This window comes from Musa acuminata, chromosome BXJ2-3, assembly GCF_036884655.1.
Source record: "Musa acuminata AAA Group cultivar baxijiao chromosome BXJ2-3, Cavendish_Baxijiao_AAA, whole genome shotgun sequence".
Taxonomy (NCBI): domain Eukaryota; kingdom Viridiplantae; phylum Streptophyta; class Magnoliopsida; order Zingiberales; family Musaceae; genus Musa; species Musa acuminata.
Window position 1 is genome coordinate 9,835,001 of NC_088340.1, and position 52,693 is coordinate 9,887,693.

General features: G+C 41.9%; 6 protein-coding genes across 8 annotated transcripts in view; 5 read left to right on the top strand and 1 right to left on the bottom strand.

Annotated features, from left to right (window-relative positions):
- LOC103978005 (translocon-associated protein subunit alpha) overlaps positions 1 to 3,699 on the top strand; it is a 5,993-nt gene extending 2,294 nt beyond the window's left edge. For both annotated transcript variants that reach the window (XM_018824118.2, XM_009393701.3), the window contains exons 4-8: positions 1 to 75; positions 1,960 to 2,037; positions 2,238 to 2,441; positions 3,027 to 3,098; positions 3,278 to 3,699. The exon at positions 1 to 75 is cut by the window's left edge and continues 14 nt beyond it. In XM_018824118.2, the coding sequence (XP_018679663.2) occupies positions 1 to 75; positions 1,960 to 2,037; positions 2,238 to 2,441; positions 3,027 to 3,098; positions 3,278 to 3,328 (480 nt within the window). In that variant the 3' untranslated portion in view covers positions 3,329 to 3,699. The remainder of the gene's footprint in view (positions 76 to 1,959; positions 2,038 to 2,237; positions 2,442 to 3,026; positions 3,099 to 3,277) is intronic.
- A 23,033-nt stretch (positions 3,700 to 26,732) lies between these two features.
- On the bottom strand, positions 26,733 to 28,169 carry LOC103978006 (protein YABBY 3). 2 transcript variants are annotated; one of them, XM_065099056.1, is made up of 4 exons: positions 27,616 to 28,169; positions 27,453 to 27,515; positions 27,292 to 27,354; positions 26,733 to 27,217 (listed from the first exon to the last, which is right to left on the bottom strand). In XM_065099056.1, the coding sequence occupies exons 1-4, from the start codon at positions 28,123 to 28,125 to the stop codon at positions 26,912 to 26,914; spliced, it is 942 nt and encodes a 313-aa protein (XP_064955128.1). In that variant the 5' UTR covers positions 28,126 to 28,169; the 3' UTR covers positions 26,733 to 26,911. The 2 variants fall into 2 exon arrangements, with proteins under 2 accessions (XP_064955128.1, XP_009391978.2); XM_009393703.3 differs by having other exon boundaries at positions 26,733 to 27,202; positions 27,616 to 28,166.
- A 2,553-nt stretch (positions 28,170 to 30,722) lies between these two features.
- On the top strand, positions 30,723 to 31,612 carry LOC103978007 (peptidyl-prolyl cis-trans isomerase). Its single transcript, XM_009393704.3, has one exon. It carries the CDS (start codon positions 30,810 to 30,812, stop codon positions 31,326 to 31,328), a length of 519 nt encoding a protein of 172 aa, XP_009391979.2. The 5' UTR covers positions 30,723 to 30,809; the 3' UTR covers positions 31,329 to 31,612.
- Positions 31,613 to 32,432: 820 nt separating this feature from the next.
- LOC135607316 (chaperone protein dnaJ 11, chloroplastic-like) lies at positions 32,433 to 33,036 on the top strand. Its single transcript, XM_065099058.1, has one exon. It carries the CDS (start codon positions 32,459 to 32,461, stop codon positions 32,861 to 32,863), a length of 405 nt encoding a protein of 134 aa, XP_064955130.1. The 5' UTR covers positions 32,433 to 32,458; the 3' UTR covers positions 32,864 to 33,036.
- Positions 33,037 to 35,249: 2,213 nt separating this feature from the next.
- Positions 35,250 to 36,136, top strand: LOC135607315 (glycine-rich protein 2-like). Its single transcript, XM_065099057.1, has one exon. The coding sequence runs from the start codon at positions 35,316 to 35,318 to the stop codon at positions 35,973 to 35,975; it is 660 nt and encodes a 219-aa protein (XP_064955129.1). The 5' UTR covers positions 35,250 to 35,315; the 3' UTR covers positions 35,976 to 36,136.
- Positions 36,137 to 40,405: 4,269 nt separating this feature from the next.
- On the top strand, positions 40,406 to 42,623 carry LOC103978009 (thaumatin-like protein 1). Its single transcript, XM_009393706.3, has 3 exons — positions 40,406 to 40,715; positions 40,788 to 41,466; positions 42,183 to 42,623. Exons 1-3 carry the CDS (start codon positions 40,646 to 40,648, stop codon positions 42,361 to 42,363), a joined length of 930 nt encoding a protein of 309 aa, XP_009391981.2. The 5' UTR covers positions 40,406 to 40,645; the 3' UTR covers positions 42,364 to 42,623.
- Positions 42,624 to 52,693: the final 10,070 nt, after the last annotated feature.

Genomic DNA, 52,693 nt, shown 5'->3' on the forward strand with positions numbered 1-52,693 from the left:
ACAGTGGTTGGCATACATGCTAGCCTTCATCTTCCATTTGATCATCACATGTTTGTGCAGAATCTTACTCTGCAGGTTAGTATATCTATTTATTTACCTGTTGTTGGCTCACATTTGATTGCTTTATAGTGGACATCACATATGATTTGTTGCTGTGTTATCAGCACTGAGCTGCACTTGGTCATGTGGTCTATGGTGTTAAAGAACTATGCACACTTGCATATGTTGGCATCAATCTTTCTCTAGTCATATCATATATTACCTGTAACACGTTCTTGCTTTTATTCATTGACATCTTGGAAAAGTACTAATCATGTGCACAGTTATATTTTATTTGTAGTAGTTTTTCTATACTTCTCTATGCTGACTGTAAGGGGGCATAAATAATCTGGAAGTTGAACACATTACATTTGAACATAAAAGGAACAAATTATTACTGACATCATATCATCATATTGTCTAGTCTTTATCCATGCTTAGCTCTCAGCTTTCGCTGGAAAAGGGCTGGCAATCTGTTTATTCCAATCTGTCCATAGACAAAGAAAAACCAAACTGAGATCAGGGTGAACTTGTAAAAAGTACTGGACAGTAGTTATGCCATCCTATGCCCTCTGTATTTCAGGTACTGTTAGGTTTTATTAATCAGAATGTCATGATTTGCTTTTCACTTTTTTCTTGTATCTGGGTCCTGATATAGATCTTAGGTCTTACACTGGTAAACTTTAACTAGGTGATTTTGGTGATGACTGACAATCATAATGGTGAAGTGTCATTTGACTTTACTGTAATGCTCTGTTCCACGTCATCATGGGTCATTGCATCAAAGAGAGGTGGTGTCCTCTAACATGCGGAAACAGAGTGAACTCTTAAAACTCTGGTTAATTTTGTATACAAAATTATTTTTTAGTACAGATGAATCCCATTCAAATAATTCCTTGGACTTCTAGAATTCGTCAGTTTTCAGCTAGGCGTTACAAGCACTCCTTTCATTCTTCAAATATTATTCATTATTGTTTCTTAGAGATTATAATCACATTATGAAATCACTTGTTCAGTATTGCTGATTGTAAAAAATGGGGGATATAATACAGAACGAAATAATTTTTAATTATTTGATTCCTAGTACTAATATTTTAATTTTGACAAAAATTATAAGTGAACATCATTAGTTGGGATGTCTACTTGATAGCCTTGAGATTCTTCTATTTTATTTTGAGACGAAACCTAGAAATCATACTTTGTTACCCCAGAGTAGAAGAATTTATGGGTACAATTCCAGGAAACTCAGTAAGTAGTTTTTCTCTATTCGTATGATGTAGACCTCCATAATTACTTATGTTTAAACACCATTACTTTTTGCTGCTATTGCGCTTGCCACACAATAAAAAGCTGAACAAACAAACTTAAAATGAACTATAGTTGCTGTGACTACAAATGTTCTAGCTATGTTAAATGGTGTTGTTGACCGGTGATGACCACAGTTATGTATGTCTCATCACCTATTGATGTATTCTGGATACGTTTAAGTTACACAATCAATTTGCTGGCACAGCAAATTGATCCATGGGTAGATCTTCAAAATCTCAATTCAAACAACTTTTTTGAGCTAACTCACAATGAAGGATAGGTCAATACTGTAGTGGCGTCATTCGCCATACTATCATCATTTAGTGTCATCTTGTGAAATCACAAGCTCCTGATATATTGTTTTGTAGGTAATATCAAATTTGATTTAACCTGTTTCTCATTTTTTCTGTAATTGAGGTGGCTAAAGAAACTTTTTATTGAGCTTGTAATAGCTGCGATTATAGCTGAGCTGGATATCAGCTTGCCTTGCTGATGTCTAACAGCTTGTCAGGGTTCAGTTGCCATCTCCCTTCTGAAATGCATGCATGTTTTGCATTAGTCTCGAATCACTTATGTGCTTTGTCTTTTATTTAAAGTTCCATCACTTTTCAGGAGTTCTATAATGCATCAGTTCCTGTTTCTGCTCAAGCTACCTTCCCTTATGTATTTGTTGTCAGCAAATACTTACAGGTGTGTACCAGTTGATGTGATTGAAGTATCCTTTATAGTTTCAAGCCATCAACATGCATTATTTATATGAACCACTAATCTTGCTCCTAACTTTGTGTATATTTCTGTTATGTGCTTTTTCTTTTCCAAATAACAAGAGATTTATATTGTTGTAGAGCATTTGGATTTATCTTGTTGTATACGTATTGTATGCTTTGCAGCCTGGCACGTTTGACTTGGTGGGAACAATAGTCTATGAGATTGATCAGCAACCATATCAGAATGTTTTCTATAATGGTACCATCGAAGTTATTGAGGCTGGAGGTTTTCTAAGCATTGAATCAGTCTTTCTTGTGACCCTTGGAGTGGCTCTTATTGGCTTTCTGGGACTGTGGGCATATGGTCAAATTCAACAATTCTCAAAGGTACTAAGTCATCTATATCATTTGTTGTAAACTTTGAATTTGGCTATCTAAATTTATTAGTTAGACAATTTCTGCGGCTTATAAGTAGATTTCTAGCATCTTTTCATACAAAAATATCAATGTTATAATTTCGAAATATATTATCATGTGCTTGGACACGAAGAAACTGTTTGCTAAATTACAACAACAGAAGAAAACAAAAGTAAATATGGTGTTTTCCATATTTCCTGAAAGGTGCCATAGTTTTAGATGTTAATTTGATCTGAAAATAACCAATCCAGAAAATTATAAATCCTAATCTCCTTTTTTGTTTTGAAGACCTCCTTTTCAGTAAAGTAGGACCAAGTTTGACATTTAGGGTAGGATAGAAGGATATACATAAAATAACACATCTGCCTTTTATTTAATAAGAACATTGTCTTCTGTTGGTTTATGATGGATATCCTTGAGAACCTATTTTCTGTCAAACATTCTAAAAGTAGAATCTAATTCAGGAATGTAGTTCTTATATTTTCATGCAAAATTATGTTGCCATGCTCCTGCTAAATGTTGACCATGTTAATATGTGTGTTTTCTTCTTCCCAGAAAACAAAGAAACCTGCAAAGGTGGAAGTCGGCACTGGAACAACAGCTGCTGACATGGACGAGTGGTTGCAGGTAATCAATAATTTCTTGCAAACATAGGATGTTTGTGTTATTATTAGGCATTACAATTTGTTGAAATATGGTCATATGATTTAGTTGATCCATGCTTCTGCATTTCTTCAGCTGTCATCTTTTAATTTTTAAGTTGGATTAGTTGACCCCTTTTAACATTCTGGCAATTCTTTGCTCAGGGAACTGCTTATGCTCAATCATTGTCAAGCAAATCAAAGAAAAAAAAGTAGATGACAGCATACTTCTCGGTGGTGTGTATCCTTGTATCGGTCGGCCTTCAGGAGGAGTAGGATATGAGGCAGATTCTGACAAATTAACTTTTTCTGATTCAGGAAGAGATATGGGATACATGAAACAGTTCTGTATGGTGTTGCGGCATCCCGTATCGGTATCTGATTCCTAGCTTCTATGGAAGGAGTGTTTAGAACTCTCAATTTTGGCTGAAACTATTTGGTGGTCACTTTTTGATTGTTGTTGAGATGAAGTGCTAGTGATACTTGCTGAAATCAGTTACATGAACACTGCTGTACCTTATTCATACGTGAATTCTACATATTTAATTGTTCTTCGACTACAATGCATCTCTTGGTTCGTGTTCCTAGTTGGCTTGTTGATGTTGTCTCAATTTGTCAATCACTTTTGACTCTAATGTGGGATTGATCAAGTTGTGCTTGTCTCCATTCATCGATGACTCTTTGACTCTAATATGGGATTGATCGAGTTTTATTGATATTTGACAGTTAGTGGTGTGGATCCTTTTGATTAAAAAGATGACATTTTAAATATTGGTCTCTTGATTGTCTGCGCTAGTTGAATTGAATGAATGTTTGTTAGAGTTAAAATGAGCATTGAAGGATTTGGAATTTTGATATCTCCTCTACAAAATTTATCGAATGATTTTACATTTGCCTAGTCATTATTTTCAAGTAGGTTTACATCATCTCTTTTTTTTATCACTCTACTAGAAGGTGTAGTAGATAAGCTACCTTTGATAGAATCAATCATCGATAGTGATGATTTGATAGCCATCTGTCTTCTTTAAATTACTTTTCAAAGGAGCTCCTAAACTGGATAATCAAGAGAAATAAGTACTCACTCTGACTCGTTCTATCAAAAGTTAAAGAGACCAAGTCAACTCCATGCTCGTACTTATGAAACCATACTTTTGAAGCACTATGAGTGCAGCACTCCTTATATAAAGTTGGTTATTAGAAGAATTTGTCTTTTTTTAGCCATCCAACTTTTACAGCATCGGAAGTCAGTTCGCCTCCTTTTTACTATTTCACTTTTGGAATGCACTAAGTGTTGTCGTGAAAAAGTACCTCCTTGATATGTTTGATCATCCCCCTTTGGGGTTGGTTATACCCCTCCTTTGTCAATTTTATTGTCTACTCCTTTTAAGCATAATAAGGTACAACATCACTTATTGTCTATTCTATTCTTTGATCGATCACCATCATTGACTTAAAGTTTGACACATCTGACGAGATCTTATGAAGTTTACCCTTCTATTTTGCTTTAGCACTTGGAGCCGGATTAACGGCCGCCAAACTCTCGCCTTTATGGCCGCCAAACTGTTTATCGTCTCACATCCTTTTCCTTGTCATCCGCTCACACAATACTCGATTGTTAACCCTCCGTTAAGCTAGCTTGCTGTGTTCATTCAATCTCTACCATTGCCTTCGATCCCCAACTTGGCTTGTAATGTATGGGGTAATTAAAGATTACTATTTTGAATCTCATATTTTGATGATGAAATCAATTGATAGTGTTTATGATTTGATCTGCGTTTTGAGTGACGCAGGAAGCTTCGATCAGGGAGAGACGATTTCGATGATGAAACCAATTGATAGTGTTTATGATTTGATCTGCGTTTTGAGTGACGCAGGAAGCTTCGATCAGGGAGAGACAATAAAGGCAGGAAGAATCATGTTGGACCGGAATGAAATATGTCAGAAGATTAGACGTCTAGCTAGAGAATCGATCGATATATCAGTAGAAGACTTTGGGCCATGGGTTCGGGCATTGGGCCGAGAAGAGTAGAAATTACGTCAAGGAAATCAGAGTTGCGGAGGTTGACTGATCGATTGGGCAATATGTCACAAGATAGGACGATGCGTTGAAGAATCAGATGAAGCGTCGATGAACCAATGCCATGCCAGATAATATTTTATTTAAGCTTTATAATAATTGTTTAGATCGAAGTAGGTTTTAAGTGTGCAGGATTAACTACGATAGTGGTGATCAGGCATAGAGCAAAATAAAGTCCCTAAGTCAAGAACGAGATTTCGTTGGGAGTTCGAGAGTTCGTCGGAAGTCCGGACGTTCTGTCACGGACAAACTTCTAAACAGGGTGTTTGATGTAATGCTTATGTATGTCCGTGTCTTTTGGGTCTGTTCATGCTTTGTACAGCATGTAGGGGGATGACCGAAGGCTTAATAGTCCCATTTTAGTTGGGTCGTGGCCGCTTTAGGCTTGTAAATAAAGGTTGTGTCATGTGGACACGTAGGAGAGATTTTCGGTCTGTAATGGACCATTTTACCCTTTGTTGTGCAACTGTTCAGAGCTTGTAAAGTCTGTTTGTAATTTGCATTGTCTATGAAGTGTTTTTCGGACATGTTTGCTTGTGGATCCCGAGTGAGGCGTTTTCTCTGTCTTGTTCTCTCTTTTGTGGGTCCTAAGGGACCAGGGGAGGCTTCGGGGAGGCTGACCTTTGCGGACGGACACGCAAGGGTGCCACACGACTTAGGCAAAACCAGCTAAGTCCGTGACAGATGGTATCAGAGCGGGACAAGCACTCATAGAAACACTTAGCATGCAAACGTGGGGGACCTAGCGGGGTTGCGTTGAGGGCAATCAGCACACGCGCGACCGTTTGGGGGAAAACAGGCATGGAGATGTAGGGAAAAGGAGTCGCTCAGAGGAGCGGGCATCTGAGATTGGCATTCAGAGGAATGGCCAACCCTTCGCGCAAGAGGCACCACGAGAACATACAAGCTTGGAAGAATGTGAAGCGCACAAAGGTTGGGATGGCTGAGTTTGAGCTACGGCTCAACGTTGACAACCATACCTGATGGTGCTCAAGGCAAGCGAGGCGCTTGGCAAAAGGATGAGACCATGCAAGGTGGAATGAGTTGTTCAACGACCAAAAGAGTTATGCAAAGCTCACAGAGGTGAGGGGAATTGCTAGCTCGAAGAATTTGGTACTCATGCATGGGCGTGTATGCGGACGATGGAATGTTCGTGGCCATCCCAAGGCGGCCGAAACTCGACGCCATGGAGCATTGAAACTTTCTCTTCGGCATGTGAAGGATACGTCCGTAGGAGGCTAAAGGGTGCAACTAGTTCAGCATGTTGCTAGGCCTTGAGGGGTGCAGCGGGGGCTGTATTGACATGGAGTCGCAATCTAGCAAGTGCGTTTGCAGGAGGTAGTACTATGCACAGTTTGTTCAGTAGAACGGAGTAGTCCAAGGGGATGGTGGTCTCCGAAACGAAGAGAGATGTTGCTCCAACGGGACAGTTATCCAGGAGGGATAAGTCCCGGCTCTCCAGAGGGAGAATCATGTGAGACGAACCTCACAAGTTGAGGAGGAGTACCTCAACAACCCCACGAAGCTCGATGGACTGAGCAAGCGGTGATGAGTCGTCGCATGATCTCGCTTGAGAGAATGCATTGGTGGATGCATTGCGAGATCAAGTGGGGGAGCGACCCAAAGCAACACAAATGAAGGCACACTCGGAGTCGATATGGAGATCGGACTCAAGGGAGGGCTGACCCGTGGAATGGTGGGCGCGAGGGCCACCATCAACTCAATGCAAAAACGAGAAGTGGAGCAACTTGGGTGTAACTTGGCGAAGTACCCAAGCCGCATGAAGGGAACCAGCATAGAAGATGGAACATGGAGCAGAGGCATAGTGCTTTCCTTGGACAGAGGTCAAGGATATGAACTCTTGCAGAGGCAAGAGCAGGATCATGTTGTTCCATGAGTCATTCATTCTAATGGAGAGGACTCATCTTGCATGGTGCCAAAGACGAAGGGAGCTTCGGGGCACATGCACTTCATCTCGGAGGAGCATTTGATGGAAGAACTAAGGCGACTCAATTTGCGGAGGCGAAGTTGAGTTCAGAAGGTCTTAGCACGGGGCAAGAGGACGCAGAGGCGGGTACTCTTGAAGAATATGCCACAGTGTTGTCATTCAAGTTGCTATGAAGGAGGCGGTGCACAGCGAAGATTGTGCTGGTAGGGGCAGAGGCCCAGGATCCAGACAATGGTGCACTGATTGCAGCGAAGTCGGGGGACTTCGGGAGCTACTAGGCGACGGATTGTCCTAGAACGGTGCTTCATCTTGGTGTGACCAAGAGTGGGTGGATGAAGGTTGATTGCCAAAGGAGCGAACAAAATCGAAGGTGGAAGAGACCCTGCGATGTATTAGCAGAGGCCACACATGGAGGGACCACAATTCGAGTTCATCCCACAAGGAGCAGAATGCAATGGAGATGTCACCAGGAGGTGACATGGTGCAGTGGATCGTGGCAGAACAGTTCATGGCAATGCGATACACACAATCAGCCCCGTGAGGGACTGGATCATACGGAGGTATGATCGGGAGCTACTGGGAGCTCCACTTCGGTGAACAACACGACAACAAGAAGGGCTATGGATTCAAGGAGTGAAGGTTATGGTACTGCAGAGACGGGTCTTCTGTGCGTGCATCGAATTTTGCATCGGATGAAAGCCTTGGTCATTAGCATATGGGGACTGTGTTCCACCAAGGGAAAAGTTCGAATGCAAGTACCAGTGAGTTCCATGGGAGGGACTTGATCATACAACGGTATGATCGAAGCAGCTGGAGAGTTGGACTGCTCCAGAGCTCACATTCGCTTAAGGGAGCCCGACGAGTCAGAGGACAAGGTCGAGTAAGCGAACGTTGCTACCAAGGAAGCTAAGGAGAGCAGAATCGGTGCAAACCCTACAACGTGATGGCAGAGGTCATGCATGCGAGTTGCAGTCTATCTTTCCATCGACCAAAGGGAGCTGCTTGGAGAACACAGCGGTGTTGAAGCAGGGGGTCGAAAGGGGCGAGGAAGCGACGACGAGTCTAGAGGGACTTAGCTATCCAAAATCCAGCATCAGTTAGAATGGAGGTGGACTCAGAGGAGTGCTACAGAGGCATATCTACTGATTGTGAAGAAAAGGGATGCAGATGCGAGGCGACGGATAGTAGTGCCATGGGCATGGCAGCGCCATGGTACCGCAGAGGCGAGACTTCCGTGAAAGGCATTGATCCCTTGCTCTCATGGAGGGAGAGCGCTTGGTCGTGGAAGGGGCCAAGGAGGTGGAGAATATAGAGGCAAACTCCAAGTACCGAGACAAGGCTGAAGGGCAGAGGCCAAGGAACTTCGTAAGACCGGTGTCAATGAGTTTCTCATCAAGATAGCTGAAAGCGAAGGACTTCGGGTCATGCAAGAGTGCACGACAAAGGAACGAAGTAGTCAGTACGTGGTGCTGGACCTTTGCTACTCAGGGGAGTAGGTGACAGAGTTGATGGAGAAGACAGTACAATCCCAGAGGCGACCAAATGTATTAGAGAATTACTCCAAGTTGGGGTGAAAACTTCCTGCATTCCAGAAGTTCAATGGCATTGAGAAGGTGAATCACAGTAGTTGACTCAACGCAAGGAGTTCAAACACTTCAAGTGCTTCAGAAGTGTGAGCAAAGAGCAGGCGAAGTCCAGTAACCAGCTCGATGCATGTAGTACAACCTCGAGGAGGCGGGCGAAGTCAAGTAACATTTACCTTCTCAACTCTTAAGAAAATGGGCGAAACCGAGTACCCCAATTCTCTTATCTATCCAGCAGAGGAGCTCTGCAAAAGTTCAAAGACCCTTCGAAGATGATGAAAGATAATAGTTGTCAAATCCTCACCAATGGTGATCAGTGCTACTGAGAGTAGATTGTCCGCTTCATTTCTTAACGAAATGCCAATCGAAAGCGGAAGTGATGCGAACCTACTTGGATGTGACAACTAAGTGAAAGAAGAGTCAATGAGCAAATTTTATGGAGGAAGGACCCAAAACTTCAGAAGTTTGTGAGACGATGCTCGTTAAAGCTCCAACAAGCATCCATCCAGTTTAAACAGCTTGAGACATTTGAGAGACTGGCGCAGTAAGGATGGTCTTTTCCTTCATTTGGAGGATCCGCAGGAATCAACAAGGATCAACACAACTCAGCCAACCCCACACCAGAGTCAGAGTCATTGGTGAGTTGAAGTAGCATGGCGGATCAAAGGTTCGACGACTCAAAAATAACAGCGGAGAGTAGTTGGGAGCCAAGAGACGCATTGCAGCTGGAGCAGAAGATTGAAGACTCAGCGGAGGCGAGGAGTTGCACTGTCGACAAAGGCTTCGACGAGGACATCGAAGGAATAAGTGGGGGAGAATGTCACGGACAAACTTCTAAATAGGGTGTTTGATGTAATGCTTATGTATGTCCGTGTCTTTTGGGTTTGTTCATGCTTTGTACAGCATGTAGGGGGACGGCCGAAGGCTTAATAGTCCCATTTTAGTTGGGTCGGTGGCCGCTTTAGGCTTTTGTAAATAAAGGTTGTATCATGTGGACACGTAGGAGATATTTTTGATCTGTAATGGATCATTTTACCCTTTGTTGTGCAACTGTTCAGAGCTTGTAAAGTCTGTTTGTAATTTGCATTGTCTATAAAGTGTTTTTCGGACATGTTTGCTTGTGGATCCCGAGTGAGGCGTTTTCTCTGTCTTGTTCTCTCTTTTGTGGGTCCTAAGGGACCAGGGGAGGCTTCGGGGAGGCTGACCTTTGCGGACGGACACGCAAGGGTGCCGCACGACTTAGGCAAAACTAGCTAAGTCCGTGACAGTTCGTTGGAAGTTTTGTCGGAATTGATTGAGAAGTCTAGGAGCTTGCCAGAAAAGCTCGTCGAAACTCGCCAAGAAGATCGTTGTGAAGTCCAAGAGCTTGTCAGGAGTTTGCTAGAACATTGCCGAGAGATCGTCGGAAATTCACCGTCGGAAGATCGCTAGAAGAAACCTAGACTTATGGACTTATTTAGCTTAGTAAATATCTTAAAATTCATAATTAGCACATAATTGAGTTGGAATTTGATCATCAGGCTGTGGTACCATTGGTTTGGGCGATGGTACCGCCTATACTCAGTCTCCGAGACTGTCAGGCAGTGGTACTGCAAGACTGGGTGGTGGTACTACCCAGTGTCAGTACTGCAGGCGGTGGTACTGCCCAACACAGGCGGTGGTACCTATTGAATCTCGGATTTTATGATAAAATCAATTGATAGTGTTTATCTAATATGCGTTTGAGTGACATAAGACTAGCTTCGATCAGAAGAGGCAAATCGATTTAAGCAAGAGGAATCATACATTGGGCCGGAGCAATCATGTTAGCAGATTAGACGTCGATCTGGAGGATTGGTCGACGTGTCAGCAGAAGGCTTCGGTTTTTGAATTTGGGCATCGAGCCAAGAATATTGGACATTACACTAAGGAGATTAGATGTTACGAGAAGACAACATACTGATTGGGTAATACGTCGAAGGAGAGGACGATGTGCCGAAGGATCGGACGAAGCGTCGAAAGAACCAATGATATGCCTGACAATAAAGGATTCGCTTGAAATTGATTATGTCTAGATCGAGTTAGTTTAGAGTCTAATTGAGTTAGTTTAGAATGTAATTAGACCAACTCAATTAGGGGCCAATTGGGCCCAAGTTTGGGCTGTGTTGGGCCAAGTGGAAGGCCCAAATAGTGACCCAACAGGTAGAATCTGCTAGTCATAGGTGCCCAGCAAGCCAATCACGTGAGTGATGGCACGTGTGACTTGATACAGAATCTTTTTGCTTATTATATTTTTGGCGTATATCACTTTATAACTATTGCATAAATGCATATGTATTGTGATGTCCTTGGATTTGTGCAATGGGAATCGGATCGTGATGAGATCACGATAATGAGATCGATTCACCTTTAAACACATATCCTAAATAATCCCGGTCATAGGTTACTCGAGAGGGACATCGTGATAACCGGATAGACTGGTGTGCTGTATACCCGTCCATATGATGGATGCAGCTGGTCTCATAGCTGCTCGTGTAGGGACACTAGGGATACAGTACAGGTGCTCATTGGAGAATGAGTTCACTGATTGATCCGCTTACGGAATGCTGGATGGTTGATGATGCCTTATTGTCAGACAACGATTCCGTAGTCCTAGTGGTGTATCTGGTTCTTAGACTTGAGACACCAAGGATGTCCTGTATGAGTGCTCCACTCTTTGATACCAGACTTATAGGTTTGGCTGTTCCCAGATCTAGTACAGCTGGTCATTGGGAGTGGTAGTCGACCTTACGAGGGCTATTGAGTGTCGATAGAGGATCATCCACTCTCGGTATCATGAGAGGAATATCCCATGTGTTCTTGCTCAGACAAATCCCTGGCCAGGGTCATTCGGGTTGAGAGAGAAAGAGTTCTCCGGGAGAATCCGATTAGAGCGAGACTCAAGTAGAAACCGTATGGGTCTGACATCACCATGCTCGATATACGGTCTCTGGGATATTAGATGGATGAGGGACTATAGGTACATGGTAACTGAGGACAGACAGGTCCAATGGATTGGATTCCCCTGTATCGTCTGGGGACTACGGCGTAGTGGCCTAGTACTTCCGTAGTCGATGAGTCGAGTGAATTATTACAGAGATAATAATTCACTTAGTTAGAAGGAGTTCTGACAGGTATGACTCACGGCCAGCTCGATATTGGGCCTAGAGGGTCACACACATATGGTAGGCATTGCGATGAGTAGAGGTTCGGATATGAGATATCCGACGGAGCCCTTGTCTTATTGGATGCAGATCCAATACCCACTAGGGAAAGGACCCATTAGGGTTTTGACACGGGATCTCTATAAATAGGAGGGATTCACAGCCTCATAGGCTAGAGTCTTTGCTTGCCTTTCCTATTCTCCTCTCCACCTCAGAGTAGGCCTGGAGTTTTGAGGAGCGTCGTCACAACCCTACTGTGTGGATCACCGCTAGAGAGGAGGACGCTTGACCTCCTTCACCCTCTCCTAAGGATCTGCAAGGAAACAGGGATATACGATCTCCCTAGGTAACACAATCTCTATATGCAGTTTTGTGTTTTGCGAATTTTTGCGCACCAATCTTCGCACGACGACGAACATCTTTTTGGGAATCGGGGATTTTTGTTTTCTTGTTCTTCCGCTGCGCATATGATGTCACCCCCAATGATTTCCCAACAGTGGTATCAGAGCCAGGTTGTTCGTGCGAATGATTGGTTTTTGAACTGCGTGTGTTGTGTTTAGGAAGAATATTGACGTCAAAATCGTTGACGCAAAAGCAAGGAAGGGCAGCAACAGTTGCTGCCCTCGATCTGCATGCCTGCAGCCAGCCGCAGCCGCAGCCAGGCAGCACAGCGCCGGCGCATGCGCAAGCACTGTGCCTGCAGTAGCCGGCCGGCGATCTGCTTGCAGCAGGCTTGCGGCCGGCGGGGCTGGGAGCCCGCTCGGTAGAAGCGCCTGCGGCCACTGAGCCCGCGGGCAGAGGCGCCGCGGGGCAGCGGCGCCTGTGGCCGCTGCTCCCACGGGCAAAAACCCCGCAGGGGCGGCCGCCAGCGAGACAGCACCACCTGCGGGCGCTGACTCGCGGGCAGAACTGCCCGCGAAGGCGGCGGCGCCCGCGGGGGCGCCCACCTGCAGCGGCAGCGACCCCAGCGGGCGTGCCACCTGCAGGCGAGGGCAGTGCCCTCGCCCTCGCCGCACAGGCCGCCGCCGGCAGGGTGGCGGCGGCGGCAGCAGCGAAAAGGGGAAAGGGCATTAGGGTTTTCTGCGCAAAAGACAGTTTTGCCCCTCGGAATTTGAGAAATTCCAGTTTCTGTCTTTTGTCCAAATTACGAAAATACCCTTAGGAATTGAGAAATTCCCTATATATCCCTGATTTCAGAAAATATTAATTAATTAAAAGGTTTAGTTGATTATTATTTTTATTATCTAGTAATCCTACATAATGACGATTATTTATACATGTGATGTATGATGAGTGGACGGATGATCATGGACCGTGTGATGTGTGTACTTGTGATTATTATTATTGAGGTCTGCGAACCTCCATTATATTTCTCGTTTATTGTCGGGCCTGCGTGCCTATGATTAAGTTGTAATCACATGAGGAGGCGCAGCGGGAGCGTGGAAGCCATAGCGGGACCCACGAGACGGACGATCGTGATGCATGAAGATGCATCAAGATGTCGACGGAACCAACGAGGACGAGATGGACGATCACAAGGCATGGAGATGCACCGTTGCACACATAGATCTTGATGTGAGTGATTAGGCCTACTGGCTTGGGCCTAATCATATTAGGTTGTGGTCCATGATCATCTGGTGTGATTGCTTATACACATACTAGATATGTATATATATTTGCATGCGATGTAAATATATATTAAATATGTACATGTGTGATATGTCATAATAGGAGACCAAATCATAGAAACATCTCTCGATAATATTAAGTCGGTAAACGTGAGGCAATTAGATTGACCCACGTGGCCTTCTATCGTTATGAGTAGGAACCGAATCCCGGTGTAGGTTGAGTTGGTCGAGTCCCTCGAGACTCACCTATATCGCGATTCGCTATCTTGCTTACGACATAGAGATGTCACCGGTGACCTGAGGGCATGATATGCTTGGTCGAGTCCCTCGAGGGTATATCATCAAATCAGACTCATCTTGTAACGAAGGTGTTGACTTAACCGAGCATCATGGTTGGTCGAGTCCCTCGAGGCCATGGTGATTCGGAGGCCGAACAGGACGGGAATCACAAGGAGTTGTGATCGGCAAGAGTTGTCTACCTTTTAGGCTTAGTGTGATTGGTCGAGTCCCTCGAGGTTACACTAAGACGCTGATTGGATCCTGATCCCCACTAGAAGTCTGCCGGAGACTTCCGTTTCACGTGCTGAGGGTGTCGCGTGACTCGTTAGTAAAATAGTGGGAGCATATTAAGATAGAAGTCCATATCTTGATAGTTTATTTCTTGCAAAATCTGCATGTTATTCATTTTTGCTACATCTTTATTTTCAGAAAATGTCGCTTTCAAATCCCTTACGTGGCATACTTGATGTCAACCGCCTCACTGGTCCAAATTATACGGATTGGCTCCGTAACTTGAGAATTGTTCTCACAGCGGAGAAAATCGTGTACGTCCTTGATACAGTGATGCCTATGCCCGAAGAAGGGGCAAGCGAGGATGAGATCGCTCGCTACGTGAAGTACATTGATGACTCCACTCTTGCTCAGTGCTATATGTTGGGCTCTATGACTCCAGAGTTACAGAGACAACATGAAAAGATGGATGCCAGATCCATTCTCCTACATGTCCGTAAATTGTTTGAGGAACAGGGAAGGACTCAACGATATGAGATATCCAAGAGCCTTTTCCGCGCTAGGATGACTGAGGGGACACCGGTTCAGAACCATGTCCTAAAGATGATTGAGTGGATAGAGAAACTCACAGGTCTAGGAATGGTCCTAGAGGATAACTTGTGTGTGGACATTGTGCTTCAGTCCCTACCAGATTCCTTTTCACAGTTCATAATGAACTTTAATATGAACAAGCTTGAGGTGACTCTCCCAGAGCTCCTCAATATGTTGAGGGAGGCAGAGAGTACTATTAAGAAAGAGAAGCCAGTTCTCTACACTGGTGAGACCAGAAAGAAAAGGAAAGCAGAAAGGTCCCTTAAGAAGGGAAAGGGCAAGGGAAAACCAGGTAAAGTAAAGGTTGCTAAGAAAGACCCAGCAAAGGACAAAGGCCAGTGCTTCCACTGTGGTAAAGATGGGCACTGGAAGAGAAACTGCAAAGAGTACCTTGCAGAAAGGGCGAAACAAAAGCTTGATGAAGCTTCAGGTACATTCATGATCGGTCTCCATTTGTCAGACTCTTATGATAACACATGGGTATTAGATACCGGTAGTGCTTATCATATATGTAATTCGTTGCAGGTTCTGGCAAGGCCTAGGAGACTAGAGAGAGGCGAGATGGACCTCAAGATGGGTAATGGAGCAAAAGTTGCTGTTTTAGCTGTTGGCGAGGTCGCCCTACATCTGCCTAGTGGAGCTTTTATTGCATTAGATGCATGTTATTTTGTTCCTTCTATTATCAAAAACATTATCTCCATTTCATGTTTAACAGTTAGTGGATATAAATTTGTTTTTGAGAACAATGGTTGTTCAATATTATTAGATGATAAGATCATCATGAAAGGAACATTGCATAATGGTTTATTTATGTTAGACACTACTCCACATATCATGAATGTAAGTGTCTAAGAGGAAACGAGATGAGGTGAACAGTGCATACCCGTGGCATTGTAGGCTAGGTCACATCCATGAAAGAAGGATTCAAAAGTTGCTAAATGATGGATATCTAGATCCATTCGACTATGTGTCATATGCAACTTGTGAGCCTTGCATTCGTGGAAAACTGACCAACTCTCCATTTAGTGGAACTGGAGAGAGAGCCACTGAGTTGTTGGAACTCATACATAGTGATGTATGTGGACCCATGTCAACTCATGCCATTGGAGGTTACTCCTACTTCATTACATTTACTGATGATTTCTCAAGGTATGGATATGTGTACTTAATGAAGTACAAGTCCGAGGCCTTTGAGAAATTCAGAGAGTATAAGAATGAGGTGGAGAACCAGACTGGAAAGAGTATCAAAACTCTTCGATCAGATCGAGGAGGTGAGTACTTAAGTACAGAGTTTACTCACTTCCTCAAGGACCATGGGATATTATCCCAATGGACACCTCCTTATACACCTCAGCTCAATGGTGTCTCTGAAAGGAGAAATCGTACATTATTAGATATGGTACGGTCCATGATGAGTTTCGCTGACCTACCCATCTCATTCTGGGGATATGCCCTAGAAACCGCAGCTTACCTTCTGAACAGAGTTCCAACTAAGTTGGTAGTGTCTACACCATATGAGATATGGAAAGGGAAGAAGCCTGATCTTAAGGTTGTTAAGATTGGGGCTGCCCTGCCCACGTTAAAAGACACAACCCCGATAAGTTAGAATCAAGGACAGAGCGATGCATATTTGTGGGATACCTCAAGGAAACTTGTGGGTATTACTTCTATCATCTCGAGGACCAAAAGGTCTTTGTAGCTAAGAGAGCAGTGTTCCTTGAGAAGGAACATGTTCTTGGCGGAGACAGTGGGAGAATGATAGAGTTGAGCGAAGTTAGAGAACCAAGCTCAAGCACCACTCTACAGCCCGAGTCTATTCAGGTACCTAATACACAAGTTTCAACTTTACACAGGTCTGATAGAGTATCTCATCCTCCTGAGAGATATGTGGGACAAATTAGAGGAGAGGATGCTGAGGATATTGATCCTCAGACCTACGAGGAGGCTATTATGAGTATAGATTCCGGGAAGTGGCAAGAAGCCATGAATTCTGAGATGGATTCTATGTACTCCAATAAGGTTTGGAACCTAGTTGATGCGCTCGAAGGTATTGTACCCATCGGTTGCAAGTGGATCTTTAAGAAAAAAGATCGGAGTAGATGGAAAGGTAGAGACCTATAAAGCAAGGCTAGTGGCTAAAGGGTATCGTCAAAGGCAAGGTGTTGACTACGACGAAACCTTCTCACCCGTAGCAATGCTAAAATCCATCAGAATTCTATTGGCTATTGCAGTACACTATGATTATGAGATCTGGCAGATGGATGTGAAAACCGCATTCCTCAATGGGAACCTCGAGGAGGAGGTGTATATGATGCAACCTGAGGGATTCGTATCCAAGAACTGCCCAGATAAAGTGTGTAGGTTGCTTAAATCCATTTATGGACTAAAGCAAGCTTCCCGAAGTTGGAACATAAGATTTGATGAGTCAATCAGATCTTATGACTTCGTTAAGAACGAAGATGAGCCTTGTGTATACAGAAAGGTAAGTGGGAGAGCTATCACCTTTTTGGTGTTATATGTGGATGACATCCTCATCATTGGGAATGACGTAGGAATGGTATCCACAGTAAAGACTTGGTTATCTAGACACTTCTCCATAAAGGACTTAGGGGAAGCATCCTATATCTTGGGGATTAGAATCTATAGAGATAGATCCAAGAGGATGCTTGGCTTGTCCCAGTCCAGGTACATAGAAACCATTGTCAAAAGGTTTGGCATGGAAAATTCCAAAGGGCAAACATGAATATGATACCTTATGCCTCAGCAATAGGGTCTATCATGTATGCCATACTATGTACAAGACCTGATATAGCGCATGCTCTGAGTGTCACGAGCAGGTATCAGGCGGATCCAGGCTTGGAGCACTGGAAAGCAGTAAAGTGTATCCTTAAGTACTTGAGAAGCACTTAGGATCTTTTACTAGTATATGGAGGTAATAGCCTTAAGGTTGAAGGCTACACTGACTCAAGTTTTTAGTCTGATGTCGATGATAACAAGTCGAATTCAGGGTATGTGTACACCTTGAATGGAGGAGCAGTGTGCTGGAAGAGTTCCAAGCAAGATACCACTGCTGACTCGACCACAGAGGCGGAGTACATTGCCGCATTAGATGCAGCAAAGGAGGGAGTCTGGGTGAAGAAGTTCATCACAGATTTGGGAGTCGATACAGATAGCGACAAGTCGACTTCCTTATATTGCGACAACTATGGGGTGATTACTCAAATAAGGGAACCCGGGTCTCATCAGAAGTGTTCTGAGGAGGTTCCAGCTTATAAGAGAGATCGTAACCCGAGGAGATGTAGTAGTGGAAAGAGTTCCATCCGAAGATAACATTGCAGATCCACTGACAAAGCCGTTGTCTCATTTTGTCTTTGAGCGTCACAGGAGTCTGATGGGGATCAGACACATAGGTGATTGGCTTTAGGTCAAGTGGGAGATTGCTAGTCATAGGTGCCCAGCAAGCCAATCACGTGAGTGATGGCACGTGTGACTTGATACAGAATCTTTTTGCTTATTATATTTTTGGCGTATATCACTTTATAACTATTGCATAAATGCATATGTATTGTGATGTCCTTGGATTTGTGCAATGGGAATCGGATCGTGATGAGATCACGATAATGAGATCGATTCACCTTTAAACACATATCCTAAATAATCCCGGTCATAGGTTACTCGAGAGGGACATCGTGATAACCGGATAGACTGGTGTGCTGTATACCCGTCCATATGATGGATGCAGCTGGTCTCATAGCTGCTCGTGTAGGGACACTAGGGATACAGTACAGGTGCTCATTGGAGAATGAGTTCACTGATTGATCCGCTTACGGAATGCTGGATGGTTGATGATGCCTTATTGTCAGACAACGATTCCGTAGTCCTAGTGGTGTATCTGGTTCTTAGACTTGAGACACCAAGGATGTCCTGTATGAGTGCTCCACTCTTTGATACCAGACTTATAGGTTTGGCTGTTCCCAGATCTAGTACAGCTGGTCATTGGGAGTGGTAGTCGACCTTACGAGGGCTATTGAGTGTCGATAGAGGATCATCCACTCTCGGTATCATGAGAGGAATATCCCATGTGTTCTTGCTCAGACAAATCCCTGGCCAGGGTCATTCGGGTTGAGAGAGAAAGAGTTCTCCGGGAGAATCCGATTAGAGCGAGACTCAAGTAGAAACCGTATGGGTCTGACATCACCATGCTCGATATACGGTCTCTGGGATATTAGATGAATGAGGGACTATAGGTACATGGTAACTGAGGACAGACAGGTCCAATGGATTGGATTCCCCTGTATCGTCTGGGGACTACGGCGTAGTGGCCTAGTACTTCCGTAGTCGATGAGTCGAGTGAATTATTACAGAGATAATAATTCACTTAGTTAGAAGGAGTTCTGACAGGTATGACTCACGGCCAGCTCGATATTGGGCCTAGAGGGTCACACACATATGGTAGGCATTGCGATGAGTAGAGGTTCGGATATGAGATATCCGACGGAGCCCTTGTCTTATTGGATGCAGATCCAATACCCACTAGGGAAAGGACCCATTAGGGTTTTGACACGGGATCTCTATAAATAGGAGGGATTCACAGCCTCATAGGCTAGAGTCTTTGCTTGCCTTTCCTATTCTCCTCTCCACCTCAGAGTAGGCCTGGAGTTTTGAGGAGCGTCGTCACAACCCTACTGTGTGGATCACCGCTAGAGAGGAGGACGCTTGACCTCCTTCACCCTCTCCTAAGGATCTGCAAGGAAACAGGGATATACGATCTCCCTAGGTAACACAATCTCTATATGCAGTTTTGTGTTTTGCGAATTTTTGCGCACCAATCTTCGCACGACGACGAACATCTTTTTGGGAATCGGGGATTTTTGTTTTCTTGTTCTTCCGCTGCGCATATGATGTCACCCCCAATGATTTCCCAACAGAATCATCATGGCATAGTTTTCGAGACTATGTCAAGCAGTGGTACCGAACATTGCCCATACACAGTTTTTGAGAGATTATCACGCGGTGGTACCACCCGTACCCCGAAATATCAGGGATTTGAATTTTGACTCCAAGTTTTGAAGTCATTTTGGGTCTATAAATACCTCAACTATTCCTATATGGAGTAAAAAGGAAATTGAGCAAAACTCTGTGATGCTAAACTTGTAAACCCTACTAGAAAGTTGAGTTCCCTCATCCTAAAGTTTAGAGAGAGTTCTAAGGGAGGTGTGTGAGGGAAACTTTATAAAAGAGGGGTGTAAAGGTTATCTCCTAAACCTGTGAAAAAGAGAAGGTGTAAAAGGGTAGTTGATCTTCGCTTGATTGAAAGAAGATCGTTAGTGGATGCCGGTGGCCTCGACGGAAGGGGAATCAGTAGAGTGGATGTAGGTCACAATGACCGAACCACTATAAAACGGTTTACATTTCTATTCTTGCTATTTTCCCTTACTACAAATTGTTTTACTTGCTTTACTTCCACTACGCTTACGAATATGATTTCAAAGTTAACATCTCTCCGAAATGACTTTCGTCGAAATCGGTTTTAATCGAATGAAAGTTTTCAAACCGACGTAATTTTTTCGCTGCACTAATTTACCCCACCCCCCCTCCCCCTTCTTAGTGCCGAATTGTTCCTAACAGTACTGCCTAGCACAAGCGGTGGTACCGTCAGGACCTGGGAAACCTAGGATGAGACCTTTTTAGGCTCCAAGTTTGAATCAGCTTGAGGCCTATAAATACCCTTCTCATCCCTGGTTAACATACATACAAATGAGAGCAAAAAAGAAAAGAAAACGCTATTGTAAAATTGTGTGAACTCCTTAAACTTTAAAGTATTATTCTTGCTTAAGAGAGGAGTGAAGGGGGTTGTAAAGGTTCTCTCCTGAACCTGTCAAAAGGAGAATTGAGTTGTAAGGGTGGATGATCTTCGCCCATTGAAGGAAGATCGTTAGTAGATGCCGGTGGCCTCAACGGAAGAGGAATCAGTAGAGTGGATGTAGGTCACGATGGCCGAACTACTATAAAACAGTTTGCATTTTTGTTTTGTTGTTTATCTTCCTTGCAAATTGCCTTACTTGCTTTACCTTCTCATTACACTCTTTTGTATGCTTTCAAGTTAAACTCACATTTTCGAAATCAGTTTTTATCGTACGAAGGATTTTAAAATCGATGTTTTTTTCACTACACTAATTCACCCTCCCCCCTCTTAGTGTCGACTCTTTCCTAACATACTCTATATAGTTAACTATGATCAGCATTCCTGCCCCAATACTTTAAAAGGTATCATTGAGGTTTCCACACTTATGAAAGTGAAATATTTAATCTCATTTCTCTTTATGTCATTAACTTTCTTGACGGAAAAAAGTACATGTGTTGTCATATGCAAAAAGGGTATGAATGAAAAAGGATAAAAACGTAATTTGACTATCTTTAAATTATTAATTTTATATAAACTTACCTGACCAATTTTCCCTTCCTCTCCTTGTTCCAACCTACTGGCTTATTGCTCGTCGCACTTGTTGATCTTTCTCGCTTACTGCACATGTCGCACATCGCTTGCCTATTGCACTTGCTTCCCGTCACACTTTCTTGTCCATCGCACCTACTCGCTCGCCGGACCGGCTCTACTAGTCATAGTTGCCCTACAAGCCAATCACGTGAGTGATGACACATGTGACATGATAAGTACTATTTTTGCTTATTATTATTTATTAGTAGTTTATCATTTTGTCTTGCATGTTGCATATATTTGATGTCTATGAATTTTTGCAATGGGAATCGGATCGTGATAAAATCACGATAATGAGACCGATTTGCCTTTAAATACTAACCCCAAATAATCCTGATCGAAGGTTACTTGAGATGGACATCGAGATAATCGGATAGGCTAGTATGTTGTATGCCCGTTCATATGATGAAGGTGGTTGGTCTCATAGATACTCGTGTGGGGACACTAGGGATGTAGTGCAAGTGCTCATTAGAGAATGAGTTCACTAATTGATCTGCTCACGAAATGTTGGATGGTGAATGATACCTCATTGTTAGACAGCGATTCTATGGTCACAATTGTGTGTCTGATCCTTAGACTTAAAATACCAAGGATGCCCTATACGAGTACTTCGCTCATTGATACTGGACTTATAAGTCTAGAGGTTCCAAACCTAGCACAATCGATTATCAAGATTGGTAGACAACCTTACGAGGGCAATTGAGTGTCGATAGAGGATCATCCGCTCTCGGTCATGAGAGAAATATCCTGTGTTTTTGCTCAAACAAATCTCTAGCCAGGGTTATTCGAATTGAGAGATAAATAGTTCTTTGAAAAAATTCGATTTGAGAGAGAAAGAGTTCTTTGGAAAAATTCGATTAGAGTGAGACTTGAGTATATTTTATATGAGACTGATAACACCATATCTGGTATATGGTCTTTGGGATATTAGATAGATAAGAGACTATAGATACATGATAACTGAGGATAGATAAGTCTAATGGATTGGATTCCCTTATATCGTTTGGGGACTATGATGCAATGGCATAGTACATTCGTAGTCGATGAGTCAAGTGAATTATTATAGAAGATTATAATTCATAGAGTCAGAAGGAGTTTTGATAGGTATGACTTATAACTAGCTCGATACTGGGAATAGAAAGTCACACACATATGGTAGGTGTTCTGATGAGTAGAGGTTTGGATATGAGATATCCATTGGAGCCCATATCTTATTGGATATCTAGTAAGCCCGTGAATTATTGGATCTTGTGGATAAGATCTAATAAGAACCAATGAGAGATTATTAGGTAAAGATCCACTAATCCAAGAGGCTTCGATAGTTAGATGGAGATCTAGCACCCAATATAGTAAAATCCATTAGGGTTAAGTTGATAGGGACGTCCATAAATATGAGAGAACCGAAGAGACATACACTAGACCCTTTTTAGCTGTCACCTCCTATTCTTCTCCCTTACTCTCCTCCTCAGCCGAGAGCCCTAGTTTGGGGCATGTTGATAGAAAGAAGGGTTGACCCCTTCTTGATCACATGGTGCGCATGGAGAGGAAGATCGTGTAGCAATTTGAGGAGTGTCTTTGCCACATCTACCATATGGATCATTGTTAGAGAGGAGGATAGTTGACCTCCTTCATCCACTTTTACAGATCTAGTATTTTGTAAAGATATATGATCTCCCTAAGTAACAAATCTACCTTGATATGCATGATTTTCGATTTTGTATTTTATTTTGTGCACCAATCTTTGCACAACAACGAGAACCTTTTTTCTTTGTGAAATTTGTGATTTTATTTTTCTGCTTCGCATGTAATGCTCTATCCAAGTTTTCTAATAAATAGGGGAAACCAAAGTGGCATAAGGTAGACCCCTTTTTAATTGTCACCTTCTATTTTCCTCCTTCCCTCTCCTCAGTCGATAACCCTATTTGGGGTATGTGGACAGCAAGAAGGGTCGGCCCCTTCTTGATCTTGGTGCAACCTTGTGGTGTGCAAAGGAGAGAAAAGATTGCGTTGCGAAAGGAGGAGCATCGCGACGTCATCTGTCATGTGGAACACGACGATATGTATATTTGGATATGTCATGTGGAGCATTGCGAAAGGAGGACATCTAACCCCCTTCATCTATATATTTGGATATGTGTTTTCATGAATAAAAGATCTCCCCTAGAGAAATCATCTCACATGTGTTTTGCGGTTTTCAGTTTTATGATTTTTCGTGCATCAATCTTCACATGACGATCCGATATTGAATCTTTAAGAATCAGTTTTGGTTTCTGTTCTTCCACTGTATATGTGATGATCTATTAAGGTTTTCCAACAATACCCACTTGTCCGTCGCACCCACTCGCCCACCAGACTTGCTTGATCGTTGCTTGCCTACCGTACCTACTCACTCGTTGCACTTGCTCGATCATCGCTCACTCATCACCCCTCTTTCCAATCTACTCGTCTTACAATATATATATATATATATATATATATATATATATATATATATATATATATATATATATATATATATATATATATTGCCACTATGATTATTATGTTTCATATGTGTATTTAGTTATAATTTTTACTACTGTAGCAGAAGGTGTCATCTCTAAAGGTAGACAACTTCTAACAGAAATAAGAGATTAATATGAAATTGCCACTCAATCAAACTCCAATGAGGCATGGCAAAGTTCATGAACCAATAAGCAAATGAACAAACTTGTGATTTTTGTTGGCTTGCAATAACTCTGCTTAAGTTATTGTGATATCTCAATCTGATGAGTCTCATGCAAACAAAGTTACAAGGAGAAAGCAAATGTACAAAAGTATTCAATGAGCTTTTCGACAAATGGCACAAATTGATAGATCTATTTTTTCTTTTAAATATGACCGGAAATAACACAACATCAATTCTAGCATTGTGTTGATGTTATCACAGATTTATTTTTTTGTCACGCTACATTCAAAATCAGGCAAATGAATAAGATTTTATACTCAGTAAGAACACTTCCATTTCGTACAGAAAAATGAGAGAAAAAGGAAAATATTTTTTTATTATTTCATTAAGAAAAAAAGTAGGTGCAAGCGATGAGTGATTAGCGAGTAGGAGCGACGGGCGAGTGGCGGGTGAGCAGGTGCGGTGGGCGAGCGGGTATAATGAGCGAGTGACGGGTGGGTAGGTGCGATAGGCTAGCTACTAGAGAGTGATGGTCGAGCAGGTACGATAAGTGAGCAGGTTCGACGAGCGAGCAGGTGTGGTGGGCGAGCAATGAGCGAGTAGGATCAACATGTGCGACAAACGACAGGTGAGTAGGTTAGAACGAGGAGGGAAAGAGGAAATTGACTTTGGAAGTTTATATAAAATTAATATTTTAAAGATAATAATTTTTTTTTCTTTCCATTCAAGCATATGTTGTCACGTGTTTCAAAGTTAATGACGTAAAAAGAATTATGGTTAAATGTTTCATTTTTATAAGTATATGGACCATAATAATATTACTTTTTAAAGTATACAGACCCGGATACTAATCATAGTTAACTATATGGGGTAATATATAATTACCCCTTGATGCATCATCTCGTGCGAGATCTTGCGATAACTCCCCATCGGTCGCTTGATTTCATCCTTTTTCGAGCTTGATGAAGCATCCATCTTTGCCACTCTTGTCCTTCGGCTTAGAAGAAATAGTTTCAAGGTTGAGGCGGTCTGCTTCTCGATGGCATCACTTTCGTCATGTGCAGTTCACAGCATAACAAGCATCCACCAAAAATCTTAAGATTTATCCTCTTAGAAACTTGTTATGTTAGAATAACTTCTATTTTCGCATACTTACCTCATCTAAAAGCAAAAGTTTTCATATTCGATGGCATCAAACTTTGGTGACCTTTCACCAAAAATCTTGAGACTTATCCTCTTGAAAACTTACCTAGTTGGAATAACTTTCCTCCTTGCATACTTATCTCATCTTAAAAACGAAAGTTTTCATACTCCATAACATCAAATTTTAGTCACATTGGGATACCACAAAGAATCTATCATTCACATACAAAGTCTTTACATGAGAATTGATTTCTTCAAGTTGTCAATTCTCTTGCACGAACTCTTTCATCACCGATCAACCATTCTTCGACTTGTACAATTTCATCATTTCCAAAGCGCTCTTGCTTGTATCAAAGCACTATCAAGTTATGTTAATAACATCGAGTCGTAGCTCGAACTCAATCAACCTAACTTTTGTACATATATATGTTTTTCTCATTTTACTTGTCTATTGTGTCTCTCGCGTGAGTGAGTGGAGAGTCATTCCTATTGATGCCAATATCAAATATCCACCCAATCGAGTGACTTCATTCCGAACGTTTTTTTTTTACCCTTAATCTCATGCAGTCCCTTAGGGATCTATAAGATAAGAAAATGATGAGTTAGCGGAAGCGATAATTGAGATCACATCAGTTAACACTTAAAAAACCACTTTATAAGTGTTGTAAAATATAAAAAAAGACGTGAAGCTTTAAATGGTCGTATACAAAAGACATCGGGCACAAGTGTCATACAACACCGACAACAAGATAGATTGATGAGCCATCATCCTTTGTCATATAACTAATGTCTCCTTCGATTCGGTGCCACCCCAAGGATTCCAGCGTATTGTGATAGTAATGTTTCATACCTTAAGACTATCAACCAAAAAAGTTGCTAGTGCCATGTAAAATAAGATTAATTTGATCATTTTCCCTTATATATATATATATATATATATATATATATATATATATATATATATATATATATATATATATATATATATATATATATATATATATATATATATATATATATGTTATCACTCTGCTAGGCAACGCTTACGGATCTTACGTAACAGAAAACATCAAAAAACACGAAACACATTGACAAAGATAAAAATGAGATTGACAATAATACTTCGTACCCTTATGAGAAAACATCCAAAAATAATAAAAAAAAATAAGATCGATATGGAACCCCTCCACTCGACTGTATTACTTCGTGACTGGCAGCCCTTTGATTCATCGATCGTTTCGTCTTATCTCCCTTTTGGGAAGCTAGAAAGTCGGGTGTCATCAGTCCAACATTTCCGAGCAACACCACCGTGTATTTGTCGCATCACTCGCTTTTATGTAATCGCACCCCTCGCGATGGACCACCCCCTGTTGTTCGATCGTCACGTACATATGCACGCCGGGATCCCATATACAAATGGAACCCCACTCGACAGCTCCTCCTCATTGGTCCACTGTCGTGGAACCCACCCACGGTAAGCAAATGGGAGGTACGACGGGCGGCTCCCACCCACCAATGAACGAAGGGCATTCTTGCATGATTGATGAGACATCTAAACCGGCGAATCAGCGGCATGTAGGCGTCACTCGAGCGGCATGATGCAACATCCCCCCCCCCCAACCCGTCTTCTCCTCCCTTATCTTGCCGCGAGAGTAGCCCTCCTACAACTCCCAACCACGTTACCTCAACAAAATCCATTCATACCACCAAATAATAATAATAATAATAATAATAATAATAATAATAATAATAATAATAATAATAATAATAATAATAATACACAATATAAAACTCTTTCATCTAAACCATCCAAGTGAATTATCCATTAACGAAAAGAAAATTAAATAAAAAAGGGAATTGGAGCCGCGTAACTTACAATTGCCGCTATACCTTCCCCTACATCACCGGCCGCCGCCTCACAAAGCAAAAACAAATGGAAGAGGAGCAGCAGTTACTGCTACTCATTGCATCTCTCACCTCAGCCGGAGTGCCTTGCTCGCGTGCATCCAAGGCGAACAGCTCCTCTTCTCCCTCTGTATCTCCCGCCTCCTCTTCCTCGCCTCCATCGACGCCACCTTGTAGTCCACGCTCCGCTGCTGCTGCTGCTTCTGATCTTGCCATCCCGACGTCGCCGCCGCCGCCGCCGCCACCGCAGGGCCCTCCTCCTCCACTGCCTCCTCGGGCAACGCATTCAGATCGGGTATGACTCGATGGTTCTGGTGATGATTTGGCGTTCGACTATAATCGACGGCAGCTGCCTTTGCCTGCCGATGGTCAATCTATTATTTTCAGGATTAATCCGACCCCTTCACGCACTTGGAAAGGAGAAGAAGGAAGAAAACATCATCCGCACCTCTCGAAGCACGGAGTTGTTGGCTCTCAGCATCTCGATTCGACTTCTATACTCATCTATCACCTGATTCAAGAAGATAATGAGCAGAAGAGATCAAATACAGAAAGGGATAATCGTATCAATTAAAAGAAAAAGAAAATGGCCGCGAGAAGAGCGGCTACCCTTTTAAGATAAGCTTTGTCGTCTGTTAGCGTGGCGATCTTTTGGCGCTGTTCCTCCACCCACTGTTTCAGATCCAAAAAGAAAAACCCCATCAAGAAAACGTCGCGAATCACAAAGCAGGGAAAGAGAGACTGGGATGTGTTGTTTGTCTGTTTCTTTCACCTCCTTGTGCCGCTTGGGGTTCTTGAACCGCTGCTTGGGTGGAGGCGACGGCGCTGCCGAACTCGGTCTGCCGTCGTCGTCCTCGCCGCCGCTCCCGGGGAACGAAAGCGGCGTCGCCGGGCTGGATGTCGTGGCTTCGACGGCGAAGGCGGACGAGGAGGTCGGGACCTCGCAGCCATCGCCTTCCTCTTTCTCTTCTCCCGGTGGAGGCGGAGGAGGAGCAGGAGATGGGGGGAGAGGAGGGGGTGGGTCGTCCGAGATCGAGCGGCGCCGTCTGGTACCCCACCGGAGGTAGTCGGGCAGGGAAGGCGAAGTGATGCGACGGAGGCGGAGATCGAAGTAGAGGATGGTCTCGGGGAGCCTGCAGAGTATGCGGGCCACCTGCAGCTCCTCCTCCGTAAGACACACCGCCGGCGGCGGAATATCCTCCTCGTCGTCTATGCCCTCCTGGCAGATGGAGGCGGCGGCCGGGGGTGACGAACCTTTGACACGGCTGCGTAAGAGAGACATGGTAGATGAGCAGAGAGAGAGAGAGAAGAGGGGGGGGGGGGGGGGGGGGGGTGGGGGGTGGAAGCGGTTGCCGCTGATAGAAGAGGGAGAATTGAGTACTGAGGGGAGGAGACAAGTGCTTATAACGGGAAATCCACGGCGGGTCACTGCGGTTTCGCCACGTGTCGGATGGACGTCGATAGGTCTCCCCTTCTCTCTAGGGTTTCGTCCATGGGATCCAGCCCTCTCCTGGCACCCTCCGTCGGCGTCGAGTGCCAAGAAAGAACTCTCCAGGTGTGAAGAATCGGTGGGGCCCGACCTGGGTGTCGCCAGCAGGGACGGCTAGAATTTAGGAAATGCTCTCCCTCCTCGCCGCGCTATGTAGACATCCCTCCGAAAATGTGTTCCACACGCGCACACGCCACGTTCGCCTACCTCGGAGGCAGCAGCAATACGAAGGTGAGTCGATGGAAATTTTGGACGCCTGCGATCGTCCGCATAGGTCGATCGAGCCGTATCAGGTGAATAGAAGGAACGGGTGGCGGTGGTGGACACGTCAACGATTTCTGTTTTGCCGTCGAACTGGCGACACCGTTCATCAAGCCCGATCGAAACGATTCAAAGAGAACGATTTTTCTTGATCGAGTAAATTCTTGTTATATTATTTGTCTGAAAGCCAAACATAACGAACCATGTGGACGAATAGCTAAACGTCACGGAAAATGTTCCACGTGATCGCCTATTATCCCACGATGAAGGCTAATTTAGCGTCAAAGGCATCCACCGTACGTTAAAGGATGATCAGGTTTCAGCACGAGTTTTGTGGGTTGTATGTACGTATCGAAGTGTAGATTGATCCTTACTCTCCCATCATTTATTATCCAATGAATGCTATTAACGCTGTACGTACGGAGAAACTAGGGGCAAAAATTACGACATACGATAAAATGGAGCCCCTCGATCTTCTCGAAGGCATGGCATTTTTTTTCCTTTAAAGCCAAGCTGGAGCAGAGTGAGTTACCACCGACAAAATAAAATTATTGAGTAGGAAACTTCCATGTTCATGAAGAATTAAGTACCTCTACGATCGTATATAAATCTCGACATTTGAATCCAATCCTAGTCGGGTCCGATCCAATCCGCCAATCAAGTTTTTCCAGCTGTTAGTACGGAGGTTTCCAAATAACTCTTGGCACCATCCTGATTGTCGACTTGACTTGAGCTTATCCGTTTGTCACCGTACGGATGCGAGGGATAGGATCGGATAGGATGGCGAATCTGTCAAATTCAACCCAAAAAGGACTCAGGTGGTGAAATGATTCAACGACCATAGCATTTGATAAAATATATATATATATATATATTAACATCAAACAACTAAATTATATATATATATATATATATATATATATATATATATATATATATATATATATAAACATCAAACAACATAAGTTCAGATAGCCCTTCGTATACAACATAGATCCCAGCAGAAGTATGTGCTTAAATTTAAAGCCAAAAAACCAATTTATGTAATACATGGTTCAATGCATTTTCCAACTCAAAAGATGTTTTTGAGGGGAGCAGTGGGTCATTGCATCAGAGTCATCGAAGATACAAAGGCAACATCGCATGCTTTTGAGAGAAAGCAATGCTTCTTCTGTTGCAATCTACGAGTCGTCACTGCAAACAAAACCCACAAATTACAATCTCGCTCATACAAGTCAGATGAAAGAAAATCAAAATGAACAAAATCTTAGCACGAAAAGGAGAAAGAATTTTTCAATACGAGAAGAAGAAAACCAAAAAAAGAAGAAAAAAAAACTAAGAGAAATATGCAAGATAAAACATGATGGAAGGAAAAGGGCGTCGGCAGCTTTAGGGCTTGAGAGCGTGGGCGATCACATGGTGGTCATCCCTTTTATAGATGGAAACGAATAGCTTTTCTAGGGATAATCTGTTGGTTTCACGTGACACAAGTCACCGGTCCATTGATGAGCAATAGGCTTGTCTTGCAGCCGAGGATGAGCCCAAACATTAGCTACGTGTGACTCGTAGCCCACTCGTGCTGAGATTGGATGCTTGATTGAGCTCGCCAATCCTGTGATTGGGGGACATGATGGCCGAAACCTCATGTTACTGCATCGAGTCAATGTAGCAGTCCGTAGTGACCACGTGCTGCATCTACGCGCTTCGCTTGTGCCATTAGACATGTTAGAATAAATATTTGACATGAACTTTATCTACCTTTGACCGAGTCAAAATGCAGACGACGAGGCCTTGTGACACCAACGCCATCGCGAATGCTTACACTCACGTGAATATCACGTGATAGGCAAACCATTTGGTGGAGCGTATTACGCGTGCGAGCATCTGCTGCCCCACCAGTCACGTGCCGCTCCCCCAGGAATCCCGCATCAAGTGGCGGACAGCATATGCTTTTCCTAACCCAATGGCGATCTTTTAACCATACGCTAGTTAAGCCGAACCCCGCGTCTGCGATCCCATCCTCCTCAAACCCTACCTCAAGAAGATCACGACACGCGTCCTTATTGGACGGAGCAGATTCGTCCTTAGACTAAATATCTCCTCTCGTCGTTTCTCTATAAGAGAGATGGAACCCTAGACGGAGAAGACCATAAGCGAGGAGCAGATCGAAGAGGGGTCTGATTTGCTCACCTGAAATCATAGTCGATCGATTGGAGATGGCCAACCCTCGCGTCTACTTCGACATGTCCGTCGGCGGCTCACCGGTGGGGCGGATCGTGATGGAGCTGTACGCGGACGTGACGCCGAAGACGGCGGAGAACTTCCGGGCCCTCTGCACGGGCGAGAAGGGGATGGGGCGCTCCGGCAAGCCCCTCCACTACAAGGGTTCCTCCTTCCACCGGGTGATCCCCGGGTTTATGTGCCAGGGCGGTGACTTCACTCGCGGCAACGGCACCGGCGGAGAGTCGATCTACGGGGAGAAGTTCGCCGACGAGAACTTCGTGAAGAAGCACACGGGCCCTGGCGTGCTTTCCATGGCGAACGCCGGGAAGCATACTAACGGGTCGCAGTTCTTCATCTGCACCGCGCAGACGTCGTGGCTCGATGGCAAGCACGTCGTGTTCGGCCGCGTGGTGGAGGGGTTGGAGGTGGTGAAGGCCATCGAAGCGGTGGGATCGCAAAGCGGCACCACCAAGAAGCCCGTCGTCGTCGCCGACTGCGGTCAGCTGTCTTAGGAGGATGTAGAGGAGCGCATCCCGATCTATTGGTCTTCGTCGTCGTCGTCTGGAGTGGTGGTCGTCGTAGGAATAATCGACGGTTCACGCCTCTGTGGCCGTCGATCCGGAGTCGTCGTGTGTCGTCATAACTATCCATGTTTAGGTTTCTTGTCATTATCGTCAGCAGGAGCCACCATTGTCATCGTTTGGCTGTCCGCACCGCGTTGCTTTTGTCTTCCCTTTCATGTGTATCACGGAGTTATCCATATCTCTGATCAATAAAATTAGGATTGTTACCAAGATGTCGAATTCGTGACATTGAGATACGTGCGGATATGTTTCTTTATTTAATCAAACGGCTCAGAATGAAAAAAGGACGATGGGCGTTTGTTTCAAGAAAGTGGTGGAAGGACAGCCTCTTGGTCAGGCATCTGTCCTTGAGGGATGGTTGTGAGCAATAATGGCCCTTGGTCGTGAGATTCTGTTGTGATATATCTTTTTCGGGTGGGGTAGGATTGGCTTTGGAAGGCTGCATGTAGCCGCGGCTGCCAATGGAGACACACCATTGCTTTTTCAAAATAGATTCACTGTTGCTGATTCAAATCAAGTTCTGCCCGCTTGGACCGGGCCGAGCCACCTTCTGCCCGTTTGGGCTAGCCCGACCAGGTCCGGTCCATCAGGACTGGAGTGACCCCGGTCTGCGTTTGGGCTGTCATGCGTCGGCTTAGTAACCTTGGCTGTCTGGGTCACCCGAGCCGAGCTGCACCCGCGTTTGTCTTGGGCCTACCATGCCTTATGAGTCGCGCCATGCACATCCTTTCAATCGAATCCTTTCTCAAGATGATACTTGGGGGCGGAATCTTCGTGGTACAGAAAGGTGCAATGGATTGGGGCAAAATTAGGCATTAATGTCTGTGGGCATGATAAGCCAATCCACGTGCGCAATACCGTCGACAGTAAAAGCACGCAGAGCGGATTCAATCACACCTCTGATCCGATTCAGTGGATGTACTGACACGGACCCTCGAGCACACCGATCAAGAGATCATGCCGCTTGTGATCGAATCTTGACCGTCTAAGATTCTCTTCCCTCTTCCATCTGTTCCTATATAATTAACCGACCGGGTCGAATTCGAATCATCTCGTGGATGATGTCGTCGCTGTCGCTCGCCTTCCCCAAATCGTTCCTCCGGAGCCCCTCCCTCCCTCGCCGCCGGCCTCCGAGCTGCTCCGTCGCCGTCGGCTCCTCGTCCGCGACGCTCTACGATGTGCTCGGCGTCGCGGCCGACGCCACGGGCGTTGAGATCAAGTTGGCGTACCGGAGGCTCGCCCGGTCGTGCCACCCGGACGTGGTGGCGGCCCAGGGGAAGGGCGCGTCGGCAGCGGACGAGTTCATGCGCGTCCGCGCGGCCTACGAGATCCTCTCAGACCCAGAGAAGCGCGTCGACTACGACCGAAGGGTTAAGTCGGTGGTGTTCACTGCGCTGAGGACGTCTTGGTGCTCCTCCCAGGACCGCCGCCCACGGACATGGGAGACGGACCAGTGCTGGTAGCAGAAGAAGAGCTGGATCTCAAACCATTGAGCCCCTTATTCTTCCTTGTTATTCCTTGTTATGTACATATCTTCAAGGGTGTTGACAGGTACTGAAAATTTGTGATGCCTTGTATCTGCTTGATGAGAAGCCTGTGAAAGATCGTTTAATCACATTTGTTTCTCTTTGTAGCACAGCCTTCTCTCATCACGCAACATAGTAAGGAGGCATCGTTTCACTGTAAACTCTGACTCAATAGATAGAAAAGAAAGAGATAAAACTCTAAAAGAAAGGAATAATAGAAGGGGCAAATTCTGAAACCTGGGGGCGGTCACTCTCATCGTCCCTTAGCCACTGGGGACATGCAAAAGACAGCGTGATCAAGTCGTTGATCGGCCGTCCCCTTCCAATTGGCTGCGACTCTTCTTACTGGATTTTTTTAATGATTATAATATGTTATGCAAACAGCAATTAAATATTATTTCTTCCCCCACGTTGTGGCTGATTGGAGCCACGTCGGCATGGTCTAGAATCAATCAAATCCGTTTCAATCAAAATTTTTTAAATAAATAAAAATATCTGTATTAAATTAAATTTGATTTTTTTAATTCTTGATAATGTTTTATGAATCGATTCACATAATGGGTTTAACATAAGAAATGTACTATGAAATCAAATCAAACGCAAATAAGTTCATCAAGTTGTACAATCGACCAATAAGAATTAGACAATTATTTTATTGAGAGAGAAGAAGGATACTTAGAACGTTTATTAAAAAATATATATATATATAATATGATGGTGTCATGAGTATCGTCGACTGATGAGTCAGCATTATTGGTTCACTATCGAAGGTGCATGTTCTCTTTGTTGACGTGACAAACCGACATAGGAGGTCCGTAAGGGAGGTGATTCGTTAGGGTCGATCTGACTTTGAAGCGGTGAGATCGGATAGAGGAACTGAGATATGCTCGGTTCTAAGGTCCTCTCTTTGAACGGATGGGTTGTCCTCCGGTCGAAGGGTTGCCTCATGGTTGTGAGGCTGTATCCTTGTAGTGGAGTCGTCTCTTAACCACCGATGATCCTGCACAACAGGTTTGTGTCGACGGCTTTCCAGCTCAACCCATCCGATGCTTAAGTCAGCGAAAGACAGAGGGGGAGGAAGACAACAGTATCAGTCGTGTAAATGAGAGAGTAGAGAGGCTATTGCTTATTAGCGTCCATCGATATTTCATGCGAGCGGTTCGTATGTTATAGGGCAACTATTTTGATCTCATGTTATGCGGAACTATTTCCTCACTTTTTGGTGTCGCTTCATGCGATTTCAGGCAACGTGGATTCTGCTTTCGTCGCTTCTAAGTCGGGTGGCATCGCTTCGGGACGCAATCATTTCTAAGTTGGGCATTGTCATTTCATACCGCTTTGAGATGTGTGCGTGACTTCAACTGGGAGGTTCCATCTGGGGTCTAAGGTGGCTGCCAACTGGGTGGTACCAGAATATCCTCTATCATTCCCCCTCACCATAGAGGTGTACCACGTGTCTCTCGTAGGGGGATTCGAGGTATGTATTTTGTGCGTCTCTCTTAGTGGCTTCATTGCTTTTTTGTCGAAAAAACATATTAGCTCAATCGAGGTGTAGATCTCGATTCTTCATGCTGAGTGTACTACTAAAGAGCACGTAGGCTCGGTCTAGGTGCAAGCCTTCGATCTTCACGTCAAGTGCACGACTAGGGAGCACATAAGCTCGGCCTTGGTGTAGATCTCAAAGTCTTCATGTCGAGGTGCATGAACTTGGGAGCACGTATGCTTGATTGAGGTGCAGGCCTCGGGTCTTCATACCGAGTGCACGATTAAGGAGCGCATAAGTTCAGCCTAGGTACAATCCTCGGGTCTTCATGCTAAGATGCACGGATAGGGAGCTCTAAAAAAATCTATAATTTAGATGGCAACTATACATACAAATATAATTAAGACAATCATCATTTGAAAACTCTACTTGGTTTATCTTGAATGAATAAAATTGTTAAGGTTCACGTACATAAGTGACTTTAAGGAAGAACATACATCACAATATATTTTTTTCTTGATAGAAAAAAAGACGAGTATTATAGTAACAAAAGCCATCTCATCCACGAGCTTAGACTTTATGATTTAGCTGCTCTTGACATTTAATCCGATATTATAGCATACGATCCTATAATTAGGTTACTCGACCAACACCGTCCGTTTTCTTTGATCTTCCCGCCATATCATGATGTTGGTCGTTGGGCCTCTTACTTCCCCACTAAATAAAACCTAGGCTGATCCGACAGTCCGTGTTCCAGATAGCTTCCTGATTGACCGTTCGATTTCGTTTCCCCCTCCCGTTGCTCGCCCAAAGCTACTACGCCTCCATAAGTATCGACCGAAGGGGGGGAGGGAAAACGTGACGCTTCCTTTCTACTGTGTTAGGGTTAGGGTTCCTCTGGTTCGGATGGCGCAGGCGGATGGGCGATCGAGGGGCACGGTTAAGTGGTTCAACAGCACCAAGGGGTTCGGCTTCATCTCGCCGGACGACGGCGGGGAGGACGTCTTCGTCCACCAGTCGTCCATCAAGGCAGAGGGCTTTCGTACCCTCGCCGAGGGGGAGGTCGTCGAGTTCTTGATCACCGAGGGCGATGACGGCCGCGCCAAGGCAGTCGACGTCACCGGGCCCGACGGATCCAACGTCCAGGGCGGCGGCGGTGGCGGCCGAAGGGACGGGTATGGCGGCGGACGCGGCAGTGGGGCGCGCGGCGGGGTGTATGGTGGAGGATACGGGTTTAATGGTGGAGGATGGGGAGGTGGATGGAGGGGAAGGGGTGGCGGTGGGTTCGGTGGCGGTGGAGCTTGCTATAATTGCGGTGAGTCTGGGCATATTGCTAAGGATTGCTACCAGGGAGGAAGCGGCGGCGGCGGCGGGGGCGGTGGCGGTGGCGGCGGTGTTTGCTTTAGCTGTGGTGAGATGGGTCATCTCGCTAGGGATTGCTACCAGGCTAGCGGAGGCGGGGGCGGAGGAGTCAGGTATGGCGGGGGTGGCAGTGGTACCGACCGATCCTGTTTTAATTGTGGCGAGATGGGGCACTTCGCCCGGGAATGCCCTGCCAAGAACTGAGGGTTAATTGCTTGCAAGTTGTGTTCTTTTCTTTTTTGACCACCTTATATTGATAGTTTTAGATTATACGCCGGGCTCGTGTCTTTCCATCTTTTTCATCTCTCTACATGGATGTGTTTTGTTATATTTGCTGTGGTTTAATTTTGATGGATTGTGGCTTATTTTGGGTATGAAAGTTCTCTCAGCCTGCATTTTCTATTATATATATATATATATATATATATATATATATATATATATATATATATATTGTTGTGATTCTGTGCAATTGCGTGCTACATTTCTCATCATCTTTTCTTGTTGCAGGTCGTCTTTCCGTTATTATTTGTGTGCTGTAAACGATTTTACATTATGTAATTGAACTGTGACTTCTTGTTGGTGACTTTATCATCTGTGAACGATATTCCTGTTGTAGGGACGCTTTTGACAGACAATGACAGCCCGCATACTGCAGTAGTTTCTTGTGACATGAATTTACAAAGGTGATGCCTTATTATTATGTGATGGATTTTTATATGGAGATTATTTGCCAACGGTGTTTGTAGGAAAAGTTCCAGTTTCCTTGGGCAACTAGATTTTTGTTATTGCTGCAATCCATGGTTGTAGTACACTGTGCACAAGAGTATTGAGGCTCTTTGCTATTTCTGGTGTTTATCAAAGAATCACATTCTTTTATCATGTTTCTCTTGGAATTCATGTGAAGCACTATGTGAAACACTTGTTGACACTCTTGAAGATTTCAATCTGCATTGAAAGTTAATACTTTAATTAGTAGACTATTTAATCATTTGATGGTTTATACATGTGTCTCATGATTTAGACGTGATCCCTCATCAAACGATGTTACCAATGTGGTTGCTGATGCTCATTGCAATGTTCTTTGCAATATTGTTTTTAGAATCATTCGTGCTTATAGATTCTTTTCTTTTATTATGCTTATTGTCTTTGTTGTTCAGCAATGATTGTAGTTGTGCAGAGATTGAGGATCTTGCGAGTTACAAGTGTTAAATGAGTTGTTGATTGTTAGTTAAATATTCCCCAAGGTTATCGTATAAACTGTCATCAGGTGAGTTCCATTTTAGCCTGCTGCATTAGTATAACATGTTTCTGTTCCTTTAGACGGTTCTGCTTGCTGTCCTGATAATTCAGGGGCATTATTTCTGGACATGAGCCTGTGGGTGCAAGTGGTGAGGGGAAAACACATTAACTGATAAGAAATGTATAATATGCTATGATTGTTTTAAGAATGTGCTTTGTATGTTTTAACTTTTGATGTAAACTAAGATTTCTGATAGGCAATGCTTACACCTGATTTGTTAAATAAGATATTTAGTTGATACAATTGGCAGAAGTCAGGTGCCTCATTACCAGCATAATGGTAAAGCACGATTTAGAATCTCAAAGAATTATGTGATGGCATGTCTTAAAATGACATTTAGTTGCACATTAGAAGTTACTGCAAATTCTTTTGATGGAGATAATATATGTGAAGGAATATCAGAACTGAACCAGTAAAAGTGTCTGTTAAAGTCCCTATGACTCTGTGCCATTTGTTGCATGATTAATCAGAATGGCTTGGTAAAAGTTGGAATCTTCTGTTGAATCATACAAGTGTTTTTCATAGGATTTGTTGGGCTTACATAATGAATTTATGTAAATTTCTTGATTTTTACTGTCTCTACACTTCTCCTTGTTGTGGTATATGCTAATTGCATTTACTGACATGACTATGAGTTTATTTACAAGACCATACTACCAGCATCGGACTTTTACTTCTTATTAGGAGTTCATTTTTCTTGTCTTCAAATAATTTTGACTCTTGCGTGATATTTATATTGGTTCTTGAAATGTGCATCATTCTTTGACATGAGTTGCCATTTTGCCGTTTCTTCCACTGTCAAGTTATTGGACATATTCATTCTAGCTGTTGTGTGAGTGCTTAAACTCTATTTTGTTTAATTTCCACAAGGATTTAATCTTTAATCTTCTGTACAGGATCTTGTGATTTTGGTAAATCCCAGCACTACATGATGCATCTCAGTGCCAAGGACACAATCTTTGCCTGGAGGACAATGTTTATGGTAAGTAAATCAAGATTATTTGTTACTGACTCTCAGTATAATTAACTAAATCTGTGGTATGTGCATCAGATCAAAAGGATAAGAGGGAGTTGGTACAAAAGTGAATTAGTGTTCCATACTATTGTGTTTCTAAATATTTGATCAGGAGAAGCTCAGTTGAATTGTGGTCGTGGATGCAATATCTCAGTTTGATGTTTATATATTGCTCTTTTTGCTACTATGTTTTCTTAGGGAACTGTGATCGCAAGGTTATGATCGGATGGATGTATTACCAGCCTGATCGAATATTATATTATATAATTTATTTATTTTCTGTTATTTGTTTCATGATTTTAGTTGGTATATATTATGGTATATTTGTTTCCATCTGAAGTCAATTTATGCAACAGATTAAGGTCGGTGTTTCCTCTGAAATTAAAGTTCAATAATGATAAATGTTACTTAAATTTGAGGGTTCCCATTTCTTTCAATTTTCTATGTATTTGATTTTTCTCTCAATCCTTCATCGTCATTATGATTTAGTATAGTGGTTGATTAAGAATTAGCCTCATGTAGCAAAGTGATTAAAGAGTCGAGCTTGTGTTGGTTAGACGACCTAATAATTTGGATTAATTTACAATTATAATGTTTGATTCCTCTGATTAATTTCACTCGTACTGTAATAGATATTTTTCTTTTTCATTATAAAAGGCTGATTAACGTTGTTAAAAAAAAAAAAAAATACAACTAAATGTGTTCATACTCAATATGTTATCAAGTAATAGCTGACATTTGTAATGTTTTCATCCCTATATGGTCAAAACATGCATATCTTTTTACAGTTGATTTAGCGTGGAAATTGTACTCTTTTACTATCATTAATAAATTATTACCAATTGATCTAATGAAAAAAGCTACCACGTCATTCATGCAATTGATCTGTCATAGCATAATCTTTTTGGATCAATGTCACTGTTTGCCAATCTAAAAAGAATGCTGTCCGAGGCATCCATATATATATGTATAGGAAGAGAGCAAAAACATCAGCCGTGACTCATCATGTAGCTAGTGGAGATCATGCGCGACTTATCCTCGTCGACGCTTCCAAAAGCGAGTCGCCTCGCCCGACAACGGCGCTCTCTCTCTCTCTCCCCGATGCCTTTTTATCCGACCCCTGCCAAGATGTTGTCAGGTCGATCCATTTGTGTAATAAGCAAAGGGATAAGCTTGCAGTTTCCTGCTCCGCCTATCGTTGCCCCTCATTGCATTGTTTATAGCGTGCATGGAGATCAGCGATAAGAGAGGAAGGAAGGAGGGAGGGTGGAAAACATCTGCATGGGAGGTCTGCGGAGGCAGCAAGACGACCAAGTGCGCGGTGACAGGAGGAAGCTTCTTTTGTAAAGAGAAAAATGTAAAAGGACTGGTGAAGGAGAAAGGCCTCATCATCTCTTATCCCATTCATGCATCTTTACACGGCAGCCAGCCATATGGTTCATAGATCTCTCCGCCTTGATCCGTTGCTTACTAGGAAAGATTGTGGGAATGCAGTATGACCCAGCCTCTTAGCTCACGTTACAAGTAGCTATAATATTAACAGTACGATTGGCCCATCACAGCGAAGCCACCATGTGGTGCTCCCCGCTATCCCTGCCCACATCATTTGCTGCCATTTGCAGAACTCTCTGCAAACTTACCACTCTTTGATCTGGCATGCACACCGCTCCCGCATTGGGACTGATGAGTCGACAAACCTGGACGGGATCTTCTGGTGTCGATCGAATCATGGCTTCTCGACAGCTTCTTGTTTCTCTTTCGTATCTGCTCATCTTATGATCCAAAGTTTCTTGTGATTTGGTTTCCTCCGTTCTTCTCCGTGTTCTTTGTTTTCTTGTTCGCGTTACTCCATCCTTCCATCTTCCCTTCGTTCTGCTTTTCTCCACATGGTCGCTGGGTCCCGCATCTTCCCTCCAACCACACGATAGGTACCGGAGCGCGGATCTCAGACATAAGCGAACCTACGTGCATCTTCCCGAAAAGGGGTGGTCAAAATTGCACGTGAATAAAGTTTGACTTTCTACATCGACGAGCGTCCTCATGCCACGTGGCCCTTTCATTGGACGGCTCAGGTGCCCCCTGCTTCGCCATATACTGCCCAACCGTCACGTAAATCACAGTGAAAATAATTATATATATATCCACTGACTTTGATGGGTTTAAATCACACCCACACTCCTAACATCTACATATTATTTAACCACACACACACACACACACACACACACACAATTAAGGACAACACCATTAAGGAGTCGTAAACGATGAGCTAACAGGAATTCAGCCTCATGTCAATCTTCCACCACAGCAAACAAAAAGAGTAGCTCAGGTCGATCACCGTTCGTTGTTCTTTCCTCATTACTGCTATTGTAAGCGTCAGCAAAGTCAACTCGTTTGGCTTCTGCCTGCCTATATAAAGCACCAGTAGAGTACATCCACCTCCCCATCCCCGTTCGACTTCCTCCGGTGGCATTGTAACTGTAGCCTCCCTCTCGGAGTCGCACCTCATCCTCTCCCACCCATTCCCTTCAATTTCCCCTGTAGAACAGCTCTTCGATGTCTCATATCTTGTTGTTGCAGAACTTGATCTCCTTGTCCCTTGTGATGTGTCTCCGCTTCCTCACAGGTATACATGGTTTCAGATGATGATGTGATTGATTTAGGTGGCGTTAATGGCTGATTTGGTGCGTATGCACAGGAGAGAGCGTCACATTCGCGTTCGTGAATAGATGTGGTGACACGATTTGGCCGGGCGTGCTGTCCAATTCAGGCAGCTCGAAGCTGGAGACCACCGGCTTCGAGCTCCCCGCCGGCGCTAGCCGCACCCTCCTGGCCCCTTCCGGCTGGTCCGGCCGCTTCTGGGCTCGCACGGGATGCTCGTTCGACGCGGCCGGACGCGGCTCCTGCGCCACCGGCGACTGCGGGTCCGGCCAGGTGGAGTGCAACGGCGCCGGGGCTGCTCCACCTGCGACGCTCGCGGAGTTCACGCTCGACGGAAGCGAGGGGAAGGACTTCTACGACGTGAGCCTCGTGGACGGCTACAACCTGCCGATGGTGGTGGAGGTCACCGGCGGAGACGGGTGCGCTGCCACGGGGTGCGCCGCGGACCTCAACCGCCGGTGTCCCGCGGAGCTGAAACTCGGGGACGGTGACGCCGCGGCGTGCCGCAGCGCGTGCGAGGCGTTCGGGCGGCCGGAGTTCTGCTGCAGCGGCGAGTACGACAGCCCGACCACGTGCCGGCCGTCCGTCTACTCGGCGATGTTCAAGTCCGCGTGCCCGCGCTCGTACAGCTACGCCTACGACGACGCCACCAGCACCTTCACCTGTGCCGGAGCTCAGGGATACTCCATCACCTTCTGCCCTGAATCCTCCCCAAGGTATTCATTCATTCATGTCCACCATTAACGTCTTCTCCCAAAGAGAGCAGTATAAGAACATGAGACAACAGTAAAAGAACCAAAGAACTGAGAGAGAGAGAGAGAGAGAGAGAGAGAGAGAGAGAGAGAGAGAGAGGCTTAAGTACATAGAAAGAGAGCTTTAGAAAAGTCAAATTTCGATGTTCCTCCCCTTGCATCTCTCATTCCACGGACCTTTTTCTTGGAGGCAGAAAAATAGTATGAACAATTTTGTGTTCTTGATGGGGGATCGGTGAATGCCATATTCACCCCACGTCAAACTTTCTTGGTCCACCTCGATGAGGAACTCTTCCATTTTGACCTCTTAAAATAATCTCTTCTTTTGCTTTCTCTTTCCATTCTTGTCTTTCCCTGGAAGGTTTAGTAGGAGGAAGGACAAGATAAGGAAAGGGGAAAAGAGGCTTTAGGCTTTAGCACACCCCTCTTTCTTCTTTTGCTTTGTTCTTTCCCCACCATGCATGGTGGTGATCCAGTTTCAGAAGCTAGTGGGTGGTGGTGGTGTCTGAGTTCTAAAGTGACTTGGGTATATCTGTAAAAAAAAAGCAGGATTCCACAGCTTTTTTTCTTTCTTCAGCTTATATGTCTGATCAGTAGGTTATTGTTTGTCAAAGTAATTGACATATGTTTGATCTAATGTACCTCAAATAAATGATTTGTTTCATGGTGTTGTTTGACAGCCAAAAAGCCACCAAGAATTCTGCACCAAAAACAACAGAACCAGTGATGGAAGATGACTCTTGGCTGGCAAGCTTGGCCTCTGGAGATGGTGACCCAACAAGGAGGAGAGCTTCCTCTCTACTCCCAGCATCATTAACTGTTGCAGTGACCACTACTGGTCTCCTATTTGCATTCTTTTAAATGCGGAAAGGTGCCACTCTCTTTAGGGAATCAGAACAAAGGTCTTTTGGACAAGATCAAGATAGGGGGTGCAGACCTTCAACACAATTCTCTTCTTAAAGGAGTTTGACTAAGATCCCATGGGGGGCTGATGTGTGATGGTGGTGGTAACTCCAGCATAGTTTAGTGTGCTGTTCCAATTAGATATTTCTTTTCATTCTTAAGTCAATTTGTAGTATGGTTGCCATCTGTTAATATAAACAAGATGTGATTGTGAAACATGAGCCCGACTTTGGTACATTATCGAGAGGTGATTGATTCTTTCTTCCACTTCTTTTCTTTTCTGAGTGAAGATGTGGAAACTGTGGTTTGATGGTAGTCAGATTTATGTGATGCTCTTTCTTTCTTTCCTCGAGGATCTATTGACCTTCCTTTACCTAAATTAGAGGCTTAGGATTTTTTTTTCTTTTAAAATTGATGATAATTTTCAAAGTCAAATTGATTGGAATTAATATTCCAAATTTCAAAATTACTTCCTTTCTCCTTTTATTTGTCTCCATCTTATCTTATTCGTATGGATTTTTTTTCCTCACCTAATTAAGACTTATTATTATTTTTATTGAGTCTAAATTAAACTAGTCAAGGTTAAATATATGAAATCATGATCCAATCCGGTAATATGTAATATGACACGGCTCTTTCGATTCTTACTTTCGTAGAACTATTTTTTTTAACCATCTTTCAATCTCTATGCATACTTACTAACAATTTTGAAACTTTTTTTTTTTTGCAAGAAGAAACATTTCATGTAGAGAGAGGATTTACCTTTGTCCGATTTGTTTTGGAAAATGAAGTGCTGATTACCAGCCAACAAAATTTGGATTTGAATTTGGGATCAGAATGCTGATTGACCAATTTGGTTTTCTTTAATTTGTTTATCAATATTATTACATGGAAGAATGAGACATGATTTATTAATTTTATATTTTTAACATATGCCCGAAAATGATTCAGATATCATTATATATATATATATGTATGTATATATATTATCAATGGTTCATTAATCTATATTCCTATCATTTTTGGATCATTCAAATCAAATTTCTTTCCTAAAAAAAATCAATCTCTTTATGTAAAAAGTGAAAATAGAACTAATAAAAATTTCTTTTCAATTCGTTTCACATGCTTAATACCTCATTGAAGATTTTTTTTTGTCATACAAATCACGATTTGTTATTTTTTTTAGTTTCATTTTCCCCAAAGTACTTATGATAAAGTTTGACAAAATAAAAACATGAATTTTTTTAAGTAATTTATCAAATACTAATAACCAAATAAAAGAATATATTTAAACACATGCATGCTATCTTCATACATCATTCAATTCTCTTTGTTCTTCTCTTCTCATTAATGTTAATGTTAATTATATATTTCTTTCTGTACTTAGATTCTCTTAGTATCATCATCCCTCTACTTAATAAATTTACATTTAGATTCTTATAATTCTGAAAGCAAAATAAATAATTTTATTTATCCTAATATTGTTAGTTACATTAATAACAAGCATAATACGTAAAAAGTAATGAACAAAAGGATAATTTTAACATACCTTCTGTTTTCGACATATGAGATATTGAAATTATTTTTTTACTGATAAAATCAATACAAACATAATGAATATCAAAATTATTTTTTTTTATTTTTTTATTTTTATATGGATTTAGTATATGATGTCATATGTTATATTTTTCATCCATACAACTAATAGGAATACATAAGATTATTTATTTTATTTTTAAAACTATAAAAATCTCAATATTATGCATAAGTCAAACCATTCCTTGAATTAATGTATCGGCTTTCTTGGCCGAGTTGGAAAAGAATCTGACTTTATAAATAAATGGGGGGAAGCTTTTTTTTGTTTTGATGTATTCTCTCTGTCCACATGACTTTGGAAAGAGAATATACATCTGCCGTTCAATTATTGCGGATGTTTGTGACCCCAAAGCAATCCACTTCGTGATGGGACTATTGCTATATCTACTGCAAGAAATGCCACACAATGCTGAAAGCTTGGAAATTGGGATATCCCTTTTTCTTATTTTATGTTGCGAGCAGTGAAAATTTTATATATTAGCTTGGATTTTTCTTTTAGTGCGAAGAATTAAGCAGCTGCAAAGACTATTCTGATCTCTGTGATGCATGACCGGTGGTTAGATCGAAAAAAAATAAGAAATAGATCATTAATCGATCTGATTCACTTATTAAATCGATTGTGTTAAAAGAATAGAATGAACGTGTTGACCCCATCAGTTTTTAGATAACCCGCATGAGTTGACTGAATTAAGGAAAACTGTTTCGGTTTTTTAATATATCTAAGATTACTTAAATGCCCATAACTTATATATTTTTATTAATTATTTATTTTAAAAGATATTTAAATAAATTTTGAATTAGAGTTAAATTGAGAAAGAAAATATCCCATCTATTGTTGATCGACAAATGCGATCACTCTCAATAATGCTATTGTTGACAAGAAGCTATCGATAATGAATCAAATATAAAAAACGTCATCGCTAGCAAGCAAACCATAGGACATAATAGATACAACACAAACAAATCGTTTAAATTTAATAAATCAAAATCAGATAACGTTCTTTCACGGATGCTAATAAGTAAATCTAAATATAAAATAGATTTAAAATATTTTTATAAATTAAAATATTTAATTTTAAAATATATTTTTAATACAAATTGTAAGCATAAAATCCATAATATGTTAATATTTTATGAAAAACTTCAATGTTAAAAACTAAAGTGAAATAATGATATATCAAATTTATAATATATACCTTTATATGAACTATAAAGGGAACCATATTTATCTTTTTTTTCTTCTTATTATTGATTGTTATTAGTGATAGATTAGGGACAAGAGGAAGATGAAAAAATATTTATAATATATTAATAATTAATTTTTTTTAAAGATCCTATCTTTTTATTGGTGAGATCAAAGATCTAAGATAGTAATTCAAAAAAATCCCTCTTATCAAATTATTTTATAAAAAATATATTATAATTATTTTTTATTAATAATTATAATTTGAATCCAATCAAATTTATAATATATTATATTCCTAGATCACTGAGGTTATTCGTTATGTTGAAATTAGACCTTGAGCTGACCTAGATTAAGAATTCATAGCACGATACAACATCCTTGAGTGCTCTTAGGAGGAAATCCATGGGTACCACGATAGTGATAGGAATGAGTCAGCACGGGGGGTGAATTAGTACAGCGGTAAAAATTACGTCAGTTTGAAATCTTTCGTTCGATTAAAGCCGATTTCGGAAAGATAACTTGAAATTGAAAGCGTACAGAAGCGTAGTAAGTAAAGACATTAAAAGAAATGCAAACTAGATTTTATAGTGGTTCGGTCGTCGTGACCTGCATCCACTTCCGATTCCTCCTCTGTCGAGGCCACCGGCATCCACTATTGGTCTTCCTTCAATAGACGAAGACCAACCACCTTTTATAGCCCTTTCTCCTTTTACCGAGTTTAGGAGATAACCCTTACACCCCCACTTACTCATCTTTCAAACTATTCTAACACTTAGATTTTTGAGAGGAGTTCACACAAGATTATAGCAGCGTTTCTTTCTTTTTTACTCTCAATTCTTGTGTATGTTAATCAAGGATGAGAAGGGTATTTATAGGCCTCAAGTTGATTCAAACTTGGAGCCTAAAAATATTTCATCCTGGGTTTCCCGAGTCCTAGCGGTACCACCGCCTACAGCACTGACACTGAGTGGTACCACCTGTTAGTCATAGGTGCCCAACAAGCCAATCACGTGTGTGATGGCACGTATGACTTGATACAGAATCTTTTTTTGCTTATTATATTTTGGCATATATCACTTTATAACTATTGCATATATGCATATATATATATATATTGTGATGTCATTGGATTTGTGCAATGAGAATCGGATCGTAATGAGATCACGAAAATGAGATCGATTCACCTTTAAACACATATCCTAAGTAATCCCGGTCATAGGTTACTCGAGAGGGACATCGTGATAACCAAACATACTAGTGTGTTGTATACCCGTCCATATGATGGATGCAGCGGGTCTCATAGCTGCTCGTGTAGGGACACTAGGGATACAGTACAAGTGCTCATTGGAGAATGAGTTCACTGATTGATCCGCTTACAGAATGCTGGATGGTTGATGATGCCTTATTGTCAGACAACGATTTCGAAGTCCTAGTGGTATATCTGGTCCTTAGACTTGAGACACTAAAGATGTCCTGTATGAGTGCTCCACTCTTTGATACCAGACTTATAGGTTTGGTTGTCCCAGATCTAGTACAGCTGATCATTGGGAGTAGTAGTCGACCTTACAAGGGCTATTGAGTGTCAATAGAGGATCATTCACTCTCGGTGTCATGAGAGGAATATCCCATGTGTTCTTGCTCGGACAAATCCTTGGCCAGGGTCATTCGGGTTGAGAGAGAAAGATTGCTTCAGGAGAATCCGATTAGAGCGAGACTCGAGTAGAAACCGTATGGGTCTGACAGCACCATGCTCGATATATGGTCTCTGAGATATTAGATGGATGAGGAACTATAGGTACACGGTAACTGAAGATAGACAGGTCCAATGGATTGGATTCCCCTGTATCGTTTGGGGACTACGGCGTAGTGGCCTAGTACGTCCGTAGTCAATGAGTCAAGTGAATTATTACAGAGATAATAATTCACTGAGTTAGAAGGAGTTCTTACATTATGACTCATGGCCAGCTCGATATTGGGCCTAGAGGGTCACACACATATGGTAGGCATTGCGATGAGTAGAGGTTCAGATATGAGATATCCGAATGAGCCCTTGTCTTATTGGATATCCAATAAGCCCCTGAATTATTGGATCCTATGGACGAGATCCAATAAGAGCCCATGAGAGATTATTGGATAGAGATCCACTAACCTAAAAGGCTTGGGTTATTGGATGTAGATCCAATGCCCACTAGGCGAGGATCCATTAGGGTTTGACAGGGGACCTCTATAAATAGGAGGGATTCAGAGCCTCATAGGCTAGAGCCTTTGCTTGCCTCTCCTATTCTCCTTCCCCTCTCTACCTCAGAGCAGGCTTGGAGTTTTGAGGAGCGTTGTTGCAACCCTACTGTGTGGATCACCGCTAGAGAGGAGGACGCTTGACTTCCTTCACCCTCTCCTAAGGATCTGCAAGAAAACATGGATATACGATCTCTTTAGGTCACACAATCTATTTTATATGTAGTTTTTCCAATTTCGTGGATTTTGTGCACCAATCTTTGCACGACGACGAATATCTCTTTGAGAATCGGGGATTTTGTTTTCTTATTCTTCCGCTGCGCATGTGATGTCGCCCCCAAAGATTTTCCCAACACCACCACCTAGTCTGACGATACCAACACCTGGGAGACTGTGTCTGGGTGGTACCACCACCTGACACTGCCACTGAGCGGTACCATTGCTTGACATAGTCTCGTAGATTGTGCCACGACGGTGCCACATGTTGGGTCACTATTTGGGCCTTTCATTAGGCCCAACATAGTCCACACATGGGACCAACTAGCCTCTAATTGGGTTGGCCCATTTCTAATCCCAATTATATGCTAATTACGAAATTTAAGATATTTACTAAGCTAAACAAGTCCATAAGTCTAGGTTTCTTTCGGCGAGCTTCTGGTGATCTTCCGGCGAACTTTCGACGATCTCTTGGTAATATTCCAACGGACTCCCGACAAGCTCCTAGACTTCAATACGATCTTCTTGGCGAGTTCTGATGAGCTTTTTTGGCAAGCTCCTGGACTTCTCGATCAATTCTAGCAAAACTTCCGACGAACGTTCGGACTTCCGACGAACTCTCGAACTCTCAATGAAATCGCGTTCTTGACTCCGAGACTTCATTTTGCTTTATGCCTTACTATCATAGTTAATCCTGCACACATAAAACCTACTTCGATCTAGATAATTATTTCAAAGCAAATCAAGTGTTGTTCGGCATGTTATTGGTTTATCGATGCTTCGTTAGAATCTTCGGCGCATCGTCCTCTCTTGCGGCCTATTGCCCAATCGACCAGTTGACCTCCACAACTCCGATTTACTTGACGTAATTTTTGCTCTTTTTGGCCCGATATCCAAACTCATGGCCCGAAGCCTTTTGCCGATACGTCGACCGATTATTCGGCTCGACGTCCAATCTTTTGACATGTTTTTCTCTGGCCCAACATGATTATTCCTGCTTTAATTGTCTCTCCCTGATTGAAGCATCCCGCGTCACTCAAAATATAGATCAAATCATAAATACTATCAATTTGTTTATTATCAAAATCCGAGATTCAACAATCTCCTCATTTTTTTATGATGATAACTAATTGATGACGGAGTTTAAACAAACTCCCCCTATCAATATGCCATATTGATAGAACTCGTGGATTCAAAAATGCAAGAAATATGTTATCATAAAATTATGCATAACATTATACTTCTCCCCCTTTGTCATCAACAAAAAGGAGAAGTGCAACTTTCAAGTATTTGAGATATAAGCTTTACAACATTACATAATAAACATAATATCAAGTTTTATCATCATTGCAGTTTGTAAGCTAGCAAATTTAGCAAGTATTACATCATATTAGAACATGCAAGCTAGCAAATTTTATATCACTTTACAATATGTATAATAATCAAATTATCATTAACTTTAAAGATATGCAAGATTGTAAATTTTTTAAGTTTACATTTTTGCTTCTCTTTTAAGATGAGCAAGCTGGCAAGTTTTGCTCTCTTTGCGATGTGTAAGCTAATAAGTTTTCACTTCTTCTTCCACATATCATCATTCAAGCTAGTAGATTTAAAGATGTGCAAGTTAGCATATTTGCTTTTCTTTATGATGTTCAAACTAGCAAGTTTTTGAAATGTATAAGATAGCATCGTTTTTGCATTTTCTTGAAATGTGTAACTTAGCAAACATTGTTTCTCTTGAGATTTGCAAGATAGCACTTCTTGGTTCTCTTTTAAGATAAGCAAGCTAACAAGTTTTGCTCCCCCTTTATCATTGTCAAAAGAAGAGAAGAATACAATATTGTAATTCTTTTCCCTTTACATCAATTTTCATATCATGACAAAGATAACAAGAAAAATTTGGTGATGAGATATACTTCATGAATACAAGGAATTATGCATAGTAAAAATCATATCATAAAATATAAGATCATATGATAATTTCAAGAATTCACAAAAAAAATTATGATTCATTTGACAAAAAGATTGTCGATTCATGCATTTGAATAAATATTTTTAAACCATCATCACTTCAACTCATCATGCATAATTTTAAAATGTCAAATAATCAAACATGATACAAACATTTATTTTCAAAACATTTATCATTATTTTCAACTTATTCAATTTCCTTTCTCCCCTTTGTCATTGTAAATAAGAAAGAAGAAGAGGGAAATTTTTTAATGGTGTAATTCATTTACTTCTTACATCAATGCTCTAAGCATAATATAAATACAAAGGTAATCATATGAAATTCATGACATGAAAGATAAAAGATCAAGAGAGATCAATTTACAAATGATTCATCTTGACAAATCTCCTTTTCTAGTAAATAACAAAAAAAAACTTAGGAGATTACTCTTCAAAAGAAATTAGAAGCTATGAATTCCAAAAAGATATTCTCTTTAGTAAATCATAAAAAGAAATAGGAAGAAAAAGATCTCAATTCATATAAAGATCTCAAGTATCAAATATCAAGAAATCAAGATCGTGATTTGGATTAATAACTCGTTCAAATCTAAGTCATCAAAATCACTTTAATAGTTCAAGAGATTCATAAAATAACATAAATAGATTTATTAATCTCTTTTTGAAAAATCGATAAGATAGAGAAAAAAAATTTTTTGAAGGAGAAAGCTTTTCTCTTTTTACGTGTTTTAATTTATATGATTTACGTGTTTCAATGTCACATGATTGATTTTATATAAGCATGCCCAAATTTTTATGCTAAATAAAAACATGCATCAACATTTAAAATAGAAAAAGAAATGACAAAGATCGATAAGCCATTAATCACAAGAATCATCATGTATAATTTTGAAAAATAAACTCATTAAGCATGATTTTAAATCATTACTTCAAATCAAACATGATTTTATTAAAGATAAAGCATCTTCACTCAAAATCATCACGACAAAAAATATAACACATTAAATGTAAGACTTCTTTAAACAAGAGATTTGATTTATCATTTTAATTCTAATGATAATATATTTTCCTTTTTATGTGATTTGATTTATCATATTTAAAACCAAAAAGCAATACAAAATCATCACAATACACATAATTATTTATAACATACAAGGAATTAATCGTTAGATTTAAATCTAATATTTTTGTTGTATTTTATCGTTATCATTTTCAAAATTAGCTAGAAAAAAGAAGCATGACATATTTTTTTTTATAATTTTTTTATTTTTTACTAACAACTCATGAAAAAAATCAAATAATTTTAAAATAAAGTAAAAGAGTTTTGTTTGAGTTGTTTACAAAGACGTTAAGGTGTAGTTTGTCACTTCATCTTCATCGGTTTGCTTCTCGTCTTCGGATATATTCGTTTCGTCCTAATTTGTGTTCTTTTTAAGTTTATTTTATTTTTTAATTTTGTTTTAAGAACTTTTTTGTCAAGAGTGCAAAGTCATTATCATAATCCTCATCACTTAAATATTCTTTCAAGTGATCTTTATGAGTTCTTAATGTCATATTATTCATGTTTTTTTGAAGGTTATTCTCAAGCTCTTTATGAGCATTGCAAGTCATTTCAGATGTCAATAATGAACCGATAAGTTCTTCAAGTGGAAAAATATTGAGATCTTTTGCTTCTTGTATTGCCATTATTTTAGGATCCAAACTTTTTGGAAGAGATCTTAATATCTTATTAATAAGCTCAAAATTTGAAAAACATTTGTCAAATGCTTTTAAACCATTGACAACATCCGTAAAATAGGTGTCCATATCTCTAATGATTTCGCTTGGTTTCATATAAAATAATTCAAAATCACGCATCAAAAGATTAACTTTAGAATCTTTAACCCTACTTGTGCCTTCGTGTGTGATTTCAAGAGTGTGCCTAATATTGAAAGCCGTTTCGCAAGTAGAAATTCGATTAAATTCATTTTTATCTAAAGCGCAAAATAGAGCATTCATAGCTCTAGCATTTAAAGAAAAAGTCATTCTTCTCTAAATCATTCCAATGGTTAATTAGAAGAGAAGACATTTGAAAACTGCTTTCGATAATATTCCATAAATTCAAATCCAAAGAAAGAAAGAAAACTCTCATTCGAGTTTTCTAATATATGTAGTCCGTCCTATTGAACATGGGAGGACGAATGTGAGAGTGAGCATCTTGAAAGTAGAAAAGAGTCATTTCTCTTATGTGTTAAACCAAATGAGAAAAACTAGACTTTGATACCAACTGATAGGAATGAGTCGACAATAAGAGGGGGGGGGGGGGGTGGTGAATTAGTGCAGTGGTAAAAATTACGTCGGTTTGAAATCTCTTGTTCGATTAAAGCCGATTTCGGAAAGATAGCTTGAAATTGAAAGCGTACGGAATCGTAGTAAATAAAATAGTTTGCAATGTAAGTAAAGACCTTAAAGAAATGCAAACCAGATTTTATAATGGTTTGATCGTCGTGACCTACATCCACTTCCGATTCCTCCTCCGTTGAGGCCACCGGCATCCACTATCGGTCTTCCTTCAATAGGCGAAGACCAACAACCTTTTACAATTCTTTCTCCTTTTATCGGGTTTAGGAGATAACCCTTACACCCCCACTTACTCCTCTCTCAAACTATTATAACACTTAGATTTTTTAGAGGAGTTCACACAAGATTACAGCAGTGTTTCTTTCTTTTTCACCCTCAATTTTTGTGTATGTTAACCAGGGATGAGAGGGATATTTATAGGTCTCAAGTTGATTCAAACTTGGAGCCTAAAAATATCTTCTCTTGGATTTTCCGGGCCCATGTTAGGCGGTACCATCACTTGGGAGATTGTGTCTGGGCGGTATCACCGCCCAGACTAGCGGTACCACCGCCTGACATAGTCTCAAAGATTGTGCCACGACGGTACCACCTGTTGGGTCACTATTTGTGCCTTTCATTGTGCCCAACATAGTCTATACATGAGCCCAACTGGCCCCTAATTGGGTTGGCCCAATTCCAATCCCAATTATGTGATAACTACGAAATTTAAGACATTTACCATGCTAAACAAGTCTGTAAGTCTAGGTT

What these genes read in the sequence shown, in the direction of transcription:
- LOC103978006 (XM_065099056.1), bottom strand. Translation starts at nt 28,125, where the DNA reads ATGTCTCTCTTACGCAGCCGTGTCAAAGGTTCGTCACCCCCGGCCGCC. An exon ending in ACCCCAAGCGGCACAAGGAG is followed by an intron (nt 27,516 to 27,615) that starts GTGAAAGAAACA and finishes GATCTGAAACAG; the next exon opens with TGGGTGGAGGAACAGCGCCA. An exon ending in ACAACTCCGTGCTTCGAGAG is followed by an intron (nt 27,218 to 27,291) that starts GTGCGGATGATG and finishes TGAAAATAATAG; the next exon opens with ATTGACCATCGGCAGGCAAA.
- LOC135607316 (XM_065099058.1), top strand. Translation starts at nt 32,459, where the DNA reads ATGATGTCGTCGCTGTCGCTCGCCTTCCCCAAATCGTTCCTCCGGAGC.
- LOC103978009 (XM_009393706.3), top strand. Translation starts at nt 40,646, where the DNA reads ATGTCTCATATCTTGTTGTTGCAGAACTTGATCTCCTTGTCCCTTGTG. An exon ending in GTGTCTCCGCTTCCTCACAG is followed by an intron (nt 40,716 to 40,787) that starts GTATACATGGTT and finishes GCGTATGCACAG; the next exon opens with GAGAGAGCGTCACATTCGCG. An exon ending in TGCCCTGAATCCTCCCCAAG is followed by an intron (nt 41,467 to 42,182) that starts GTATTCATTCAT and finishes GTTGTTTGACAG; the next exon opens with CCAAAAAGCCACCAAGAATT.
- LOC103978007 (XM_009393704.3), top strand. Translation starts at nt 30,810, where the DNA reads ATGGCCAACCCTCGCGTCTACTTCGACATGTCCGTCGGCGGCTCACCG.
- LOC135607315 (XM_065099057.1), top strand. Translation starts at nt 35,316, where the DNA reads ATGGCGCAGGCGGATGGGCGATCGAGGGGCACGGTTAAGTGGTTCAAC.